Below are 59,524 nucleotides of genomic sequence, written 5' to 3'. Positions count from 1 at the left end.
TTTTATTGTGACTTGTTCAGTAATTTTAAAAATTTGTTCAAAATTGTAGTTTTAAATAAAGTTTGGACTTGTCTGTAAATTTGTCTTTTGGAAAAATTTCCTCAGGCTTATAAAATGTTATGAGGAGTTGTTGGAAGCTAACTGACCTAAGTGTTGGTGTGTTTATAGTTTGCTGGTCCTGTTCAGAGAAACGCTGTTAGTTTTCCTGTGAGAAGAAACTCTTGTCTCACAGCTTCTCAATCTTCTACGAGTGTGACATGTAAAAGTCTGTGTCTCCTCCTTGCCTTATAGCCTAAGTATAGCTGGCCTGTAAAAATTACTCTCGTTCATGGCCTGTGGAATTAATATCTGTCAGCACATTTGTTGGAGGCGAAGTAGATACCTTGCTTTGTTGTTAATTGCAGAAAACATCTATTTTTTTATTTTATTATTTCTAGTTCTTTATTATTTTCTTTTCAATATGAAACAGGATAAACTTGGCTGAAAATTTTAATATCCTTTCACATGTGGCACTTAAAATTGCTGTAAGTGAATACCTGTAGAATTTTTTCTTTAAGTATTTAACTTTGTGAATGGTTTTGGTTGTAAAAAGGAAGACGTATAGAAAATTACTATTGAAGTTACCGTGTATTTAAAAAAAATTAATAACAAAAAAAGAGTTTAAGTTGGCACCTAATACAGTCATGGCAAAGGCAGAAATAGGGTTATAGAAAAGTAGATTGAAAACTACGTCAGAATAAAAATGTTATTTGCTCTTTCATATTCCTACTTTTATCAGAATTCCTAGTAAGAGGAAGTCATAAAGTTGAGCTAGAAATAGTTTATCTACTGGCAGTGTAGTGATCCAGTTCGCCATTTGTTAGGACAAGACTGTTTTCAAGGCAGTCAAAAAAGTAATGATTACCTTAAGTTCAGAATTTGCTTCCTTTTTGGTTAGTATTCAGTATGGCTATACTGTATGGAAGACATTTTAGTAGTAGTGAAGGTTCAATATACACAAAGTAGAATGAAGTTTGAATAAAATGAGTGTGATTCTACTGTGATTTCCCTTTTTATTATTTTTTGATTCTGAGCCTCAGCTTTTATGAATGGATTTTTAAGTGGCAGATCAGAGATAAGAGGTGATTGTAAAAGCAAAATTATACATATTAAAAGGTTTAAAGACAATTTAGAAAGCAAAATTATACATATTAAAAGGTTTAAAGACAATTTAGTTACCATGCAGGCTTTAAAGTCACTGTGATGCTGCATGTAGAGGACAAGGGAAGTACAGTCACATAGCAAGCTAGTGAAAATGAAACAAAATGAAAGCTTTTAATCACTAAACGAACACCAGAATCGGTAAACCTAAAAAAGGACGTAATCTTATTTTGGCAAAATATTGTTTACACATTAAATGTTAAGCTCAGGAAACATCATGAGCACAAACCATTCCAAGGTGAGCATTCAATAATGCTATATATGAATAATGCATTTTGATGGATTTGCCCTGTTCTGGTGATGAAATTTTGAGCAAAACCTGTGATTGGATTCTGTGAAGATTATCAACACTTACTGAGACGAAGGGGTAGTACAGTGGGCCACTGCCTTTGCTTTGATGAGGGATCAAATTGCAATTGAGAAAGTGTGCATAAAATCCATTGTGACTTTAGAAAATGAGGCAATGCTTGGCAGCATTAGATAAAATTGCAATTACAATTGATGTTGAAGCAGAAAATTATCCTGCAGGAAGGGTGGTCAACTGTAATAGATGTCAAAACTAAGGAGGGATGTCTAGATGTACAGATGGATTGGTTAAATATAATTTTGAATGAGAAAAGATAAAGAGTAGTGCTTACCGTAAATACATTCAGCGCTAACAGTGTATGCTCATAGAGAAGGAACACATCTCCTTGTCACACCAGCAGGAATGATACCACTGCTGCAGGTGGGCATAGCAGGGAACAATCTTTCATGGTGTTAAAAATAAAAGACCTTGTACTCAGGATAGCTCCTTGTAGGCAGTCTTGCTCTAACAGCTTCAGAAGCAATAAAAAAAGCTGATAGTGCACAGTGTAGGTGAAGCCTTTAATTGCAACTTCAGGATTGAATGTTCTGTTTCAAAATCCATGGAAGAAAATGAGGAATTGTTTTTAATTGTGAAAATGAAGTTGATAATAGTGATAAGCATCAGGAAGATGATGTGTTGAGGGGAAGAAAATGGCAATAGTAACCAACCATAAAAAATATTAGTGAAAAGTTCTTCTCTTTATTGTATGCTGATTAGAGATGTGAGAGTGACTTCTTCTGTATAGCTTTGCCAGAGTCAATTGTATTATCGTGTTTGCTCTGTGAGTTGTAATTGCTTAAGGAAATCTTGGTTACAAAATCTTAATTTGAAGTACAAAGTATTCCATGGCAGACTTCTACATAGAGGCAGCATTTTTTGCCTTAGTTTTTGCTAGTAATTTGATAGGATTGAGGGTTTAAGGGTTTTTGTTGTTGATTAAAGTAGCCTAATAAGAATTGAAACTGCCCTTGTAATTGTGTTCCAGTTCAGAGCACTAGTACTGTAATGCATAGGCTGTACCTCAGGCTAACTGCCCCAGTTAATGAGACACAAGACAGGAGAAAGAATTGACACTCACTGTTTTCAAACAAGAAATTCTTGTCATAGAGTAACTCGTCCACTATTGAAAGTTTTCTTCAATAGTGGATGAGTTACTCTGTTACAAGTGAAGCCTCTGCCATTCTTCTACCTCTGACACTGTAAGTTAAATTCTCTTCATACTAATCCATCTACTTTTGATATTCCTTTGTTCACACTTTCTCTCTTCACAGAATCCTAGAATAAACGAAGTTAGAAGGTATCTTTGGAGATGACTTTGTCCAACCCTTTTGCTTAAGCAGGGCCACTTGGAGCCTCTTGCGCAGGACCTCATGCAGCCAACTTTGAAATCTACAACTCAGGAGACATTACAACCTATAGGGAACCAGCACTCAGTCATCAACAGAGTGAGGAAGTATTTCCTGATGTTCAAACAGGTTCCTCTCTTGGAAGTTTGTACTCTCATATTCTACTTTAATTATTCCTTGCTAAAATAGTATATTTGCCAAAGAAATTAAGCTGTATCTTATACTCTGATACCAATGCTTCTACTCTTATGTAGTACCAGTCAAGTAGAATGTCTTTCTTTCCAGTAGTATTAGAAAGAATCTCACTTAAAATGAGTGCAGAAGAGTATGAATGGAAATTTCAGCTTGATAAACTGCTTGCATAGCAATCTGGACCAAATGAATATTACAGTACATTATCTATTTTAGGCATCTTGAGGGGGGAAAAAAGTGTGAAAGGCAACTGTTGGGGCTAAATGGCTGTCTTGCAGCTCATGCCTGCTGTACAGCATTCTGTAATGAAATAACATTGAAATGGGAACAGATATTTTTTGAAACTGTTCACAATTCTGAATTTCATTGTGCTGTTATCCCCTGAGGAATAGCTGTATGGAACAATAAGTGAAAAGCATTTTTAGGGTTTTTTTTTTCATTTTGTAACTTTTAAGATGAAAGTTAACATACAGAACTGATTTTTCTTCTACTGCTAACAAAATTTAGTAGCAGCTCTTTGAACTGAGAGATATTACTATTGCATAGAGAATGGCTTGCAAGCCAATATTTAGGAGAATGTACTGATACAGAGTGAAACCAAACCCTATTAGAATTTGATTCACTTTTGCAAATTCTAGGAGGAAGCTACTGTACAATCAATAGGTGTACAGAGGTTAGGCTAAGTAGGATTATCACAGTGGTAAGATAATAAATGAAAAACGCTCACTAATGTTGTAGGCTCACAATAAACTCCATGAGGAGCAATCTCCAGAAAGAGATCCTTCCTCAGTGGCAGTCAGCACTTAAATGAGGTCTAGGAAAGATGGAGCCAGACTCCACACCTTCCATCACACAGGTGAATTGCCTTCACCTGTGCTACTGTAGCTGACTCATTGCTTGCCACAGGTGGTCAATCAGAGGTTCAGGCTGTGATCAATTGTTCCCATACAGGTACAATGACTTTTTTTTTTTTTTTTTTTTTTTCAAATAGATTATGACAATGCTTTTGAAATTTTATTTTAATCAGATCACAATATTCAGTTGCATTTTGGAATTATTTATGCTCCAAAATTACTGATTAAAGCATTCACAAAAAGTCTAAGCACTAAAACAACAGAAAACCCGTAGTAACTTTGGGCTCTTTTTCTGCAGTGCTAGTGTTTTGAACTGTAGCTACCTCCTACAGGTGATATTTCTTGCTAACAAAAGGCATTCAAACAAAGCATAATTCATCTGTTATGAATTTAAGATCCTGAGTTAAATGATCAAGCTAACTTTGTCTTAATCCAAAAGAAAACTTTACCCATTCTATACATTCTATGTATATTCAGTGCAATAGTATTTACTCAAACACAGACTGGAACATTTCTTGTACAACTTTTATATAAGCTTCTCTCTCTTCATTTGTCATGAGAGACACAAGCTCTGGATTTTCACAAATTTCACCATACGAGTAAGGCTGAGCAGCTACCATTAAAATAGGATCTAGTGATTCTTGCTCTTCCTCTTGTTCAAACTGGCTGCCTGCTAATTTTGTTATTGTACTTGAGTGTTTGGCATTTTCAGACTCACTGTCACTGCCTGATTCAGGTAACTTGCTTTTGACAGCAGGAGCATAGTCAGTGCTGGACAATGACTTCATGGATTCATGGATGAGAAGAGTCTTGATGATTTCATTCTCGCTGACAGTTTCTTTAACAGTTTCTTCAGCTTCTTCAGAAGCATTTGTTCCTAACACACGATACGTTAGAGCTATGAATACTTTTAGTTACCAGATACTATGTAAATGAAATATTTTTTCCTACTTTGTTTAGCATTCTCTAAAATGCAGGCATTTTGAAGAACTTTCTGCTTAGAAGTAATACCAGTGGTGCCTGGCTAGAGTGAGAACATTTCAGGATATGGTACTTAACTTCTGGCTTTAGGATTATTATCTAAGCCACTCTAAAGAATAGTTTTCAGAAACTAAGTTTTGATAGTCACTAGACCAGAATCGGAGGGCTATTGTATATTATGAACCAATTTCACATCATTTTCTAGGAAAACTACATTTAATTGTAGTAAAGCTGCTGAACTATTTGTCAGTGCTCAAAACTTACCAGCATTATTGATGGTAGCTGTTGTTGCTCCTTCCACAGTGCTCTCTGACATCCAGATAGGTTGCTCTTTAGTTGCTTTTTCTTTCTTTTTTTTCTTGCACTCAGAATCTTGGACATCAATAATTAAGTTTTGACTATATGTATTGCCAAAAGAGGAAATTTTGGTGGCCCATTTTTCAGGTCTACTGCAGGGTTCCGGCGAGCTTGAACATACCTTCTGGTCAAAGCTAAATGAAATGTCATCCATTTTGGACTGATGAAATACAAGCAAGACCCTCACTTCCCATTCAAACCACCACCACCACCAACAACAAAAAAAACAATAAAAAACCCCACCAAGAATGAAGCTTAGTAGATGCCTAGCTTTAATAGGTTCTCTCTAGTTTTAACTAATTTTCATTGCCCCTTATCTCATAATAGAGGCAAGTGATTCTGACCCACTGATTTTTTTTGCATTATTTCTGTAGTAATGCATTTCTAGATAAAGGATACCTATAGAGTAACATTACTTTATCATGGAAAAGGCTGTGAACTATATTCACCAAAGGAGAAGTCTAGAATATAACTCCTTAAATAATGTAACAAAAATAAAGCTGTAAATTTATAACAATTTAGATGCCGTAGATAATAACTGGCTTCTTCAGTAAGGAGTTTCCCATTATGTACAGTCAAATAAAGCAGGCCTTTAGATTAGGTATTTCAAAGATGGTACAACTGGAAAGTTGTTGGAGAGGCTGTATTATTAGGAGATAGGAGAGTTATACCTTTCTGATATGCCTGGGATTGCTGTTGGCTGAGGTTCCAACAAGTCATATGGCAGAACAGTATCTTCTGTCTCACGCAGTAGCACGAAGATAGGTTCCATCTGCTCATTGAATTTTGCTAGCAAGGTTCGAGCATCTCGCTTAGGCAGTGCTGAGGCATCTTCCTCTACTTCAGTATTGCAGTAAGTACAACGGAAAGTCTCTGCAATGTTATCAAAATTGAAAAAAATCTCATGTTCATAGAATACAAAAGATAAACAGTAACTTGTTGAGAAGTCCTACCTGGACAGTTTCCAAAATACTCTAAACTTTACCAGAGTTTTTGCATTTGTTCATTTCATTCAAAGGAATTCAAATTCTAGCTTTTTTTTTTTTGGGGGGGGGGGGGGGGGGTAGGGGGGTGGAGGGAGTGGTGGTGTGTAGAGGTGTATGGGAGGGGGAGGAGAAAGACTATTCTCATGTTAGTTGTACAAGAAAGAAGTACCCATGCTGGGGGGAAAACTTAGGTTGGTTAGACTTGCAGTAGCATTAGATACTAAGGGGGGGTTTTTTTCCTTGTTTTATGATCTTTTTCTAACTTCACAAACATATGAAAAGACATTTGCAAGCATAAAGAACATCTGCTGGTTTTAGTTTGAAGTTCCACAGTTCAAAAAAGACTTCATTAAAACATATACTAAGTCCTACATTTGTGTCTAAATGAAATAATCACCAGCCTTCATCTTTGCATTTCAGTAGCACATCAGTGTCTCTAGGATGAGAACAAAGCGATAATTTGCCAAATGACAACATGCTAACTTCACCTTTGAAATTTCAAGTTAATCACTGTAAAGTATGGGTCATTCTCACTGGCTTTGGCATCCTTTCAAGGTGCCATGACCCACATGTTAGCATTGTAGCTGCATTTAGAGTAATATATTGCAATAGAATTCCATTTTTCCTCCTTTTGAACAAGTGCTCTCTAGTTATTTTGATTTTAAGGAGGAGAAACCCCGGACTCTGATGCCACTTCTGCTATGGATGTGTCATGTTGCCCTGTGAGGAGCCTGAACTTCTCTGTTTCCAGTACAGGACTGAAAGAACACCTCTCCTCTGCTGACAGTCTTTGTTGTGGTTATTACAGTTGGTGGCTGCAAACTGCTTTATCCATCTTTATCCATCCAACTCTTCCATCAGAAACATCAAAGACACAAAGATTAACTTAAATTCAGAGTAGAGTAACATAAATATGTAAAGACAGATGAGTAGTCTTAATCCAGGTAGAGTGTCTAATTCCTAGCAAGGTGAAGCCTAAATCTGGTTCCCAACTCTGGATCTTACACTCAAGATTATTTTCTCTCATTGGGCCTATTCTACAAAGAGCTTTTCCTTTTACCCTCATTTCCCAGCTTTTTTTCCTGTCCTCAGCTCTTTTCCCGTCATCAAGCAAGAAGTAAATCCTAACAAATACACCTTCCTTGCAAAGCTCCCAAAAGAGCCAATTTAATGTTATCACAGTTATTCTTCAAGATAAAAACCAAATAAATGATTAAACACACCTGTAAATACATCAAAGAGTTGATTGACCTCCAGGTCTGTGTATGTGCTAGAACAAGATGGACATTTAAAGGAGGACCTGGTAGTTGAATCCCGCTCATCTGCTTCTATCTTCCGCCGCACATGGTCCAGTTTGTACTTTATCACATCCACCAGCACCTTATAATTGATGTAATAGTAGTTGTGTCTTGTGCTCTTCCCATTAGGCCCTGTTTCAACTCGCATACGCAGCTTCACAAACTTGTCTGCCTTGAGTGTGTTGAGAACAGTGCGCAGCTGTTTGCGTTCGTACTTGAGCAGCTGTAACAAGTCATCCTCTTTCACACAGGGGTAGCGGGTCAGTACATCCACAGCCAGGGAGTACTCTACTCCATAGAAACCCCTCACTATGTATTTGGCCAGGCGCTTTAGGGCCGCTGGGACTTCTGTGGTAACGTTTTGCTCTTCCATCATGAGTTGTACCGCTGTCAGAGAAAGAAGTGTTGCACAGCAAGTTATGGTAAGCCTTTTTGTTCACTGTCGTTTGCTCTTCTGCAAGTCTTCACTGAATAAATTAATATAAAATCCTTAATCTGCACCTATGGATGGGGTGGTACCAATAGACATAGATCAGGTATTCAGGTACAGCAATTACAACTGTAGTATTCATAGATTCTGTGAGTTTTTACACAAGAGGACATCTAGAAAAATAGGTACAGAAGACAGTATTTTCATGTCTAGGCATGCCTGAAGTACTCATTTTCACTCATAGCCAGCCATAAAAATTACAGCTCAGGATGCAAGCCAAGTGGAAAAATCTATAGTTTAATTCATAACAACATAAAATAGATGTGGTTCTACCTCCCTGTATGACAAAGCTACAATGGGTATTTGAGTACTTTAGTGTGCTGCTTATTATGTTGTTGGTTTGGTTTTTTTGTTTGTTTGTTTGTTTTTTCCTTTGCTGGTTGTGAGGGTCATGCAAAGGCCTAGAAAATGATGTTCTATCTTGCCTGGCACTGCCCTCACGCAGCACAGCGTTAGGACTAAGCCTACTAGATCCAGTGCATCAGAAGGTGGGTGGGGGTGGGACAGCACATTATGGCATGTAGTAAGTTGCCAGCACTTGCATTGACATCCGCTGCTGAGGGGCACCTTGCTCAATCACAGGTGATTGTGCATCACTACATAGAGCTTGCAGTTACTCTTCAACAGAAATCATAGTTAAAAACAAAAGCTATAATTAAATTTACATCTCATAGGGAAAGCACTGTCTTGTCACTAAATTAAGTATAATCCTGGTGGTCTAAGGCTAGAAACCCAGAAAGAAATGGCACTACCCTGACCTAAATCTCCCACAGGAAGAACAGGGAGCGCTGCATTAGGCTGTTCAGGGAGGAGACTGAATATCTGGGCTTCGGCAGGCCTGAGGATCCTGACCTGGCTTTGTGGTTTAATGAAACATAAGTAGAGGTTGGACCAGATGGTCTCCAGAGGTCTCATCCAACTTAAATTATTTTGGTGTGCTCCAGAAGAATTAAGCTGAATCCTAGTAAGGAAACTAAGGTCAGTTCCACCAATGGTCCACAGAACAGTAGGAACAGTGTTTCTAAGATTTTTCATGAAAACCTCAAGGAAGGAACAACTTTTTTTTTTTTCTTTTTTTTTTTTTTCCTCCTCTCTAGTTCTACTTTCCCTTCTTCTTTGTCCTCATCCTCTGAAAAGTCTCAGCCAAACCATCCATCTGACTCAATGTAGCTGATAGGAGTGGACAGATAAACCCTTTCCCAGATAGGAAAGCACAGGTCCTTGGACTTTTGTTGAACTGAGTCTCCCAGAACTAAATCCAATTCTAGCTGCCAGTCAAGCCTTAACGTAACACCATCTTTGTACATGTGTGCTCATCCCAGACCTGTATTATGTACTTGCAGAGATTTGAATTGCACTGAAGTGTTTCCAAACACCTTAATGTTAATAACACTTCAAGTCCAGAGTCTTACAACCACAAAAACTATTTAAAAAATAAAAAATAAAAAGGAAAAAAGCCACCATTTCCAACACTCCCAACACCAAACCAGCCAAGCCAAAAAAACTCAGCACTTCCACAACAACGGCCATTGTCCATCACCTGTAATATAAATACTGTGAATATATTCTGCAAAAATACTGATAAGAAAACACCACCACCACCACCACGTACACATAGTATCAATTTGTAGTAGAAATACAGGTATTCAAGCTTTTGGTCAAACATAGAAAGCAATGGCTTTCTTTTTACAAGCATAGCTGAATTTCCACAGAATAAATAGCAGGCATGGAAAATACAAACTCAGCATTCTTTCCATCTCTTTGCTACATCTGAGGTGATGTTCTCCAGTCCCCATTGATAAACTTCCTCGCCTTCCAATTGCCTAGAGGCTCACAGTTCAGGAGAAACTGCTGGTTAAGAGCTGCTGTCTGCAGGCAGCAGATCTCCATTAGGAAACTGAGATGACCCTTATCAAGGAAAGGAGAAGAAAGTGGAGCAGCTTTGCTGCAGAGATAGAAGGGCTTCAAGCAGGAATCTACTCCAGAGCTGAGTTGCAGTCACACTCCAATAAGTGACAGGTATTTTGCTACTCGTATGGATCATTGGGAAGTAGTTTTTTTTCAGTTGGTAGCACATATTGACAGATACCTTTGAAATCATGGCCTAATTTCTACTGTTAAGTGCTTTTGAAGCACTTTTATGAGGGTGGGATCTACTTTTTTTGACCTCTTTGTTATTTTAGATGCTGGAGCAGCTCTTCAGTTTGTGATTTACATGGAGCTATTATAGCTTCAGAAGAGAAAATACACCGCTTTGTTTTTGCCATAAGCAAGAATAGGAACTATCTTTCAGACCATCCTTTGTTTTGGGAAACCTGCACAGAATTGCTTACTGTATTAACAAGCAGCTATCAAAAGTAGCATTTCAAGTTCACAGACATCACATAGAGCAGGTTGTACAAGGCTGATCTACAGCCACTTGCTTAGTTAACCTTCTATTTGAAACTGTCTGAGCAGATACACGCTTTAATTTTTTTTAATTAGACTTTTACTTCAAAAGCTCTAAAGGAGAAAAATTTATTAAAGTAGTCTTTTGTTAAAATTAATATAATCACATTATTTGTAACTAAGTTAAAAACTTTTATCATTACCTCCATTATATATGCAGAAATCTCCAGACTGCTGCTATACAACAATCACCCATTTCCTAAGAGCTCAAAGTAACTGCAAAACGAGCTTAAATATTTCCCAGCTTTTTCCTACACCCATCTGTGATCAGCCCCAATTATCACCCAGGTGGAGCAAGAGTCCCCAGATCACATTTCATTAGGAACTGAATGAATTCACTCTCGTACACGTTGCATCACGATATAGTTACAAATCTGATTGCTCAATGCTACATATCTACAACAGATCAGGACCAAAATTTTAAGTGACTGCAATCTGTGTTTTCATTAGCATGACTTTACAAGACTACAGGTAACATGATAATTAACTCATTTTTTTGTTGCAAAACAAAAACATAGCCTGGATAATTTACATAATTTGTGTTTAGGAGCTTTCATTGAAAATATTCAGAAAAAAATAGCATACATATATTTAGTTTTTGTGTTTTTGGCATGTTCTATTTTAGGTGGCTTCTGTCTTCAAAGGAAATGAAAAATATTTTTTCACTGTGTTTTTTCTCAGAAGATAGTTATACTTTTATTTCCTTCTATGGGTGAGAAAACAACATTTAAAACAAACTCTAAACTAAGGCTGCCAGGCACTCTTAGGACTGTAATCATCAATTTGATCTCCAGTCTGTCCATCATGTATGTGTGCAGTGGAGGTTGGAACCTTGTGGTAATTAATGTGTGGTATTGTGTGTTAAATTTAAAATGTTGCACAGAACAGTTGAGCAGGTATACGTTTTTTCATACTGTGCTTCTTGAGCACACTCCTTTGCTATGATATTCCACTAGAACATGCAGAGGTGCAAGACTGCATGCTGGTACTTGTGTTTTGTCTGTGGGAAAGGTTTAGAATGAGTAATCCCCGTGGGTTTCCTTGCTAAGTGTTTTCAACAGGGAAAGTGCTCTGTAACATCAGAGTTTCATTCATGTGGCTGTCCTCAGCCTGTGTGTGGTGTGGAAACATGGCACGAAGACATAAAATAGCTTTCTAAATTCAGCAGTGCCATGGTTTAGCTGGGAGTACTGCTCTCAGAAACAGGAAATCACAAGCACCTGGGCATGCTGTAGCTGATAAGGAAGGCTTGCTGAGTAAGGACATCAGCCTGCATGTAGTAGAGGTAAGTGTACACAGCAGGGGTACTGCTCAGCCCTGTGCCTGCATGGGTGGCGGTGTTCTGTGAGGGCTTTTGCTAAGTCCCCTGTTGCACGCACACTCAGAGAAGAAGCAAATCATCGTAAGTAAGGTAGTAATAAAAAAATGTGGTTTGAGTGTTTCTGAGCGCCTGTAGTTCTGGCACTGAGGACCGTGGGAAGCAGGATTTGAGCTATTAAGTTGTTGTGCAACAAAGACATTACTGAAAGCAGGAGCTTGAGACACAGGTAGGCAAAGTTGTTTGGTTTTGTTTTAGGCCTTTTTGAACAGTGATGATGTTTGTGTAGAGTGGCTCTGGCATTGTGCTGTGCTTGGGGCTACTTGAGGAAGACAAGGCAGGTTGTCAGTTGAGCAGTCTGAAATGGGAGAAATAAAGAGCATCATCAGAAGTTGAATGAGAAAAGTAAAGGGTTGCTGCTCTGTGGAGCAGGATCCCTGTGGAGTAAATGCAGTGCGTTTTCCCTGTGGTTGGTGCACCTGGCCTTGCAGGAGGTTGTGATGTGTACCTTGGGCAAACATGAGCTTTGCAGGCTGCTTTTCTGTCTTCTCCTGGCCCACCACCTGCTATTCTGCCTTCCTCCAGTGTTCTGCTTCATTCTACATCCTTCATGACAGCTGGTACCCGACACTCCCTTAGTTTATAAAACAAAATCTCTAGCCTGTGCCTTCAGGTGCTGTGAAATGACAAAACACCAGAAAGATGCTAACAGACCATATATAACCTGCTACCCTGTGCACACGGTTGTTAATTGCACCATTGCCTCTCTCTTTCCTTGCTGTCCCATAAGTCTCTGCTTAGACAACACACCAGGTGTTAATGTTTAACCGTGTGTTTGTGAACCAAGCAAACCCTGCCTCGAGATGGTTCTTCTTCTTAATGTGCTGGTTTTCTTAATGCGCTATCCCCTTATTACTGAATTATTGAATCCACAGTCCCTGAAGGCGTGCTGGTATCAAACTAAATCAGCTTTTGATTCTTCTCAGAGTAGCGTACATTGTAATCTTCCCCACATCCAGAAAGGTAGAGGCGTATGCTACATATGGAGCTCTGAGCTGTGGAATTTTGATTGGGGATTTTTTTTATTTTTATTTCTTGCATTGGGTATTGGCCTAATGGAGAAAGCTTAGCAAAATTAAGAGAATGACAGAACTTTAAAAGTGGGAAACTCAAAGCAAACTTAATGTATGGAGTTACCTAAAGTACAAAATATTCATCAGAGGCAGGCATTACTACTGCGACTCTTCTACTGTTCACACATAACCCTTGAGCTAAAAGAATAAACTTTGCAAAACAAGTTAGACTGAAATCTTGTCTTGTATACATTTAACGTAATTCAGATCTGATTCAGTGTGGTGCAGAAAATGGCATGAGGGCAGAGCTCCAGGTACTCAGGATGTAAACAAAGCAACTCCTTTAGAATTAATTTTGTCTCTTTTAAGTAACAGTGTTTGGGAGCAGACTGAGCTACAAAAGATCCTTATAATCTTTCATAGAACAAGATAAAATGCTCTGAAAAACCAGTAGGCAGGCTAAGAGGAATCAGCTGAGTGGTCTGCTTGCTTCTTGATCACAGTATTTCGTCGATTTTGAATGTTGTGTTTCCAGACAGTTGTAACAGTTACAGGAAGCTTTTTATAAAAGGCATTAATATGTGGAGTCTTCTTCCCAAGGCAAATTGTGCTTTCTGCCACTGCTTTGAGCATTATTATTTCTGGCTAATCTCGTTCTTCTGGTGCAAAGGATGGGAGGTTTTGCTGCTTGGAGAGATTTGGTGTACCTTTTTCAACCATGATTCTGGTCCTGCAAAACCAGAACAGCTGCTGATCCTCACCTCAGCATAAACAGGTAATTTGCCTACTGTTAGCACTAAATTGAAAACCAAGATTCTGAGCTTTTTCTTTTTTTGGGTGGTTCTGCTTCTTTCTCCTCCCGGCAGTGGTCTGAGGAGCTGTGTGAAGGGCAGACAGGTGTCCATGTGCTGTGAAGGAGGAGGTGGAATGTGGTGCTTGCTTAGGGGTTCTCTGCTACTCTATCAAAGCCCTGAAGAAACAGATCCGTGTATTTTCTATTTAAAAAAAAAAAAAACAAAACTAATAAATCATTTTTTCTTTCTTCAGTGAAATGGCCTTAGCTTTTATGACAGGCAGCTGGGGCAGCTGGAACAAGGGAGAGGAAACTTATGCTAAAAACAAAATGTCTCTACTTGTAATAAACAAATGTAACTTCTCTGGCTTGAGATACCCTTTAGAGCAAGTGCTTTCAGCATGAAGAGGTGGAGATTAAATCAATAAGCAATTAATAACATTAATCGCTGTTGACATTAAGGCAGATAGAGTATAGCATATTTGCTTCCTTTTTTCCTTTTTTTTTTTTTTTAATAGCTTTTAATATTTTTGTCAACAGTCAACACATGTATTCAGGCTCTGGATAGATCTCCATGGGATTTAGCTATGCACCTGCAATTATAAAGCAATTTCCAGTGTGGAAATGTGGATTCTCTTGCACAAGGGGCATACCAAAAGCACATTAGTTAATGACTGTAAATAGTCTACACTGCCTTGCTCCATATACTCTAAAGTGGGAGAGGACTGATTAAGGAAGTAAACTTACTACTTATTCTTAAATGACAAAGTAATTTGATTATACCTCTTATGCAACTAATTCTAAATAAATCTGAACATCCCCCCCTCCCGCCCCCCCGCACCAGATTAAAGCGCGAATGCAGCAGTACTGTGACTCTGTGACTTGTCCTTCACAATAGGCAGGTACAGACTGTAGCGTGTAAATTGGTTTGTTTTATGTGAATCATCTGACCCAGAAACTGCATTTCAAACTACACGTTATTTTTCCACTAATCTAAGATGTGATTTTAGCTTACGTAGGTGCAGCAGACACTGTTGAGATGAAAAATAGACTCTGGTAAAACAATCATGCTAATGTGTTTCTGCTTGCTTACATTAGTTGGAAAAATATTAGGTATGTAACTAGTGTAGCCCTTTTGTTTTTAAGATCAGTTTAAATAGCGGGATGTGGATTTCCGTGTGGTCTAATGTGTCAGTGCTTTATATCCATTTGAGTTTCTTCTTGCTGCACTAGTGCAGCCATTTTTCTATGGCTTAGGACATTAGTACTTCATTTGACCAGATGCCATGATTTTCACATACCAGCTGATAGTTATTTGGCAAATAGCATTCCTTTTGTCCCTCTTTCTTCCACTGTTGATGGAGGGAAAGCTTATTAGAACTGACTGTTGTAAGCTGGTAACATGGTTCTTAAAACAAGGGATGACTAAAGGTTAGCTTTTCTATGCATATTTGTATTTAAGAAAGGGCAACAGTACTAATTAAAACTTAGCCAGAGATGCTTTTGATGAAAGTTAACTTTGAATCTCAGATTTATGAGCAATAACTTGTTTCCTTTTCTGTAGACTTGTTTGTGTTGTTTGAAGGTACTTGGAAAAAGATTTTATACTAAGCTTTACTGTTTGGAACAGAAAACTGATAACACCTACTGTTCCAGAGCTCTACACCACACATGTACTGCTCTGAATATTCTGGTTATCAAGAATCCAGCTGTGAGGGGATGTCATCAACTTACACATTTTAGGTAGACTGCCTTATGCAACAGTCACTGCAGACACCAAAGAGACAGCAAACGCTTCCTTTACACCAATGGCAGGGATAAATGCATGACTTTGCTATCACTTCAAATATGAATAGCCTTCCTTCTGTAGTGTAGCAGAAGAACTACAACTACAAGAACCAACAGGCCCCTATGCTTACTTGCCAGTGTTTTTTCTCTTTGCGTGTTATAAAACAAGAGTTGGTACTGTGTTTTATAATTAGACCTAGCAATGATCTACTGCCGTATATAAAACTATTAATGTATTCTACATTATCTGCTTCCTAAGATATTAAGGTATCTGTACTTCTCCCTGTTTCTACTGATCTTTACTTAAATTTGTGTTTCAGGCCAACAACACAGACTTGGCTTTTCATCTTATCCAGTTTTAGTAGTTGGTTACTCATAACTCACAGATCGTTTAGACGTTACTCAAAATCCGTCTATGGGGAAGCAAATGCCTTTTCTGCCATGTGATGTGTAATGTATCTGTTGACTTCCAATAAGGTATGAAATCAGTGCAAATGTATCAGTCTGAGAAAGAAGTTCTTCAGAGTATTTATTGTATTAGTATTTTTTTTTAAACAACAGAACAATCTGTATTAAAAAATGTATCTGTTAACAGGCCAAGAAAGAATTTCAGCTAAAGATCCACAAATCAGTGAACAGACACTTAAGACTCAGATCTACTTTTAAGATATTTCCACAAGAGCTTGTTTCTGTGACTAAATATGTATTCCTGGTTGGTTATGTTGTAATAGAGCATTTTAGACATATCTTCATATGAGAGACCAAAACAGGAGCTATTCATCCTAAGTGCTTGGGAAAGAATAACAGAACTATATTATCACAGATAATCTTCTAATACACAATCCTTCTTGTGCTTAGTAGGTGGTATTTTAACTAATTTGTGCTTTAAAAGTACTTCAATTAAAGAAACAACAACACATGAACAAAAACAAAACAAACCCCAAGCCAAAATAAGACTACTGTCAACACTGAAGAGATCCAGAGCTAAATGCTGAACTCATGTTGCAGAAATAGCTGAAATCGAACCAGATACACATTAATATAAGTTTCTTGCCTGCAGAACTTCTGAGCAGAAAGCAAGAAAGTCCAATGCAAGACAGGGTCTCCCCCCTGTTAGAAGCCCATTGAGATTTCTATATAACAGTTACATTTCTGAAAAGAGGAATGAGGTTGATGAGTGTTATCCAGAAGTGTTTTCCCTCGGAGGGCCTCCAATTCACACAAGCACTTTCCAACATAGGAAGGGTACAGGACTACCAAGGACTGCAGGGATCTGGGCATTCCCGCAGGTAGGTCTCTGTGTGACCCTTATCCACCTCCATCAGCGTTGTGCACACTGTCAGCTAATAAACAGGTGGGAGGAGAGAGAAAAAAGCCTCATCAGAGGTATTACTGAAGAAACCCATCTCCAATCTAACTAAAGTGTGCACTTATTTAGCTAATTGTGGGTCTAATCTCTAAATCTGTTTAACAACTAACAACATGCAAGTACAAATAGCTTAGGTCCTCAGCCAGGAATGCCACCTTTACTGAATACAGTAGCTTTTTCATTTTGGAAGTTCTCTTAGACCCTTCATTTAAAAAACAAAACACACCAAAACAAAAACAAAGCACATTAAAACTTCAAGTTAAGACTAAAACATCTTATGTTGCCAGAAGAACATGCCTGTAGTATGCCTAAACAGTGTATTAATTTGTTCCATGCAGAACATGAGGCATGTATCTCAGATTCCTTCAGACTAGGATTCTTCGGGTGTCTGTAATGCAAAAACTGCCTCGCACCAGTGCTAACTGTAGATAAGGAATGGGCTCAAGCTACTCAGGGCTTTAATGCCGGGCCCTGAGAAAACACTTATTCTGAAGTAATTTGGAATTTTCATGATTGTATTTGCTTATTTCACCTATCAACCCTCTCAAACTCTACTGCATAGCACTGTGAATATGTATGGGGGTGAAGGGGAGGCAGAACTGAAATTACTTTATAGAAGGACATGCTCTTCTATTTCTGTTCTCGCACAATCATATGAATGTGGAGACCTTCCTGTCTATCTCCATGCCCCTTATCTCTTTTGCCTTTTGCTCTGTCATTCCAGTAGAGCTCCTCTGCTTTTATTACAAGTCAGTTTTAATTGGGGTCAGGATGAGAGAACCTGCTGCTTAATAGCCTCCTTTCAAAATGAGCATACCAGTTTGGTGAAAGGTTGCCATAAAAGGTTTTTAGAAGGCAGACCATGTTTATTTTGACAATTTCAATTCTAGCTTCACTTATAAAACCTTAAGCTTTGTTTAAATTTACAGTACAAATTCAGCCCTTTTTGCCTTTGCTGTGACAAAAACTGAATGTACCACTGACCACCTCCTCAGAAATGTGGCAATTCCTGATCGATTGTCCCCCTTGACCCCCTGCTCTAGACTTTCTGAGAAAACAGAAGCATTACCTTATTGAGGACAGGCTTTGTAGAGAGAACATCATAAATAGTTGGTAAGGAGATGTTCTGAAAGGAAATAATACATTGATGTTAATGGACATTAACTTGTTCCCTAGCATTGTGTAAATGCTGAGAACTGCAACTTTTGACTTCTCAGTAAGACAAACCTTTAGGAATACATAATACTGCAAGGACTTGTGCAGCCTAGATCTCCATACTGCTTCAGGCACCTGAGTGTCAGAGCTGCCTGACTGTGTGTGCGTGTGAATTCTACTAGTAATAAACAGCTCAGGAAACTTAATGTTTCTTAATATTAAATATCTCCTGTTTACTTCTGCATGTGCAAGGGGCTAGAAAATACTTGTAGGAAACCCACCTAGATAAAGCCTAAAACAAAACAACACAGTCATACAAAGAGCCACCTGGTATCATTAACCAGAAGTGTGGACAAATTACAAAGCCATTAGCCACCTTCGTCACTGCATCTGTGGTTGCAGATGCTCTAGATGCTTCTGGATCCTGCTGGATTAGAGCTGTAGCTTAAGCTGAGGGTTTCCAAATAGCAAGATTAGATATTCAGAGGATGTTTACCTCTTGTGATGTCTGGTTCAAGCACTTCATTGCAGGCGTTCTACGATTATCCAAGACAAGTGGAGGCTTCCAGCGATCATAGTTTGTTTCTATCACATACCACGTACCTTTCTTTATATCAAGGCTGGAAAAGAAGTGTACATTTGTGGTTTGCTTCTCTCAGTATAAACCCTAAAACGAGATTTTTTGGGCAGATATATGTATATGATATATAGATGATTCTAAAGAACTAAGTTCTAGCACAATAAAAGGAAAAATGTGACAATTACTGGTGGGGCCTGTTCTCTTTTGAAAAGAGGAGCTGGGCGTTAGGTTGAGCATACTCACTCCCAGATATCCAGAGCAGCTGTCCTGGAGCGAGTTATCACACAACCTTCTCCAGAATTTTTTCCCCCGAGTATAAAATAAGCTGGAGCCAGCAGTCTTGTTTTTGCCAGTTTGTTTTTTGCATCCTGGTAACTGCAGATAACAAAGTAGCATTGGACTATCAAAGGCTGTAAGTGGTTGTCATACTGAAGAAAAAGCACCCACCCAGGAAGAGTCTGGGCAGTTACTCCTTTTTTCCCTTTTCAGGCATCACACGAGAGATTATATTGCACTGACAGAACACACTTAAGTAAAAGCTTCTCTACTCAGTTTGTACTTAAGCTCGGTTGTTGAGAGGGTGTTCTTGTATATTCCACGTGTTGAAAATGAACAAGTTATGATGTACTGTACTGGTGTTCCATTCCACTAACTCATTAACTTTGTTTACTTCCTATTGTATGTTACTACCTGTTGGATATGTCTTGATGCAGGATGCTGTTACATATTCAGATGCCAGTAGTTTCATTAGGGAAAAAAAGTCTCAGAAAGCCATTTAAAAAGTTTATAGGAAGTCATGTGCCATGCTTACTCATCACCAGAATATGAGCAAAACTAGAATTATTTAATATTAATACTTCTAGGAAGATATCTATATCACTCGATACTAAGCATGTACTTACAATATTCACGTCAGGTGTGAAAGAGGTTATAGTAAAACATCTACAGGGAGGAAAAAAAGCAGTACCTTGTAGCATTCTCGAGTACTGATCTTGTGAGAAAGCCCATCCACATACCATCTCTTCTACCAAGAAACCATTCAAAGATACCTGCAAAATATTACTGGTTAGCTTCACTCTTGCTATTCCAATTTTCACAGCCTTTAAAATGATTTGTTCTTTATTCTACTCATCTGGCATCTTTTCACCATTTCTGTAACTGTTTATTTAAGGTAACTGGTATGTCTGAGGTCTGGAAATCTTGTACTGAAATAATGAACAAAACAAGCATTACTCACCAATATAACCACCATCAAGGCTGAAGCGCTCATTCATTGTCAGAGTGAACAAATCCTGAAAAGCATTAAACAAATCAGCCTCCATCCATTACAGGACTATTAATATCAGAAATAAGCAAAAGGCAACACTGCCGTTTATATGATAACTGAGCTTCTTATTCATTAGACTACTCTGTCTGTTGAGTAAGAGGCTAGAAGACCAAGCCCATGTCTTGGGCCTCATTAATCTCTGCTTGAGTAAGCAGAAATAATCATTCACAATTTTCTAACCTAGCACAACACAGAAGTGTAGTCTGCTGGCTTGCTAAGCAAGTCAAGCCAGTGGTCCTTGTTGCATCACTGAATTAGCAGATTTCCTCCCCTTGCTGTACGTAACCTTCTTCTCAGACCTCTGAATACTGTTGTAGTTTGAAGGTGCAGTTTTAAGGTCCAGTGCTAAGTAAACCCTAATGTGCTGCTGTTCACATACACATAGAGCTGAATGCAATTCAGCATGCACTACTTGCAACATGGAACTTTAACTCCAGACTTCTTGAACTAGTGTTTCTTTCAGAGGAAAGTGTAGTTCAGCTGCACCAAATCATTTTCAGAATGGAGTCTTATCAATCTCCTGAGATCAAAATATAAGAATAAATGGATACAATGCAGGGATGTATGCTAGTAATGCTCTGCTATTTAAACAGTGAACTATAATAAAGAGCAAGAGCATACAACATGTTGAAATGAAGGTGCAGTGGTAAGTTGGAGACACTGTGAAAGTTCTCTGCAGCTAGTTTATAAGGTCTAGATAGAATCTAGATTTCAGTGTCTATTAAAAAAAAAAAGTGCAGGTCTCCTCCAAGAAGGGCTGAAGAAAGAGAACTAAAACAAAACAAATGCGTGGTTTCTCCTCTGTGAGCGGTATCTTTCCATCTGCTAGCCAGAAGCAACAGCCACTTCAGCACATCATATGAACTCCCATTTGCTTATTCAGAATTCAAGCATACTTTTTAGGATTCATCCAAAAACATTTCATTTAGGCAATCTCCTTTTACAATGAACAGTGCAGCACCGTTTCCTTTTAGCTTTCTTCAGATCACTCTATGGTGCACAGGAGCAATTAAGAGCTCATAAATCAAAACATCCTAGGACAGATAGTTAAAGCAAGAAAACCTTCAAGTCTGAAGTACTATTAAGACATGGAGAAGCTTCCCCCATACTTACTGGTTTGACACCTGACACCATGCCTATGTATCCTGCAAAATTTGTAGACCTAAACACTGTTTTGTTGTTTCTCTGGAAGTCCAAGTTTACCACTGTAGGCTTCAGTTCCCGAGTTACAGTCCAGGAATTATTTTTAACATCCCACCTGTGGAAGACAGAACAGCACTGTAACTTCTGTCCCTCTGTATCTTTTAAAACTTCCAGTCACAAAACACAGGTTTCCCACGTGATGTTGATCTTACACCAACAAGCACTGTTCAGTAATTACCTGAGCAGCACAAGGGACAACAATAAAGTCTAAATGCATAGACAGCAATGAAAAGAACCAAATTTTATTCAGACCAATAGCATATATACTACTCAGTAGCACCCTTGGTACATCTGGTTTGTTTTGAAGCACTGATAGCTTCTGAATGATAACTTCATTCTGTTCCTACTGTCTAGTGGAAGCTGCTATTGGTACTGCCTGAGACACCAAACCTATTGTATTCTGAAAGCATGTGCTGTTTGTACTACAGCAGCAGGAACCTGTTCCCTCAAATTCTTACATTTCAAAGGGAGAAAACAAAACCAAATACAATTGGATGTGCCCTGTATAATGGGAAGGCCCAGTTCCAGTTTGTAGGATAAGCCAGAGCAGTCTATGCTAGGGAGCACTAAGGAACACTTACAGACAATTCTCTGGAAACAATCCAAGTTCTGGGAACAGCTTTGAAAAGTTGCCTCCATTTCTAGGGAGCACACTCCCCATCTTTTGGACAAAAGGTTCAACACAAACCTAATGAAGGGATGGATGCAGCCACAGCTGACAGTATCTAATTTTTTGATAGGCAGGTTAGAAATTTAATGAAGATGAACGTGTAAATTCCATCTGAGCATTAACATTAATCTGGGTAAGTGACATTACAAAATACACAAAATATATATAGATATGTATTTTTAAAAGTATAAATATACGTGGAAAATAAAACAAAATTCCCAATTATGAGGGATAGAATGAAAACTAAAAGAGGATCCAGTGCTGCTCAAGAGTTTGTATCACATCAAATGTGAATGCCAGATCAGTGAAATACGTATCATTGGCTTCTGAGCAGAAATGACGGGAAGTGCCAGTGGAGCACTGCACAGTGACCAGAGGAGTCACCTGGAAAAAAGACAAACAAACCCAATCCAAACCAACCCTCAATTCACTGCACACACCAAAACTGAAGTTTCTGTCCGATCGCTTGAGGAGCAAAATACGCTGTGCCTCTGAAATAAAGTCACACGGACTGTTCTCTGCGGATTTAACTGGAGCTGAGGAAGCACTAAGTAACACTGAACACAATTGTTTTCCAGTCATTCCTTGGAAGTGTGAAGCAGTTTGACATATGATCAGCAAAACAATTCCTTTGTTTGATTTAGCCTCTCTTCCACAATATACAATGCAGACTTGTTGGTCACCATTTTAACAACACTCAATTCATCTTTTACACACAAAGGTGGCACAAAGAAATTTCTTCAGCTGACCGTTTTTCTTTTATTTAGACTCCAAAGGCATAGTTTTAGGTACTTACCCAAGAAAGAGTCCAAAATCCAAGTTTCTGGCATGATACAGCTTTCCTGTATTAAAACAAATGAATGAGTAAATATATGCATGTAAAATATTCTAAAGAAAGAGACAAATATCAGCTTAGAAAAAGATAGAACACACACAAACAATAAAATACCATTGTATAACTGTCCTTTTTTAAGCATAGAAAAATGTGTTTTGTTTTTTCCTTTTTATATAAATATTTTATTATAATTGAAATCAACTAACTTTTTAAACTGCTGCCCATCTCAGTTTTTAACATTCTTAGTGCCACAGTAATAGCTCCACAAAGTAAGGCTTTTGTAAGCTTCCTGAAAACCCTTCAGAAGTTTTCTAAATCACAAGAGATATGGACAAGAGCTGCAGAAATTATTTGGAAAATGAAGTAGTCTCTTTTCTTAGAACAGACTATCCACTTTCTCTAGCACCACACACAGGCAACAGCTAGAAACCAGATGCAAAATGCATTGCACTAGAACCCCTCATGACTGAGAAAACAGCAGGTGTGTGATGGGTGTTTCTTCCTCGTAGCAAGACAAATGCCACCCACTACAAAAAGGAAATAACTAAAGAAAGAAAACCACACAACTTCTTTGAAGGTGCTTTTTTTTTCTTAATTTATGGCTCCTGTCACTCAGCCTTAATACATACCTCTTTGTTATCATTCCTGTTTATTATCATTGCTTTTAGTCTCTTCTACTACACCTTCTTGCTAAGAGCTGAGAAGGACCCTGTTCTGCATATTTTGATGCAGAGCCTTTCCTAGAATATTACAAAACCAGAAACACTATTCTGAGATGGATTACCTGTGCTGTCTTCTGCCACTATGGATGTGCACACAGTAAAAATTTCATAGAAGATATTAAAAATAACAATCTCCCCTAGAACAAAAGAAAAAAAAAATAATTTGAAACTTTTGCCAAACCAGGAAAAAAAGAAAAAAATTCTACTGCAAGGTTCAGTATTCAACAGCATTTCTATTAAGAGACTGTTTTAATCCCATTTGATCTTTGAAATGATCAGCAAAAGCAAGAGCATCCTGAAAGGCCTTCTGCCATACTATACAAAAAGCTGACAGCTACTTCCCTTTCCAGAAACTTCAAAACAAGCTATAAAACTCACTTTCAAGAAATAAGCTGTTGTATGCACCAGTTTTCCCATGCAAGAAACGGGGATATTGATCATACACAAAGGAAGCAGTGGGACTAGGCGCATGGACCAACCTTCTCTGTCAAGACTCTGAAAGTATCTACTTCCTGCCTGAAGTTTTACATTTCTTTTGCAGAAGGTGCAGAAGGCACGAAGATGTTGTAAGAGTCACAAGGGAATGAAAGCATAGCATGAAACAGTGCCTTGCCTCTGTGTATCGAAGGCAGACAGCGAGCCGAACGGGAAACCAAAGAGAACCAGGGAATCCCCCAAAGCTTGGGTACACAGAAGGCAAAGCTATCTCCAGCTCCCAAAGCTCAGGGGTCAGAAGCTATAGCTATACAGAGAAGATCCAGCCTGATAAAAGGGTTATATGATGTACTGCCATTCTCTTCTAAAATACTGGTTTCATTTAGTGTGGGATGGATTGTATTCCTTTATCTACTTAATTAATAATTTATTTGTTAAAGACACAGCTGAGTATAGTTATACTGAAAACAGTTAAATACACTAACTTTAAATGAATCTAGATTCCTCATTTTCACTATGTTAATAAAGTGTTGGAAACTATTACCCAAAGGAATTCCAGATGAATTTGCAATCCCTTGGAGCTCTTCATTGAAAGGATAAGGAAGTGTATCTGTCAGATGAGACTGAAAGGAAAAGTACTGCATGTTGACTGTGTAAGTTCATGCTATTTTGCTACTTGAAAGAAACCTTTCCCCAGTAGGTACCTCCTGAGCACTGTAAAACTGAGTACTTAATTCTTCTGCAGTTTGCAGAACTCCAGGATGTTTGTAGAGTACTTGGAAAGTAAACACAGCTAATCAAAATACTGACTTGTGAGCAATAGAGATTATCACAATATCTAATTATTGCTAGGAGCCATTAAGCAGGACTCTTAACATTAAAACAGCTCAACTGGAACTGATCGTAAGGTTGTCAGCATCTAAGAGAATCTCTAAAGTCATGACATAAGTGTATGTCATGTGCTAGCTTTGTGTCAACCCCTTGAAGGCACACTGGGATACTGCAGCAAACCAAACAAAGCATGGCCAGCACAATCTAAGGCTGCTGCAAGGAGAGATGGAAACAGATGTGACCTTACACCATCTCCAGCTCTACACTGTTTTTTACAGTAACAATCCTATGCCAAAGCTTATTTTAATCAGTCCTGACTTCTTTCAAACCTGGCCAAACTTGTCTTTGTAATCAGAAATTTTTTAGAGTTTTCAAAATCTGCTTTTATTCTACTATTTAAAAGGAGCTGAACATGGCACACAGAATTCCTGCAAAGTATTTTGTTACAGTGATCAAGAAAATAGCAGATACGTCCAACATGACTAATCCAAATTTGGAAAGTTCTCAGAAAAGATGTATTTTGGGTTTGGCAGGGTTAACTTAAATCTTCAAAATAACATTTCTGTTCTGGATAATCTGAAAGGAAGAACTGTTAGATGTAAAGTTTATAACTGCCAAATTTAGCAGCATTTTACTTCTGGTAGTCAGAGCACACAGTCATAAAATAATTCAACTGGAAATACTTACTATTTTGTGATCCACTATATCAACGATTTTGCCACTAGGGAAGAAGGTGTTTGCTATATCCTTAATATTCTGGATTACGGCCTTCAACTAAAAAGAACAAGGGCTTTTACTGAATCGAAGATCTCAAGCACAAGAACTGATAGAATACTGACAAAACTCTTTCACATACTTCTGAAAATAACATTTTACGGAAAGAATTAATTAAGGAAAGAGCCAAATGTGGCGATGTTGCTGAGAAAAAACACCCCCAACTGCCCATTTAAGAGTCAAGGCTGAAGTCAGCAGTGATAAGGAAAAAGCCCTAGCCTTTTTGGAGAAATTAAGCATTACTGAATTGAAATGTCAGTAAGCAGCTGTTCTGTAACAGGCTTGATGATTTCAAAAGATTTTTCATCCTGTGCAAACCCCATCTCTGCAACCAACACCCCTAAAAAGTGTGAGATATTCTGCACTTTCCTCTCTCTGCCATTTCTTCATCTCACCTTATTTTAATAGAAATGTGGATGTACGAAGGACTAGGAATGCTGCTTCAGTTTCAATTCTGTTTCCTGAGGCTGTTGCTTTGGTCTACTCCTCTCCCTGTTCCCTCCCCATGCTGTATTACTTCATGAGTAAAGAGCTTTTATAAATAAAAGCCTGCTTTATACCACACTGCTTCTATGCCTCTGCGTTCCAACCGTCACTGCCCCGATTCCTGATTCTGCTAGTTCAAGTGTTGAACAGTCAAGCAATTATTTTATTCTATAATCATATAAAAAAATGTGAATTAGATCTATTAAACCTTTAAGAGCATTTCAGCAGAGGTATTTCTTCCAAGCCATTTCCAAAAATGTAAAAGAAAGGCAGATGCTAGTTTTATACATGCTAAGCTTAAATGCAAACTCTGCTTTTCCTACCTCTGTCTTTTTGGCACGTATCAACTCATCCCATCTTTTGCTGGGAGGCAAATCAAGATTTATGATGTATGTGGGTACATTCCCTTTAAACCTAAATGAAAAGTAAAAGTGCAAATTTAAAGGCTTTGAAAATGCATTTGACAAAGTAAGTGCTTTTCACTTGTGACTGTAACCAGAACTGTCTGTAACGTGAACAAGTCACAACAAAACTTGAGATACTGATGCTTGTAAATCAGCAAGTTATTAGAACAAGTCCAATCAGATTACTTACGTTGGTCCTGAAGGAGGGTACATTTTACTTCTGCAGTCTTCTCCATACTGTAAAGACAGTAAAAGATTACTGTTGAGATATTTTTTTTTTTTAAACACCACTATTCTAGCAGTTGAGATTTGGACCTTTAGGACAAACGAGTTCATGATGGTTTGATAATAAAGGAAGGGAAAGTCTTGGGACTTGAGAATAAAAGAGGTAGTGGACAAGCAACCACTTCCCGTGCTGACACCACTACAAATAGCTTGTCTGATGTACTCTGAGGCAAGCACAAGTTTATGATAAATACACAAACCCATTTTTACTCTGTGACTCAAACACATGACTGGCAGATGACTAAGAGCACCTGAACAGCATTTTCTACAGAAAACCTCAAGAAACTCAAGCCTCAGTGTGGGCCAGAACAGTTTGTTCTGCTTAATTTCTGATTTCCCTTTACAGCGCCATTCATAAACATGTTCAGTGTTAAGCTTCATTTTGTAGCTGGGACTGAGAAAGCACACACAGCCATGGGCAAATTACTCAGCCACAGGAATCAGCTATAAAACCTTTTGGTTTTTTTTTTCAGATGTACTTTGGGAGAGTGCTCCTAAACCAGTGCTAAATATTATTAGAGCCACATTTCAGAACGATAGCTAAGAGCTAGTTACCCTCATCCCCCAACGTATGGCTAGCTAAAAATTAGTTTGAGGATTATAGTTAGGTGTACTCCAAGCAAACGCAGGGGTTACATAAAACACACATATATGTACATACACAAGCATGTATGTGCCATAAGTATTGCTGCACATTCTACTCATGAAATACAAATGCAGAGTAGTTGCACTTGTGCTTCAAACCAGCACAGGACATGGCCCCCAGGCACAGCTCGGAGCTTGAGAATGCAGTACAGCCACTCTCTAAGGAAACACACTTATACCATTCTGTACATCCATGCAGTGAGACAGAAATACCAACTTACAGATATCCTTCCCCTACTTCCCACCTCACCACTGATTTCCAATTCTTACTTGGCTGTAGTAGTTAGATGACTGATGTGTCCATTTAACACATCCTAGCCAATAACATCAGAGGCAGGATCTCTAGCAGCGATGCACCTGTGATAGATAAGCTAGCTAATGTCCATGCTGTTTTTGGGCTAATCACATTACTGGTTTTTAATGCTATGATCTAGAAAACATAATGTCTTACACAGCGCCACAGACTTTAAGCGCTGCCATAATTTCTTACAGTGGGAGACAGGAATTTTGAAATCCTATTCTTTTTTTCCTCCATTATCAGTCTTCTTTCCGTGGGCTTTCCAGTGGCTGGGAGAAAGCACAAGATGAAGGCTGGTGTTCCCTCACGTGACACAAGTGTATAGAAGCTGCGTGCTTCCCGGATTTCAGTGCAGCGCCACTACAACCTTTGCACAGCTGGAACAGAAGGCTGGACACAGGAGGGCATTGCATTTTCAAAACAAGGAAGTTTCAAAACAACGAGGGAAGGTGGAAATAGCAGATGACTAATTGGGCAACAGAAGTCAGAGGCTTCGTGCAAAGGCCAGCAAATACTTAACAGCATTAATGCAACTGTCTTGTGAAATTTTCCATCCTGCAATACTAAAATACATTAGAAAAAATGACTGCACAGATTTGGACCTGGAAAAATGTGCTTCTTGAAAGGCAATAACAACAAAATGAGTCCAAAACAGTCCCTTTCACATTCAGGCAATTTTCAGTAGAGGGGACCAGGCACAAATACTGCAGTCTGGACTGGTGCAAGATTAGCGAGAACACATGGTCATGTAACGTGCAGTGAACAACTGAACACCAACAGGTTTAGGTTAAGTCAGATATTTAATTAACTTCAGCTTGGGAGTCCTGCAGCCTGGAAAGGCTGCTGACAGTTTTGTCAGTTTGTATGTAACACTGCTGGATCCTTCTACCCATACAAGTTCAGTTATCTATCAGTATAGTCTGTGTATACACTGGGCAAACTGTGACACCAAAGCAGACTGATCTGATTTCGGACTACTTTATATTCCGGGTACTAAATGTTATGTCATTCCCATCTCTCTCCCATGCGACTTTAATCTTGTATGTGAAGCTATTTTTGTTCTCCCAGTCCTTTGCAACCTAAGCCACAAAAGAGGAAACGAGGAATGAGGTGAGGGAATGGACAAAGGAAGAGCTAATGAGAGACACAGAGAACAGATAAAGTATCCTCTCCTTATAGCTCAACAATTTTAGACCCCTTACTATGTATAAAGCAAGCTTAACAGTCCCCAGAAAGTCTATATACCTTCCAGGCCTGTTAGCTCTGCCTGATACAGCTGACGAAAGCCAGGACTATCGGCAGCTTGTTTAGAGAATCCACTACATGCGGACAGATAAAAAGTAATTTAAAAGGATGTCAAAACAATCAGAAAACAAGAAAGGATTTTATTTCTTTTTTTGAACATGCATTCTGGCGATGGGCAGAAAACTTTTATTTTCTGTTCTTTTTTTCTCCTGAAGATTAACTGCAAACTATTTTGACAAAGTTAAAAAAAACAGAAAGTCAACTTTTTCTGAGTTTCCCACTCTGAATGGTCCATATCACAGCCAAACACTCATGAACGAGTGCACAATTTGCCTATTTCTTCTGAAAGATGGAACACTCAGGCTGTCCCTCTACCTTCTCTAAATCAAGCACAAAACTCAGTAACTAGCTATTAAACCATCTAAAAACTCACAGCTATTTGTTGCTTGAGGGTTTCTTTACATGACCAGAAAAACCACTGGGCACTTTCTATGACCAGGTTAAAATAAGCAGCCATAAAGTCACTGCTGTGTCAATGAGATCATCTTTTCTGCAGAGTCTTGACACTGCAAGAACAGCAATAAACACTGCCTAAGAGAAGGACGAGCAGCCCTGCAGCACCAAGAAGGGGACCACCTTTAGCCACAGGCTTTGTAAACCAGAGATGATCTTGCAGGAAAAGCCAGCAGAACTCCCTCACACCAAGAGGTCACTGTGAAATTGCTTTACAAACACACACCAAACCCTTCAGGACAAATACATTCTGGAATGGTGATTAAATGATCTCTGTTCCTGTTTTACTTTTTATTTTTTTAAATCAGCTTTCATATGGAGACTGTATATCCTAATTACCTGATGTACAGCTGACTACAGAATCTGTATGTACATGTCAGCGTGTGTAATAACGTACATAAACAGATGCTTTACAGCACAACACCAAAACACTAACAGGAAGAATGCAGTGGGGGGAAAAAACAACATGGGAAAAGACAAGATGGAAATAATAATAACGAGAAGGGAAATAATACAAAATTGTTTTGTTATAATCTATTCTATGGAAAAAAAAAAAAAGTAGAGCAGAACAGGAACTGAGTAGGCAACAAACTATCAAGGCAAATTGCTACCTGGGAAAAACAAATAAATCAATTACTAACAGTTATTATTCACCACAATAAAGAAAATTAATATGTGGTTTAATGACTGCTGAGTAAATACTTCAAAAACTAGCCTGACTGCTTTCACATAAACAGGCTGAATGTAGCTTGTCCAGTCTAAACGATGCTCCAAGCCCTTCTTGGAGGGCTTATTACCATCAAAAATGTTTTTGATATAGATCAATTCCAGTATACTTGTTAATATTCAGTGTTTCTTGTCTTCATATTTTAAAACAGGTATGTTTATGCTATGAAATGCTGTTCTGTAGTTACAGGAGGTAGCATTCAGTCTCTTTTAGACAAAACAACTTGTTCTATTCTGCATATTCTGGTCTGTGAACTTTTTTTCTCAGCCCCTCTCCCTTTAAAGGGCAGTGCCAGCCCTGTGCCATGCTGCAGCAGTCCAGGAGACATTTGTCTTTCTGAAGACGGGAGTCCTCTTGCAGCACTGATGAAATGGGAACTGAGCCAATTTTAGTCACATTTTAAACAAGACATTCAGTATGGCTGAGGAGGCCTAACCAAAAGCTAAAGGGAATGGAAGTCTGCACAAGTCTGTCCAAATCCAAACCAAAATGCTCACAGCTGGCTGCACAGCAGCACAACTGGACACCCAGCAGGTATCAGCGCAAAGCTTCACCAAGAGCAACCAAACGAAAAACCCAACTGCAGCCAGCAGGGACTCACTGCCAGTTGCCCCTCACCTTCTTACAGACCATAATGAGAGTAGGAAGCTGAGGAGAGGAAAGCACGCTGCAGTTCTTCAGGAATAAAAACCACAACACGGAACCAGAATGACTCTGCTTGCATGCTAAGAAGGTGGAAGACAGCCTGCTCTAAACAAGGAAAGCTGACTTATAGAAACGCTTAAATACTTCTGAAAGCGTTATTTAAAAGAAAAGCACCCCACACCTGCTGCTTGATGGAACGACCATAAAGGCAGTGAATGGCCCGAACGGCACACACGCTTCCAGCGCGTCCTCCTTAACTTTCAGTTTGAAAATCACGGTTGCAGCGTACGCTGCAGTACATGCGAGACACAGTCGTACAAAACACACTGCAGCGGTAAATAAAGCCAAGGCTGTTCGCCACAAGAGCTGCTTAAAGCCCGTAAAAACGAGAGGACAGAGGCCCAGCGCAGGTGCCGCCGTCCCGGGCGTCCCGTTCCCGAGCCCTCGCGCCGCCGAGCCCCGCTCGCTCCGCCCCGCCTGGCACAGCCTCACCCGCCCCGTCAGACTCACCGGGTCCGGCGCCACGACGAGCGGCAGCAGCACCATCAGCACGGTGGGCGGCAGCAGCGCCCAGACCCTGCCCGCCATCCTCCACGCTCCGCTTCGCTTTCCCTTCGGCTCGGCTCGGCACTTCCCGGCTCGGCTGGGAGCGCCGGTCATGCGCGGCGCCCACATGACCGCCGCGGGGGTGGCGGCGGGCGCTGCCGGGCGGGGCGGGACGGCTCGGCTCCGCTCAGCACTTGCTGCGTTAGGGGTGCTTTGTGCGTACCCGTGCCCTGCGTGGGCAAAACTAAACCTCAGCTACCTCCCTAGGTGGTGGGAGACTTTGTCGTGCCGCCAAAAGCACCCCTCTTTTTATTTCCTTGATGGGCAGAAGACTTTCAGTCGTATTTCCACAGGAGCAAAAACATCACCGATCCCAATTCTACATCCATCCCGCGGGAAATGAGAGGTTGCCCCAGTATTAATATTTTGTGCTGAGTTTGATGTAGTGAAGTAGCTCATTAGCTTTCAAACTATGTGCTTGTAGCAGCGGTAGAGGGTTATTCTACCTGAAAATTTCTTATTGAGGCAGTAAATAGAGTGACATAAAATATTCTACAGATGCCGCATCAGCTGAAAAGTGGACAAGTGCACTGCAAGCCCACACCAAAGCTCCAGAACATCCTTATCAATTCTGGTTCCAAGAATGAGGTGTTAAAAATAAAGCACGTGTAAAATACCTCTTGAGGTTCCAGGCATAAGAACTGCAAAGCTGAGCAGCTGCAGCGTGATCTGCTGGGAGCTGAGTGAAAGGGAGCCGGCTGGGAAAGCTTAATCCACGGAAAGCTTCTCCTGTAGTTCCGCACAGGAAAACACGAAATAAAATTCTCTCTTAGGCAACACTCGGAGCAAACCTGTGGCACCAGTTTTCACTCTGTGTAATCACTGTGCGTGTCTGAGAGATCCTTTGAAGCAGGCAAGTTTTATGGTAATGAGATGCAAGGCGGTCACCTTCCTTAGGAAGAAAGCATTTTCCCTGCCTTGCCTGCTTAACGATGCAGGAAACCCGCAACTGGAGCCATTCTTAGCACCATGAGAAACGGAGTATTAGATTTATCAGTTTAGGCATGCTGTGTACTTATTATTCACTACTACATTATTATTACATATTACTACTACATTTTACTACTATTACATATTACTACTATATTATTCACTACTACAGATAAATGGTGCATTTGTCATAATACAAGGCACAAATCATGTATAAGTATTAAAAACCTTCTAGGAAGTCTGTGGTTTAGTTTACATCTTGTGCTTTATCCGGTGCTCAAGTCAGATTCTGTATGCCACACGTACTTAGGCACACAAAAAAAACAAGTATCTGTGATTTAATTGGCTATGCAATTAATTCTCATAGAAACCAGAAGGTGGCAAGGAAAATAAACAACACAAACCAGCATGTCCCTGGTAGACAGTTAACTGGAAGGTTGCATGACATGCACAAATTAAGAAACAGGGAAGGAAAAAGAATTATAAGGCATTAAAGCTAGAGGACGTACAGCAGTGTGTAGGAAGGCATCAGCTCAGAATCTAAGCTTGGAATTGCACAAACCACTGTGCACTGGTAGAAGAAGGTACAGAACCAACCAAGAAATTTAGGAAATGAGAAGTACGGAGTAGCACAAGGAACTTGATGCTTCCACGGAACTGTCATTCACAACTAGAAATTGAGCAGTTTCTATAGAGCCCAGCCACACTTTTTTGTTGAAAACAAATACCTGTAAGATGGTTTTCTAATTACTTGCAGGTACCTGAACATATTTTTGTAGTCTATGATAAGGAATAACCAGATTGAATTGGATCTTTTATTTTCTAAACTCGTGGCCAGAAGCGTTGCCAGCAATCATCTCTTTATTTCTAGCTTTCCACCTTCTGCCTGCAAATTCAGTGTTCACAGCTCTGGCAGACCTCCTGGCAGGTGCAACGTATCTTTTCTAGCAATTACAAGAACTCACAATATGGCCTTTGCTCACTATGAAAAAGGTAGCAAAGCCTCTCCTCCACAAAAGGAAATCACAGAGCACAGACAGACACTGCTTTTCAAAAGCTTCTGAGTTTCACCTCTTTGACCTTTTCTACTACTGATAAATAGCTAGCCATGCTCTGTGCTTACTGGCCCTGGCTCTGCTCTGGCTCTCTTTCAACTCTTATAGAAAGACTTTGCTTGTTCTTGCCTCTCTTAGAAAATTGGGGGGTAGCTACTTTTGACACAAAGCTCCCCAGAGAAACCAACTTTTCTCTTTCTCAAAACTGCTAAGTGCCAGACAGCTTTCCCTCTGAACAACATAACTGCACATTCTGATTCCCAAGTCTTAAACTATTAAGCAGGTAGCCCACCATTGACAATAGCTACTTCATATACCTTTAGTTTTTTTTGGAGCCATACCCTTAATACAAGCCAAATATTCACGTGTGATACAGACAAGACTTTTATGCCTGGGTTACTGACATGTTAAGGAATTTTAACAAAATTCTGGAGATACCTGTAAAATTACAATCAAAGATCAGTTCTGCTGATTACAGTTTTTTTTTTTTCCCCAAGTGTTTTAATGTAGTCTTACTAGAAAACACTTTAATATTCCTAACAATTGCTTTCTTTGAAAGAATGCCCAGTTAATAGAAACAGATAAGTATAATTTTCAGCCATCCCTGCTACATGTTATACAGTAATCTCAAAGTTTTATACTAGAACTAGGAATAAAATGTTAACAATTTACCATAATCATATCTTCATTATAAAAAGCAAAGTGATTGATTGATTAGTTTAGATGGTCAACTGATACTGTTACATTTTTGTTAACAGCGTGGTCTGAAACACAATAAGGGATGCAATAAGGTATGAAAAACAAGGAATGCCAATGGGGGAAAAGAATTCTACAGAAGATCACTTAAGTTCAAAAAGCAGCTATTCAAGGAGTACATGTGAAAATTTAGAGAAGAATTCTCGCTGTAACTGTATTGTACAGTTGTATTTAATTTCTCTGCATTCTTGGTGTTCTATCAGCATTAAGACACAGAATCTTACAAAGCAGCTGGAATCATAGGAAAGTCTCCAACATCTTGTACATATGAGACAGTTAGAAACATAAATATCCCAACAGTTGCAAAAACCAGCTCTGCAGAAGGGACACATTTCATTTCTCAAACTAAATAGGGAAGAAAATGCACTCATTCCAAAACAGATATTTATGCCAGGAATTAGTGAACGTGCTTATTCTTGCAGAACAGGTATGAAATGAATAGTATGAGTAAATTCAATGAACTTCAATGCATTAGAGAAGAATGTCGTCTGGCAAAATCTGTGTATGAAAAGCTTAGAACAATTCTTCAGAGAAAAGTCTCAATTTTTATTTGCTTTTCTGAAAACATGAATTAAAGAGTCCTTACATCGTATCATCAATTTGCCCAGCCCATGGAATTTTTCTTCTTCTGGTATCATAAATATTTCTAGGCTATCTCCTTATTTTCTAAATTCCTGGGAAAAAAAAAAACAAAAGCTTTTATTACAGACCTTGGCTAACCTTCTCATTCTGGCTACTATTTGTTTTACTCTTGAAAACTTAAATAGTGGGTTTAAACAATTATGAGGTACTTAAACTCTGTGCTTTTCCTCAAGACCAGCCACCTGTAAAATTAGAACAATTGAAATTGCCATTATATGCCAAGACTTTATTGGTCTGTTCTCGTGCTTCTTAGAGTCATCACTATCTTGCATTAGCTCACAACTTTATACTATTTCTGCAGTTCATATTGACAGTTAGTAAGGGCTCCATGGAGAGCTCAAATTATTGCCATAACAATCCTCAACATTGTTACCAGGTAGTCTTTATGACATAGATTACATAGAAAGAGAGAGTAAGTGATCTGAGGTAGTTCCTATAGAGATGTTTTTATTGAGAAACTTCTTGGCAATCAGAACAGACACAGGAAAACACATTTTATACAAGATACCAGGAATACACATTATACTATGACCTTACGAAAAGCACTGCTGTTCTATTAAAGACTATTTAAGGTTTATGCCCTAAAGAAACTAGCAAGTTTGACTGAAGTTATCCTTCTCCTCTTGTTAAATGAGGAGGAGCCTGCTAACAAGACAGTCAGTCCCTTTTCTTACAAGACAATTGCATTTCCATTTGTTTTAAGGTTGACTTGTCCAGACTTTCACCAGCACCTGGATTTTGTAATTTATCAATCTGAACAACGGGTCTGTTTCAAACACTGCTTTATGAATTCTGAACACTCTGGTCCCTACCTCACACTGCATTGGATGGTTCCACAGATGTTCTACTCAGTAACTGGTATGATGCATTCTATTTATTTCCTCTTGCTTGTTCGAGGCATTTACCTATTTATTGACAGTTCAATGCATTAACAATATTTTATTGTTGACAACTTTGCTGTTCTCATCTGCCCTTTATCAGTCTCTGAACTCAGGTTTCTTTCATCGACCTTGGGAGATCAGTGGATCAAATAACTTGTCTTCCATTAAGTAATTATCTTACTGTTTCAATAGCATGTAGTTGTAGCATAATATTAATAGTAACAGTTATTGAAATTTGAGAATAGGTTGATGCTTATTTACGGCTCTTAGGCAGTCCTTTAAAAATAACATAATAAAAACATCAGCAAAACAACTTTTGTAAAAACAATTATAAAAGACTTTACTTGTGTTCTCAGTATGATCATATAATCAAAGACGCAGAAGAAAATGGACGAGCTGGCTCTCACTTGCAGTATCTGTCTGCTTTCACTTTTGCTCGCCTGTGTGGAAAGGGGAATGAAACAAAACATTCAACACTGGACATTGCATCTGAATGTTTTATTTGACTCTAAATCTTAAGCAGGCATTGAAAGCAGCTTTCTGTTTTCTTTCTCAAAGCAAACACAAAAACCCACCAGATCACTCTGAGGGATAGAATTCAAACTGAGAGCTGAAGCTGACACTCAATCTATGATGGCTGTAGTGAATTTTTTCACCCCGCTTACAATTACGAGTTCTCAGAAGCACTCTTCTGCATTTTCCACTTAATGAATTAATGTATGAAAATTTATACCATACAAAACATTTTAAAAGTTCAAGACAGTTTCTGTATTCCTGGCTCCCTGGGGAAGTAAGAGATTTATTCTCACTAAATAACCTGAAAACTGCTTAATAAATTCTATTTCTTCTTAAAATGCAGCTCTCCCCTTTCCAAAAGGTACTGAAAAATTTAAAAGCTTATTTCTTATTATTCAAAAGAGTCATTGCCCACCTCCTCTGTACTCAATAAACTGAGCAAATCTGGAGATGCCCAAATGATTCAGTTCTGATGAATTTCCCAACCCAGAAATTTCAGGTAAATATGTGATAATTTGGAGAGTAACAACAACAACAAAAATGCATATGACTTGCTGCAATATCTTGACCTGGGAGGAAGTGCTCATATCTGCACCTCCCCTCTGCCTTCCCCTCCATGAAACCTATCCGTTTTTTGTATCCAATTTTACTGTAACCCCATCTCCCAATAATTTTTAAATTAGTGTGTTATTTCTTCTACATTAAAGTACCTGTCAAGCAGTGCTTCATGAAAAGTGCCTTCTTTCCTGGCTTTTCGGAGGGCTTTTGTATCTTCTTTGCTTACTTTCAGCTTTTTGTCTTGGAAACTTTGGAATTTCTTTCTGAAAAAAAGAGGAAAAAATGTTAAGAACTGCAACTTACTTCAAGTTCTGTATTTCAATAAAAACAACTGTGATGAGTATCTTGCAGTAGACAACTGGCCTAATAAAAATCTAACAAACCATCACACTACCAGAAGTGCACTAAAATTTATCTATGTGAAAATTACTCAGTTTCTTGAGGCAGAGTGGGAATGATACCATGCATGACTAACGTGATATGGTTAAAAGTTCTGAAGAACTTCAACTCCTTCACCCAGTAGCAAAACAAGACAGGAATGAAGGTGATGAAGGTGCATTGGGTGTAGGTGGCAAGGTGTTGGTAGTGAGAAGGCTGCAGGTGTGACCCCTGTGAGAAGAGGCCAGGAACTGCCCCATGCTAAACAGACCCACCATGTGGTAAACCCGAGTCTATTTAGCAGAGCTGGTGATGCCTCTGTGAAATCATCTAAGAAAGGACAAAGTTGCCACACAAGCAGAGGAAAGGAAGAAAAACAGTAAATGAACACCATGGACAAAGTAGAAAAAGGAGGTGATTCAGGAGCCTAAGCTGATATTCTCCTACAGCCAGTGAAGAGGATCACATTAGAGGGGAACACACAGAATGAAGGCATGGAAAAGAAAAACTATCCTGTACTGGCCAGTCCCCAGCTGAGGGGTAGGTGTGGAAGAGAACAAAGTGAAGTTGAGCTTGGGAGCAAGGGGAAAGATAGGTTTTTTAATTTTTGCTTGTCTCTCTTACTACCCATATCTTATACCAATATATATGTAGTAAGAGGCAATACATTAATTTCCCCCAAAGTTTGTCTGTTTTCTCTGTGACATTAACTAGTAAGCAATCTCCTTCTGTTTATCTTGATCTATGAACCTTCTCATCCTATATTATGTCCTTTTGCTGCTGAGTAGGAGGAAGTAACCAACTGGTTGGGAGTTTGACCCTTTCATCAAAGAAGCTCCCAAAGAAAAGAGGAAGAAGTTACTTAAACCTGTTAATAGCTCCCAACTACATACACATAGTTGATTTCACACTGTTTAACATTTCCTTTGTCTTCCTGTGGAACATCATCTTTCTTCTTAGTTTCTCTTTCAGCACAAGTTCGAATCTGTTCATGGAGAAGGAAATACGTAACAGGAAATGTCTTCTTTAGATTGCAATTTTTTATTAAAAATAAGACAATATAACCTTCATAACCAAGTGAGAGTCAGAGTAACTTTAATTTCTCAGCTTCCAGACTGATTAACTAGAAAAAAAACAGCAATAAAAGCAAGAGCTTCCTATAGTACAGGGAAGGATTAAGCAAGTGCTTCAAAATACTGTAAGATGTAATTCCACCCTCAAAGCAGCACCATTACAACTGTTAAGAGTTATCAGGGATAAAATGTATTTCTGAGAGATTGAGTCTGTAGTATTATTGCTCTGACTAACACACACTTCTATCTGCAGGCACATGCTTTTCAAGTCCAAATGACGTTTTTCCACATCCTCTTACATGAAATCTCTGCACCAGCATCGTTCTGGATAACCCTTCTCTGCTGCTGGTTCAGCCAGAATTCACCTTCTTGTATCAAGCAGTTCAGAATTATCTGGTGTATCATGAGAGGGTTTTACCCACCACTTCTTTAGTGGCATAAGTATTTCCAGCAGATAGGTAAGTACCTCAGTTTAGGCATTCCTGGAGCTCATTTGGCCAAATCACTTGGTAGCTTACAGAAAACAATTGTATCTCTATGCCCTCAGTAAACTGTAGCATAGAAGTACTTGGGTAAGCTTGAATATCGACGCCAGGCCTGCATTAATTGTAGAATATGGTAATTACCTTTATCATTTCTTCTTCCCCTGCAGTTTTGCTTTTGGCTTCTATGTCTCCATCTTCATTACACCTAATGAAACGACTGTTTGCTGCCAGTAATGCCATTTTTTTCTGTTGAAATATCACATACTGTTAGTATAAAATTTGTATATAAACCTTAATGGTAACATTGATTCTTTACAATACAACAGAAAGCTCTGTATGTGTATTCTGTTCTTTTACATGTAGACATTTAACAGCTAGTTGGCAGTCTTCTCCATTCTTACTTCCTACATAGCTGCCAAAATGCAGGAACTTGAAGTACATAAAAAAAAATTCCTGAAGAAATACAAAAACTACATCATATTTGGGAAAACAGAAGATAAGAACTTACAATATGAAAGAAATTGCAAAAAGGCAACTGGTAAATAACACTTCACTGCTTGTCAATACAGATCGCAAGTCAAAATGCAGTCAGATGCCAAGAACACTGAATGAATTATCCTAAGCAGCTTACATCTTGGAAGACAGGTTCCCATTGCTCTCTTGATCCTATAGCATCTGAACGCCCGACAACAAGTCCATCTGAATTTATACCCAGGTATTTCCCATAGCCAGACTTCAGAGCAATCCTCAAAGAAAAAATGCAGGGAAACAACAAAGAACATCTTGATTTAAAGCAATTCACAATTTTCAATAAATCAAAAATATGTTATTAGTATGCAATGTATTTTAAGAGAACATAAAAACAGGTATTCATATCAGAAACAAAGAAAACAAATATCAAGGCTTGTAACATTTTGTTACAGTAGTTACCTTGTATCAGACAACTTCACGGCTGTAAACTGTTCAGGAGGACTAGGGCCTTCATCATCTTAGGAATGAACGTTCCATTAGTTACAAGGTACATGTTACACACAGTATTTAACCTGTTAACACTGCTGTTTCAAACAAGCTGAAAAACAATACAACTGCCACTGCTAAATACTATAGAAATCTGCAATACTGCTCTTCTTTAGAAATTCCTTCAGAATATCCACACTCTTAAAGAAAAACAATGGAGGTGCTTGCTTACATTCAAGTAAAACAGCACAAATATAATCCTTGTTCTAAGGAATTTACAGTCAAGAATGTTTTGTAATTCTCCAGGTGATGTTGAAAACCATAATTTCATTGTAATATTATTTTCTCAATAACAAAATTACAGTTTGTCTCCAGGAACAGAGCCCTAAACCTTAAAAAGCTACTGGCCTCTCCATTCCCCAAAACCAAAGTGAGATAATACTGTCATTGCTGGTTTGAACTCACTCAGACAAAACACACCGCGGGGGTCGTGGAGTATTTCTTGTCTGACTGATGGTTGAGACTCAAAGTAGAAGACAAGCTCACCCCCTCCATACCAGTGCCATACACCATACTATGTTTGCACAGTGGCAAAACCAATACATTCTGAAAAGGATGCAGCAATAATCCTTCAAACTCATTTGCCTCAAGTTTCATTCTCAAATTGATACCATAAAAGAATTTAATAAGTTACATTACTTTTTATCCAGTAACAAGCAATCATCTCCAACGTGATTCAATTTATTATACAGATAAAACAGCAAGAAGAAATAAGTGAAACTGATTGCTAGTCATTAGGTTTCAGTCATGCTACAGCCAAGATTACTGCATTATTTGTAATGAACTGCCTTTAGCTGTAAAACTGTTTGCCTTTGAACGATACTACATTTATGCTTTTCATTACTGAAACTGTTTTTTTTCCCAAATTTCCTGAAACAAACCTTTGTGTGGTGCTCCAAGCGTAAACAAGCCATTATCAAGGGCATGGATGTAAGCTCCTTTATCCATTTCTATAGCTATAGTTCCTGTAATTTCACCGAAATTACTGACAGCCCACCAGTTTCCTGAAACAAACAAAATAACCATCACAGTTAATGGAGTATTCACAACTTCTAACTGCATTAGTTCAGGAGTCATTATTTCTGTATCTACTCAGAGACTTGACATCCTATAGATAGTGACAGTATTTCAAGATTTTTGTACATTATTTTATAATACCCAGCCAATGTAACGGTGTTGCTGCTGGAACAGGCTATCCTGCTATTCTATCCACCTTCCTATCCCTAATCACTGGCTCCTGTTCTCCATCCCTCTGTAGTGCTGTAACACCACAGAGCACTTAGATTCATCCAGCTGATCTAGCTGAAGATAACCTTGCAAGGAAGGTGTTTTTTTTTTTTTTATTCTGGATCAGCCTCCTGCAGTTTTGCAGTCACAGCCAATTACTACATATCCAACACAACAGAAACCTTTAAGTTATCTTCTGTGAAATTACTTCATACGAATAGCAGTTCTTAGACTTATGATGTTTCCAACTGAACAACGTTTGTACATTCGAGCTTCACAGAGTTCTACCAATGTAGCCCTACTCACATACGTGAACTAGAATTATAGTGTTTATATATTTAAACAGGTAACATTTCCTCCCATTATCTTAAAAATATTTTCTGCCTAATTAAGATAATTATTTTTAATTAATTAAAATATGATGTCTTTTTTCCTCATGGTAAATTCAGCAAATCTATCTTTCTTAAGCAGAAATAATCTTATAGAACACACGCAGCACATTTGCTTATCCTGTAGTGTCACAGCTTACTGATCACAGAATGACAGAATTACAGGTGTTGGAAGGGACCTCAAGAGATCACTGAGTCCAACCCCCTGCTAAAGCAAGTACGCTAAAATAGGTCACACAGGTAGGCATCCAGAGAAGTCTTGAATATCTCCATAGAAGGAGAATCAAGAATCTTTCTAGGCAACCTGTTCTAGTGCTACATCACCCTTATCGCAAAGAAGCTCTTCTGCATGTTTGTATGGAACTTTCCTACATTCAAATTTTAAGCCATTGCTCCCTGAGCAATGCAAATTCATCAGCATATGTATTTTCCAAATCTCTTCCAGGATTTTCTTTTGAAATTGAAGTGAACTAAAGAACGCAAAACACCTGAGATGTTTGGTGAAGCACAGTAGCCTATCTTCTCATCTATGGTCTTTTAACAGAGAAATAGGCACCAATTCCCTTGCAGTGCCTTTGCACAAAATAGAAAATAACATCTTGTTAGGAGCGTGGTGCTACAGTACATATCTGCATCTCTCATGACTGAATATATTTTAGCTGCTTTTGTGAAGTAACTTATGGTAAATTAAGGACAAACAGCACTGAAGAGCAGTCTGTTGTGTTATCTCTCAAAAACATACATAGTTTGATCCTCCTCTTTTAGGAAAAAAAAGGTGAAGTTACAGCTGGATACAAAATAACGTTTGCGTCTTTGGCTTCAATTAACAGTAACAAATTTATAGAGTGAACACATAACAGCAGTGTGACAAACTAGAACAAATAAAGAAGCTAACAAAACCTCCTTCCAGAAGGACTGAAGGTATGAGTGAACTAAAGAACTCAGGCAAGAAGTAACTACTACTGAGTAAGAACAGAAAGCACACGTTCTCCAAACTAGGAAAACGTCAAATAACTTAAGACATGTTATTCATGTAGAAATCTACAGAAGAGCATTATAAGTCTACCTACAGCAAATACTTCTGGAAAATAAACAAACAAAAAAACCCAAACGAGATCGAAGTAAATAAAGAGCTCAAAACTATATGTGAACATACTCGAGCAGAAAAGAGGCTAGACTCTAACTTACAAACATGGTGACAAGTGACTACAAACCTGAACATAGGGTACACTTAGTTTTAAGAGTTCTATGACAATCTTTTCCACTTCTGCTGTTCCCTAAAGCTGCCACAAAGTCACATAACTCCCAGAAGGCTGCTTACCAACGATATCAAGTTGTTCTTCTGCATCCTCATCCCTTTTCCTTTTCTTGTTCTTGTGCTTTTTCTTGCTGCAAAGGGTGACGTAAAAAAATAAGAGCACAACCGATGCACCCACCCGACAACCAGCGCTGTGCCGTAGCCTGGCTCCCAGGAGCGAAGCCGCAAGCAGCCTCACCTCTTCTCCTTCGTCCCTTTGAGAACGAGCTTGGTGGACTTGACGCAGGAGTACTCCGCCATGTCTGCCTACGGCGGGCGCGGCGGGACACGGCCCTGCGCCACGTACGGAAGCCGCCGAGCAGCAAACTTCCTCGCCGCCCGCTCCTCCCGGGCTCGCGCCATGCCTACACTTTCCCGCCTGGTGGTGGCGCGCGCTCCGCGAGCGTGGCGGGGGGAGTTTGCTCGGTCCGACATTTTGGCTTTGCATGCGCTGCGTTGAGGGAAGAATTGTCTGAATCCGCGCATAGAATATTTACTGTAGTTAATGTGTATAAGTAACAAAAAAGTTGTTTGTTTGTTTTTTTAAAAAAGAGGGCAACAAAAACATGCAACAGGCGGGATGAGTTTTAAAATCATATCACCCTTTGCCTTTTGCTTCTAGCTCTGCTTGAGTTGCCCTGCTTCTTTGCAGAGCTGCTAAACCCTCAGTGCTAGGGAACAAAGAGCCTACCGAATCCCTCTGGTGTGTGCTGGGGCTCACCGAGGTGCCTGGCAGGTGCTGTAGAGATGCATGCTGTTGCCCATCATAAGCACAGACGCATGGCACACCGCTTGGGGCAGCCACCTTGCCAAGTGGCAGAGGGGATGGCGAAGGTGGGATGGTGAAGGTGGCATGGCAGAACGAAGTACGAGGCTGCAGTGGAGCAGGAGCTTCGAGGGAAGCCCAAGAAGATAAGCCATGGAAACAAAGCTTGTAAGTCTGCCAAACGCGCCATATTTGGAGCATAGTGAGCTTTAGGACAGTTGTTCCCACCCATTTAGCTACTCGGCATGCCACAAAATCCATCCCCTGGCTTTCCTGTAGGGCACGGCCAGCTTTGGTGTGGTAAGCTTCCCATCCTCTCAACAAATACCTTCTTCATTTGGGAATATTCTTCCTAATACGTGTATAATTGGGGTCCAACCTAGAGCAATCACTTGTAATGTATGTTTTGTCATCTAGCCTGTTAATTAAAGGCATTTATCTTTCCAAAGTTTGATGATACTGGATGGTAAAATGTGAGATACCATCTCTGCCAAATCTTGCCTTGCAGACATACACAGGCACGTGCACTGTATTATTAACTTTTGATTTCTGACTTTATTACCTACTGAGGGTTACAAAGGTTCTAGAAGTAATAAGTGAGATTCTTAAATACAATTATGTCAAGACCTTTAAAATCACTGAAATCACAGCCAGGTGGTAGAACTCCACAGGTGTAGCTTTTCCCAGTGAATGACCCTGGAGTTTGTTGATGACTGCACCTGTTTTCTGCAGGTGCTTTGATTGGATCTAGAATGCTGTTATTTCTAACTAAAATGTTTTTAACTTTTATCTACGTGCCTAACATGAATAACCTCATTTTTGGGGGGCTGTGAAGTTGTATGGGAATAGTTACATCTGCTGTGAAAATATCTGGAATGGGCTTTCAGGAGTTTTGGTTGTCTCCCATTTTTGGAAGCTTTGGAGAGAAGGAGAGTGGGAAAAGGTAAGGACTTAAGCGATACTCGAGTCAAGCTGTTCATGTCTGTAAATTCAGATTTTTATTTATTTATTTGTGTGTGTGTCCTAAGTAAGCTACCTTCCTGCCTTTGTCTTTATCTGTTGCATTTTGTTAGTGAAAGACACTCCTGGCCGTGGTCAATCTTTGGCAAGTGGGTAACTTGAAGCAAGGTGCTGCTATATAGCCAATATGTGACTTCATGGATTTATTGATTTGCTAGTCCCTGGAATTTGCATTTTGCAAATAGTTCTTCAAATAAAAACTGAAAAAGCAGAGGCTAGTATTGCTTTTGGCAATGATGGACTCCTTGCTGATGACTTCTGTTTTCTTAATGGAGTTAAAATCAGGGAATTACTGTGTTTGCAAATGCTTGTATCCAATCAGGCTATGAAGGTCCCATGTGCCGTACTATATGTGAAGGGCCAGAGAACACTCAGATTTCCAAATAGAAGACAGAAACCTGGTTATGCTGTTAGTATTCTGTCCATTGTTTTAAACCACATCCTCATGTATATTCTATTTTCTGTTTTCATCTTTCTAGAGGTTATTGCCTGACTTCTAGAATGATTTTGGTACTGTCAATTTAGGATTTTACAACCAGTAATAGAATGGTTGTTACTTTGTTTCCTTCCTTGGTTTTGGTGGTAGATAAAATGTCTTATTCATTGCCAAAACATTTAAGTCAGTATATTCATCTTTTTATACTATAATCTCTTGTCTGCAGGCCATAGGAAACTAAGTCAAGCCTCAGCACTAAGCAGATTTTAGCAAAGGTGAATGACTCTCATTCATCATTAAATATTTTTGTAACTGCTTCTGAATAAATATACCTGTAAGGGAATACGAAAAATAAGAGAGCAATTTGTATAGGAATTAGAGAAAATGAGTGGAGCAAAAGAATGTCTGTCACCATGCTGATCAGTCTGCTTCAAGACTGCGTGCTAAGTTTTCCTTAAGTGTCTTTGGTTGTTTTGGGTATTTTTTTTTTTTCTTTATTTTTCTTTTCGGGCTTTGATTCTATGAAGAGAAAATCTTCAGGGGCCCTCAGTTATTTTCATAACTCTGGTTCTTCAATCTGACAACTTTATTTGTGACAGATTTTATTTTTTGACTGCGTAACTGAGCATCTTGGGGGTGTTTGTAAGCACTCATTACAGTGGGCCTGTGTAGATTGATTCACTGTCACCAGCGCTTCAAAGATACAAATGCTTTCCTGGAAGGGAGGAAAAGGTGACATCTTTGTATTTTATGAAAAAAGAAAGTCTTGCCTGCTTGTGGTTAAGAATATAAAGCATTGTTTAAGAGGTATTTCCAAGTTCAACATTTTTAATAATTACCCATGCTGGACTCTATTTTTTTCCCTCATTGACTTAAACAAAAGCAATTCATAACAGTCTGTATTTTGAAATATAAGTATGTATATTAATTGATGGAAGCACATTAACTGTATATTTTGTTGTTTGTCCACCAGATGCTGCTGTAGCTGCAAAAATAAGTGCAGGTTAAGAAATTTCAAAATACGGGTAGTTTTATTTTCATTACAGGTCATCCTTACATATCTTGATCCTGGAAAGAATTACACACATCTTACATTTGTGCATTGGGAATAGTCCCAGTGAGTTGAATTAAGCAACTCGCTCTGTGTTAAGCGTGCCTGTAAGCTTTTTTACAATGTGACCATATCAGTTGTGCTTGCTATTTTAATTTCCCCATCGTGTAGAGACAGATGAACAGATAGAAGATTATAGACCATGCATTTTTTATTTTAAAAGAATTGTATATATGTATATGCATTTTTTCAGGCTCTCAAAATATACCTGGTTGTTAATTCATGTATTTTAGGTTTCTTTTTTTAACTTAGTGAGTCCAGCAACTACCATCCCTACACTATATGTAAGCAGACAATGAAATCTTTTCCTGCAGGGCAAAGTGATGCCATCAATCAGAAAACTGTATCTAAAATGGTAGCACTTTAGAAAAGCCATTTAAACTCTAATTTGCTAGTTAGCATTTTTGAAATTAAAACAGTCTCGAATGTACTGGCTACAATTGTTTTAAAAAATATACCAGTTCATTTTCCTTATGGCAGTGGAAATAAATGGAGCCTTTGCGTTTACAAATGTAGAAAACAAACCACTTTTTTTAATGACTGGGTTTTTCTGCCAGTTTGGAATTTGCCGTGTGTGTATTTTATTTTGAATACCTAAAGAGTGAAATCATTTGCCACCTCTCATGCAGATGGGGCAGACTGGCTAAGGTGTCATTGGCAAAATGTGCACTTTCATCACTTGAGTTTGAAGATCATTACAGTGTCTCCTATAAGCACCTGAATTGATGAAGGTGGAGAACTGAACCTGAGTGTCCATGGGCATAGCCCAGTGTCATAAGAGCCTGAGAAAGGCCTGGACCAAAACATGGACATTTTGGAGTTTTCTTCTGCCTTTTTAAACTCACATTAGGAGATATAAAAACACCTCCCCTAACCAAAGAAACTTGAATTTGCTTTCTTGGATAGCAGAGTTGACAGTCTATATAGTTGGTTGGGGTTTTTTTTGCTTTCATTTGTAAGTATGGGACCCTTGTGAAATGTCTAAGCTGCTGACTGATATAATAGCCAAGACTGCTATAGTTTTGTTTACTCATTTACAGAAGGATTGAAATCTGATGTGAGTTAGAACCAGAGCAACTACATTTTAATTTTTCCCCGTGGGACAAAGTACATGCGCTGAAATGTCGCAATGGTTTCTCATAATGTTCTGCAGCAGTTGTTTGAGAGTGTTGGTGCATCCCCAGGACATGATGGTTCATACCACAGTGACATGACAGATGCATATAAAAACTGATTTGATTCTTGGCACTTCATATGCTGAAAATGCTTTTTTAATAACTTTTCAATTTTAAATATGACCTGAATTTACCTTTTTAAAACCTTTTTAAAATTGTAATGTTAGGTTTTTAGCACAGATAAGTAAATATTTTTGAAATGGCACTTCTACTGCTCAGTTTATGGTGTAGTAGATAGAGTGTTTGAAAAATAGAAGAGAGGTTCTGAGCTTGTCAGGAGCAGGATGGAGCCCTCGCTCGGGCCCTCACTGCTCAGCATCCCTGGTTTAGAGATCCTGTGGTTGTGGCTTCTCAGCTTCTCTTTGCTTGCTCTCTCCTGCGCTTAACTCCTCCCTTGCTCTGTGAAATTATTGCAGCTACCCTTTTTGAAGCTATCCAGACTTTCCCAAATTCTGCTTTCCCAGACATTGAGACCACTGCTTTACAGTTTGGTAGTGGGGGACAGAGCACTCACCAAAGTTGCTTTCTGTAAGGTACTGAGGGTATGAAAAGAGATGAATAGGTAGCCTTGAACATACAGTAGTCTCTCACAGATGTCAAGTCAGTATGATTCTCTCTTGGGCTCAGGCCTTCAGATCGTTCCAAATGCTTTATCATGTCTATTTCCTACAAATTCTGATATTCTTTTCCACTAATTGCTCTGATATTTTTTAAATCCTGATTTACTGAGGAAGTTGTATATATACGACTAAATATATCTCTATCAGTGAATGTTTCTATATCGGTATTTTTTAGCTGCTCATCTGTGTTCCAATTTATCAAACAGATAGAAATTACAAAGATAATTAAACTCTGGTAAGTTTTGAAACAGTTGCCAGGTAAGTTGCTAGGTAAGAATGGGAAAGAGCTATAACCTTCCTCACGGACAGCAATTTGAACCTTAATGGAGATGGGAGAGGGCCCTCATGTAGAAAGGAATCTGTGAAAAAATACTCATAGTAAATCATAGGACAGTAATGACTGAAAAATCAAGCCGTGTTGCTTCTGGTGCTTAAGAAACTATTGCTCTATATTGCTTTTTTTTGGTTTTTTTTTGTTTTTAATGAGATTGAAATTTGATTCTGCAAGTTGACTATATTTGAAGTTTTGTGATGTTTCCTGACAAATGACTAGCATGTTTGATGCCAACGTAGTTGAAAACCCATTCCCTTCTGTAACACCTTCCCCACTGGTACTGTATTGCAGATAGATTTGTGTGTAAATTAAATGCAACAGGATTTTGTGGCAAGTTACCTGCTTTGTTCTACATGTTCCTATGCAAACTTTTACCTCTCTGGAATGCACTTTTGGTCTTGTCTCAAGTGAGCCTCATTTCCCTTGCTATACAAGGTTGAGTTTGTTATGCTATTAGGAAAGCCACTGGATCCATGGGGAAAGAAAATAAAGCAAGCAGTCTAGAATAAGCTCAGATTTGCCATTTCATGTATATGCATTATTGTTGTTGTTCATTTTTTAGCCTATATAAATATATATTTAAAAGTCATTTTTAAATAGTGTTTATTGGGTGTTTCATAGAATCATAGGATCCTTAGAGTTGGAAGGGACGTCTAAAGTCGTCTAGTCCAACTCCTCTGCAATGAGCAGGAACATCCGCAGCAAACATACATCAGTTTGCTCAGAGCCTGGTTTCCAAAAAGATTTCTTCCTTTTTGCATTTCTTCTGTGACTGTAAGAAATAAACAGGTGGTGTTGCATTGTCTGGGAGGGGTTTGCAAACAAACCTTCACAGCCTTCTGAGAAGTGGCTGAGGAGGAGGCTGCACCATAGTATGGCTTCTCTGTTGGCTTTGGCCAAAGACAATGGGGAGCAGCCAGCCATAGTTCTCTTTCTTTTTGTCTTTCTTCTTCTTTTTAAATAAAAGTGTTGTGGGTTTGTTTTTTTTTTTCCTGAAGAGAAAAAATCTTTCTGATATTTTTGTTACCTATATGTATGGGAACTGTTGAGTCATGGACTGAACCACTGATTGAGCACCTGGGGAAAGGACCCAGTCAGCCCTGAAAGCACAGGTGAAGGCAATTCAGCTCTCTGACCAGAAGGGATGGAGCCTGGCTGCACCTCTATTAGACCCCATTTAAGGGCTGATTGCCAGTAAGGAAGGATCTCTTTCTGATGACCTCCTTGGTGAAGCTGTTCTCTGTGAATTTGGAATTTTCTGATATGGGTGAGCAATTTTCTTCCCTTCTTTATAACACCTTTGTATTGTGCCATCATGCCAATCTTTCTGTCATTACATCTCTGGTGAAACACCTTTTCTTATCATATTGATCTATCCAATTGCTACACTGTGTCCTTTGAGACAACATGGATATCTTTGATAGTTTCAATGGAAATCTGATTTGCCAGAGCTCAAAAGGAGGATGAATCCTTGGCAGGGTGTTCATTCCCAATGCTGCTGTTCTTCCTGGCCATAAAATGGTACATTTTTTCTTTGTTAAGTAAGTATTCTATCAGAATAGTCACATAATTTCTTTTTTTTTTTTTTTTTTTTTTTTTTTTTTCCTGTGATGACAGGAGCATTTACCTGCTATGATTGTTTTTACTGCCCAATTGAATTTGAAGAGCTATTCTAAGTATTTCCCTCTTATTCTCCATAGCTCCTGAATCCGTGTAATTTGTCATGAATGCAGATGCTTTTCCCCTACAAGGCAATTTATATTAATGCTGTGGCAGTAAATGTCTTTTAAAAATCCTTTCGTGTGGACTTAACAACTGCAGAGGTGGGAGGGAGATCTGTAGGCTATTGCCTATGTAATATATGTAGTCTAGGCAAAAAATATAAAAAGCTTTTTCTGTGAAAGGAATCTGAGCTGTTCCTTCTCTCACTTCCTTGTGAATGTGTAAACTGTAGGTGACCGTGGTCCCAAATGTCTTTTGTCTTCCTTGTTGGGCCAAATATCAAAAAGAAGTAAATATGCTTAAGTTGTGTATACTTATGACAGTCCATCAGACTCAGACTATCCTACCTGTATTTCATACAAAGAGCCTCCAAATTACAACAGTATTTATTAGATTTTGAAGCAGTTACAGAGATAAAAGGCAGTTTTATAAGTTCCTAATTTTTACCTAAATCACAATTGTTGTCAGTATCTAGTTATGGTTCTGTTATTAATTCTGCCTGGCCCATCTTCTTGTGTTGTGCTTTCTAGAAGCAGCACAAACAGAATAAATCAGGTACATTATTACACGCTTCCTTCCTTTTTTACAGTAGGAAATAGAGTTTCTGTGATATAACACAATACATGGAAGCTGTTTTAAACTGTGGCAGCCAGAGATGGCAGCATTCACTATTCTTATGCAGCTTGACTTTGTTTTTCTTAAAGCTTCAGTTATTTGAGTGAATGAGTGATGTCAGGTTTTTAGCTGCCACTGAAAAAATACAACACAAACCAGAATTCCCTGCTGGCTTTATGTTTATGCAGAAGACATAAAACTTGACAGCAAAAGTGTAAAAAAAAAAAACTTGAAAGGCAGAAGAGGACTACATGTATTCATTGTAAAAATACTGCTTTTAATGCCACTGTTGTGAAGTGGGATTTTTTTTTTTTTTTTCTTTTTTTGCCTGATTAATGATTACTTTGAGTTGGCAGTGTCTGTTGGCTTGTTCCTGTCACAGCTGGTAGGTTAGTGGGAGTTGAAACTGCTGATCTTCCCACATTGTGATCCTGAGAGAAAATGAAGGAGAACACTTCGCCATGCATCACCTGCTTTCCAGCTCTTTCCCCTACAACATACTATCAGATACATCAATGTTTTGCTTGCAGTCTAGGTGCAGCACAAAATATTTTCTCCAATTAAGCTTTGTTTTGCTGAAGGCGTCTCTTTTGCTCCACAAAATCCCAAATCTAATTTGCTGAAGATAAAAATAGTCCTTTTGCTGTCACAGCTTCGTGAAACTCTGTTGTGACAAGTGCGATCTGGTTTAGATCATAAAAGGTGAAGTCAGGAAGTCTGGCCAAGGAGTTCAGTGCATCTCAGAATGCTATCTGGTTGGGTCGGGGTCCCAGGGAATAATCTGGGCAGAGTTTTCTGGCACGGTCAATAGAATGGTTTAACTTATACAATTAACTTCATAATGAGTACTGAGCTATATGCATACTGTCTCTTGGCCTGTTTAGGAGGCTTAAGTCCCTAGAGGTGTGTGAGGATCTGCTGTGACTTTCCAAAAGCACTAGACCTGATATTTTCTTGTGCCTGCTTTTGGGTGCTTGGTCTTGTGCTGTGTTGGAATGAAGGTTAGGGCTCAGTGCTGCCACCATCCTTTTTGTGGATGACACAGTCTGGCTCAGGTTTCATCACTGTATGAGGTGTCTACAAATGTCCTATAACCCTTGATAGGACCAGGGGAACAGTTTTAAACTAAAAGAAGGGAGATTTAGGTTAGATGTTAGGAGGAAATTCTTTACTCAGAGGGTGGTGAGGCACTGGAGGAGGTCGCCCAGAGAAGTTGAATAACCCTGGCAGGGGGATTGGAACCAGATGGTCTTTAAAGTCCCTTCCAACCCAAGTCATTGAATGATTCTGTGATGTAGGAGGTATGAAATGCTCAGCCCTGCCAAACCTGTGTGTGGGACTTGCTAGCATCCAGCAAAAAGACACCAGCAGCCCAGTTAAAAGGCAGGTTCTTCTGCCCAGGGCCTCAGCAATAGGACTGAGAAATCCACCATCGTACAAGTTAACCACGTGCTCCGTAGTCATGCATCTTGTTTCCCCCTAGAGACAGGGATTTTCCCTCTGTTCCAACCAAGGCAAATAGTTTGTACAAGGAAGCACAGAGGTTTCCTCACCCAGGAACAGGGCGTGAGAGGAAGGCAGAAACATGACTAAAGTTGGAGTGGAAAATGAAAAGAAAAATGGTTTATTTTTTTCCCCTAAATAGCATGAAATTCAGAGAACAGGCTCATGTTGTTTAAGTAGAGCTGTTTTTTTACTGTATAAATAATTTTGGTAGTATTATGGTGTGAGGCAAGAAGCTTATCCTGCAAGCCAGGCCACCCTTAATGGCCCCTCAGTGCTCCTCTGCTATGCTGGGATATTTTAAAGAGGAGAGGATGTTTGTGTATAGGTCAGGGATTCCGGCTGATAGAGTGTGTTAAGACAGCCCTTATTGGTAGCAGTGTCTAGCAGTCAAGGTTCACAAACACTTAATATTTTCAAATATTGCTTGAAACACTGTTGATGGTAGTTTATTGCAGCAATATGGAAAGCTTCAGCATCAGCTCAGATGAACTGTACTCCTACGTCAGGCTTGGGCTGTGGCTTGAGACAGAGTGCTCACAGAATGACAACAAACATAAACACTGACCACTGGCTCCTGGAGGCAGTGAGGAACAAAACTGCCCTATGGAATCAACCTCATTCCAAGGCAATACAGTTATTAACAAAGGCTTTGGAGCATTGTAAGGCCTAGAGCACCTGTACCCATGTATACAAATAGAGCATCCATCCAGCGAATTATAGTGTAAACTCAAAAGGGAAAACATGGAAAGAGCTTTCGGGCTCCTGTGTGCTGCATGGAACTGACTTCCTTCCTCTATCTAGAACTATTTCACCTTCTGAGCTGATGGTACCAGGTCTTTTCTCTGCTTCTGAGGTGGCAGGGGATGTGCTAATGAAAGATGTCAGAAGTATTTGTGGGTGCTGCGTTATTTCCTCTATAAATACAACAGCCTTGCTGCCACTGATGTGTATTTTGATGGAATGTCTAAAAAGCAGTTACAGCTTCATATGTGATGCTAGTTTGAGGCACAGTTTTCTATTTCTCCAGTTCTGCTCTCTGCAGCAAAGAGAGCTGGAGATATCAAGTTGACATTCTGTGTTGATTCTAGCTCTGTATCAGATTTCTAACAAGTTGCCTGCATGGAGCATTAAACTGCTTTTGCACCTTACTCTACTCTGCCCCGTTGCTGAACTTCAGAGTAAGTTAACTTTTAGCCTTGGTGCCCCTGCAGAATGGCGTGTCACTGTGGGAGTGCGATTCAGATGAAAGCTGTTGGGAAGTGACCTTTAGGTTTCCCTAAGGTTACCTCTGAATCCTTTGCTAGTGGAAGGAGGAAGAACAGCCAATACCACCTGATGTTTCCATTGCCCTCTTTGATGCTGATGTCAAAGTACTCATTCTGGCTGGGTACGTAGTACTGTCTTATGCCTCTACAAAAATATCTCTACAGAGAGGCTAAGGGATAACTTTGGATGGACTGTTGACATGGTTTTGGCTACTGCTGTGGCTCTGGTCTGCTCTAAGCATGAGAAGGGCAATGTAGCCTTCCTCTTGGGTGATGTCACCTATTTCTTTCCTTTGTCCCCCTGAAGGGCAGTGAAATTCCTTGTTCCCTCTACATGCTGCATGCATGCTGAGTGGTGGCTTCATTCATTCCTGAAATGTACTCTGACCACAGCTATTTATTTTATCTCTTCCCATCTCCCATGGAAAGATTCTGAGTCATGTTACAGACATCTCTCTCTCTCCCCTTTTTTTTTTTTTTTTTTTTTTTTTTTTTTAACATTAATTTGGCATGGCTTTTAAGTCTGTTACAACCTGAGAAGTGGGTCAAATAGTTTTTTTCAATTGTGTGCCAATTTTTGGAGACTCTGACGTGTCCATCTGGCTCAGAGACAGATCCCTAGTGCTTGGATGATGTTGTGCCTCAGGCTATTGTCTCATAACTGTTAGATGGTGCTATGATTTTCTTTTATAGAGGTCTGTATACTTTTGGATGTATCATAGGAAATGATGGACAGGTGGGGATGGAAACAGTGTCAAAGCAAATACATACCCAGCTCCATTTTGAAGGAGAGATGTTGGCAGCCCTAAAATGCTGAGGTCAATGAGCATTTTGAGAGCTAAGTCATTAGAACACTAACACCGGTGTGTTTATGGGACTGTTTAGGTTCCAGTGAAATACTGTTAATTTAAGTAGGCTATTAAGTGGAAAAGATTCGTTGCTTCCATCATACCAGTAAAAACAATGTAGATCTCGTGATAAAAGCTTTCAAGCCAAAATAGAAACAAGTAAAAGAACAGTATGGCTGGTTAGTATTGCTCATATTTATAAGTTGCAGCTAGCAGGGAAGAAGTGAGTATTCATGCAGACTCGCATTTTCTCTTGAAACTTAAAGAGAAGTTGTAAGGACAAAGAAGTGCTTCATTAAATGTTTTTAAAGGTTGTGAAGAACACTACTCTAGTTGAACGCTACTGTGTTACTAACTTTCTCACTCTGTAATATTTTATGCATTAGATAATGATTTTAACAGGATATCGCAGGTCTATAGATTAGAGCCATTTGTCTTTTCCTTTATTTCATGGACTGCACAGAGAGGGTTTGTATTCTTGAAAGTTCAGATCGAAAACCTATTTTGTAGCCTAGTGGGAACGCAGCCTTCCAGTAGGCACTCAGTATTTTACCACAGGTAATGCATGGAGCTAAAAGTGAGCTGACTCGTTTATAGTTCCTTGGCTCTTCCCTTACGTTTTTCTGTTAGAGGACCTGTAGCAGCATTGCAGCATTACTCTATTGGTTTTTTTTATTTTTCCAGTAATGTGCAAAGCAAAAAAAAAAAAAGTTGAATCAATAAAAGAATCCACTGTTCTAAGATAAAAATAAAATTAAAACTATAAATTATTTATTTTTCTTAGAGCATTTTAGTAGCATCATCTTTCTGTGTTTTACTTGAAATGTTATTTGGATCCTCTTCATGTGAAATGATTTTTTTTGAAACCTTTTCAGACTGTTAAATTAATGGATTAGTTTTAGTAGTGAACCAGTTGGAGTTAATCAATTGAGTACAACTGTACAGAGGCTCTCTAAGCTAGCATGGATTTGAAGGGTTTAATTTTAATCATAGTCTGAGAGCTACAGCTGCTTCATGTTTGTTTAGCAATAGAGTTGATGAGCAGCTAATTTGAAAGGAATGTACAGACACAGGTGTGAAATTCCTCACGAGTATAAGAGAACTGGCTTTGGATGTACCAAGATGGTGTTGAACATATTGCTGCATGGTAAGTCAAGTAATTTTATTCTATTTTAAAAAATATTTCTAAAAGTCTTAAATCCCTTGAACCCGCTTGACTTAAATCCCTTAACTCAAGCATTCCATGCTATTTTATCATACCACTTATGTGATGATCCAGTATGTCAGAGACAAGGATTTGATATCTTGCTGAATCTTGTTTTGGGTTTATATCTTCTGGTTGTAGGACCTGAGGCCTTGTGTCAGCAGTGCTCTAAATAGGTCTTTTGTATTTTCTATATAATGCTATTATGGTTTGCCTAGAAAAACCAACAGCAATTTGGTTTGAGGAGTATTGGTGTACTACTGTTCATTCTGTAAGCATCCAGAGGCTGCAGAAGTATGAATTCTCTCCAGGCCTATTTGCTTCCATGTAACCTCAGGGAGGAAGAATGTAACTCCTGAGGAACAGTGGAATTGAAACCATCTTCTCTGTCATTTTCTACTCACTGAGCAATGGTCGGCATCTTTAGTTGCAAGTTAGTACTCATTCTGATTTGTGATCCCTTTCATGTTTGCTATGATTGCCCCACTGCCCATTTAACAATAACTATGAATCATGGCTCGTAGTTTAAATACTTCCTTTAGCAACCATCTAGTTAACTTTATGGGAGCATACTGGCTGCTGAATTGTGGAAGCGGGGGAGATAACACAGGATTTGCCCTGTTCATTATGCTACAAGTTTGGTAAACTGTGGTAAAGGTAGCTGTGGCTACACCTCACAAATACTGCTGACAGGATTGGCCACTTACACAGTTATGCTCTGAATAATTTCTGTGGGCAGGGATTCCCTAAGATGGCAGGGTACGTGAGACAAATGTTGTAATGCAATTCTCATTGCAGTGTGGGATTCTTTTATGCAGACAGACCCAGAGCTCCGATTTATAGCAGGCTATAGCAGGAGAAAAAAGCTGGATAAGGTTCAAGAATATGTCAGAAGTCTGAAATAGTCCTAAAAGGTTTTAAGCAGGGAGGGTGCGTGTATAAACAACAGAGCTAGCTTTTCTCTGAAGTCTGGAAGCATACTCACATAGGTAAAGTATTTTGCATATTCACGTACAAAATAGGAAAATATTGTCTAAAATGTCATAATTTTAATGACTCTGCTTTTTCTTGTGCAGAATTTTTGCGTGCTCCAAAAAATGTGGCACCAGTCTTGGAGGTTTGAAACAATTGCCAGAGAGTGCAGATAATAATTCAGTAATCTGGTTTCCTTGAATTAATTAAAAATTGAATTTTATAAATTGTTTAATAATAACGCAGAGTGTTACCAGTATTTCAGTGAGGTAATTAGATGTTAGTGTTCATCTTTTTACATATGTAAGTAAAATAAAGGTATTATTGCAGTGACTATTGTGAGACTGTGCAAGTCAATGACAGGGTAAGGAACTGATAAAAGCAATACTGATTTTAGTAATCTGTAGAAATAATCACATGCAGTGGATCCCCATAGCAAACTCATAGCAGATTCTTTTGAATTTCACTGGGTATTAACTCTGAAATGATGAACTGAAGATGAATAAGGAGATACTTTTTCCAAGCTAGGAGCCTGAATTGCTGATGTTGCTAATTGATCAGATTAAAAATACTTTCCTTCTCTGTAAGAGCAGTTTTATCTGTGATTTCAAGCAATGTGTTCAGGTACTTTTCCAGCTGTGGGTTAAAAGGGTGAATCATGAATTCCACTGTCTTCATATTGTCCAACATTGATAGAGGAGGGGAAAAAAGAAAATTTTTTTGTCCTGCTTTGTTGATATTTCTGGTTGCTTTGCTTGTTTTGCTGGCATATTATGTTTATGACTTTATGTTTAGAGTCGTTTTCTTTTTACAAAAGGGGAAAAACATTTTGCTGATATTTGAGTTTCACAGTGCTGCCTTTCTTAGAGAAAAAACTGTTGTGAAAGACTTTGGATGCAGTAGTAAGAATAACATCCTGTGCCTGGGAGGCATTGTGAGCCACCAGAATCAATCCAAAAACCTTATCAAGTACAAGTAAACAATAAAATGAAATCCATTTATCTGAATGGGCAGAACAGACGTGTGATCTGAGGGCTGTGCACTTAACCCTATCAAAGCTAGCACAGCAGTAGGAGAGGTTTTGTCCTTCCAGTTTTCATTTTATTCTTGTGCACAGTGTGATGCTTTTGGGGTGAGGGCACGTGTGTCTTGTGCACATACACAGATGTAGCTGAACTTACAATCCATCTTACATTTTAAAAAGAAAAATAAACCTTTTTTTAAAAATTAAGGCTTTATAGAATTTATGCATAATGCAAAAAACATGGTGGTTTTTCACATGATTTCTAACTTCTTGTATAAAAATCAAAAAGCAATCTTTGATTCTGTCTTAAATAATCTTGTCAGCGTGCCTTTCTATGCAGTAAGAAGGAAAGAGAGTAGATGGAGCCTGTGTATTTTTGAAGAACATCTAAAAACCCATTATGGCTTTGAATGTAATGCTAAATTGAGAAGCAGTCATCCATTTGATCAATTCTGCTCACTCCAGCAGATGCAGACGTATAAAAGACTGGATATCAAATCTACCTTGTCTGTGTTCATCATAGGTTTGTCTCTATAAGAATTTCTCCCATGACCACAAGTTCTGTCAGATTGGCTGCTTGAGTATTTAACTGCTTTTGTACCTTACATTATTCTGTTATGGAACTTCACTGTAAATTAAGGTTTTACTAGTTTGCATATGACTTGTAGTGATTGTGCTTTTACAAAGCCTCAAACGCAGGCTGATATGTTTTAGATGCAGCTTAGATGCTTTGCCATTATTTGATTAGAGAGTCTTTAGTGTCTTGTTTTCTTTTAAGCTATGACTAATACTAGTAAATAACACTAACAAAAGTGAATTTTATAGTATCTTATAGTAGTACTTGCATGTTTTTGGTGGCTGATGGCACTGAAATGGCAAAACACTGTTATTTTTACTTATTTTCATTGAGTAAGCAGATTGCTATGGTCTTGGCAACCTGGTGTAGCTGACAGTGCTTGAACACGAGGGTTGGGTCTCAGGAGGTTGCTTCCAACCTTCTGTGATGCTGTGATTTTTTTTTTTTTTTTTTTAATAAAAGGAGATTAAAAAATAACAATGGATTAAGTGATCATGAAAAACTTCAGTTTAAATTCACTGGAAGAATAACAATAGTGTTTTCAATTCCAAACAAAAAACGTGTGTATTCAGCCAGAATTCCCATAATGCTCAGGAACTTGATTATGGAGAACACTTGTAAACTGAGAAATGTATTGGGAAAACTAAATTCAACCAAAGGGACAGAGTTAAATGTTTATCTGGCTGAGTAAGAATCTTGGACATAATGTAGAAAGAATGGGAAAGAACTTGAAGACTCATATAAGAGAAGATAAAGAATACCAGTAGGTCTAGGACCCCAGAGCCAACAGCATACTTTCTAGATAAAAACAGAGATACTGAGGTGAGAAGGATCATGGAAAGTGATCATGCAAATTGAAAAGACTAAACAGGTAAGAAATTCAAGTTGCTGGTATACTGAAGATGGATTTGAGATGCTCTCCATCTCAGAATTCTCAGAAGTCTTATAATTCCACTTGGAGATAATTTAAACAAAGAAAAAAAGATCTTCCAGAGGTCAGCAGACTTACAAATGAAAAAAGTACTTGAGAGGCAGGCAAAAGTTATCGTGAAAACTACAGGTCAATTAAATTGACCACAATCACCTTCAAGCCTATCGACAGAAATGCAGTTTGAAGAAATGGAGTAAAATGGGGTTAAAATGCTATGGTGGTTTTTGAAAGATAAACTGCATAAAACTAACATTACTGTTTTCTTTTATTTGGTACCAGATTTTCTGAACAAAGCTGGCATATCAGATATTACCTATTTGAATTTCATTATAGAATTTAATACAGTACACTTAATGTATAATAGCTTACATCAGAGGATAAAGGGAATGAGGAAGTGATTAACTTGAAAAGTGTGGCTAACATTTAAAAAATAAAATTTTTTTATCTTTATTTTTTTTGTCTATTTATCAAGATACATCCATTAAGGTAGAGAAGAATGAATATTACTGTGTGATCTCTGAGGAGACCTTGTCTGAAGTACTGTGTGTTTAATATTGGTTCACCCATATTAAAATTACAAGTGTGAAGAATTGATTGCTATTAGAATAATGAAGAAGAGGGAAAGAACAATGGGAGAACTTGATTTATTTAGCTTAGCGAAGTGAAAGCTGAAAGAGGATATTCATTTTTCCATGAGTATGTATATTAGGTGGTCAGCAGAAAAGAATTGCATAAGGTAAAGTTATTTTTAGTGGAAAGTGATAATAGAATATAAATAGACAGGAGACAGAATTAAATGCAAGTGGAAATTGGAAGAACAGTTAGCTGATTTTAGAATGGAATTTGACAAGTTTCTAGAAGTTGTTGCAGGGTTGGGCATCCATGGTAGCAAGGGAATTGACTTAATGACTCTGGGTAAGTCCATTCTTGTTAGTGTTCACGTACACAATTCTGATGGAAATTTTG

General features: G+C 38.7%; 3 protein-coding genes across 3 annotated transcripts; all 3 read right to left on the bottom strand.

Annotated features, from left to right (window-relative positions):
* Positions 1-4,429: 4,429 nt before the first annotated feature.
* On the bottom strand, positions 4,430-7,939 carry LOC306945991 (general transcription factor IIE subunit 1-like; the record flags this gene model as incomplete). The annotated part of the gene is made up of 4 exons (XM_079534899.1): positions 4,430-4,818; positions 5,187-5,413; positions 5,951-6,152; positions 7,489-7,939. The coding sequence occupies 4 exons, from the start codon at positions 7,937-7,939 to the stop codon at positions 4,430-4,432; spliced, it is 1,269 nt and encodes a 422-aa protein (XP_079391025.1).
* An 8,787-nt stretch (positions 7,940-16,726) lies between these two features.
* Positions 16,727-31,210, bottom strand: ASAH1 (N-acylsphingosine amidohydrolase 1; the record flags this gene model as incomplete). The annotated part of the gene is made up of 14 exons (XM_079534673.1): positions 16,727-16,816; positions 17,912-17,968; positions 18,494-18,617; positions 18,821-18,952; positions 19,545-19,626; positions 19,815-19,869; positions 21,018-21,162; positions 22,574-22,619; positions 23,397-23,471; positions 24,314-24,392; positions 25,288-25,374; positions 26,184-26,274; positions 26,455-26,501; positions 31,133-31,210. 14 exons carry the CDS (start codon positions 31,208-31,210, stop codon positions 16,727-16,729), a joined length of 1,188 nt encoding a protein of 395 aa, XP_079390799.1.
* A 4,685-nt stretch (positions 31,211-35,895) lies between these two features.
* Positions 35,896-42,693, bottom strand: FRG1 (FSHD region gene 1; the record flags this gene model as incomplete). The annotated part of the gene is made up of 9 exons (XM_079535053.1): positions 35,896-35,932; positions 36,719-36,829; positions 37,838-37,929; positions 38,644-38,748; positions 39,134-39,248; positions 39,433-39,490; positions 40,401-40,523; positions 42,457-42,524; positions 42,632-42,693. 9 exons carry the CDS (start codon positions 42,691-42,693, stop codon positions 35,896-35,898), a joined length of 771 nt encoding a protein of 256 aa, XP_079391179.1.
* Positions 42,694-59,524: the final 16,831 nt, after the last annotated feature.

The sequence above is a fragment of the Tetrao urogallus genome (genome assembly GCF_951394365.1).
Source record: "Tetrao urogallus genome assembly, chromosome: 4".
NCBI classification, from domain to species: Eukaryota; Metazoa; Chordata; class Aves; order Galliformes; family Phasianidae; genus Tetrao; species Tetrao urogallus.
The sequence above is the reverse complement of the archived record's forward strand: the minus strand, read 5'-3'. Positions and strand labels throughout refer to the sequence as shown.